Here is a 72,089-nt window from a genome sequence, read left to right as displayed (position 1 = left end):
CATGTATGAGGGCCCGGTGCCACGCTCCGGTGGCATTGCTACCCCCCCAGGGCCCCCGTCCCGCCTAACCCTGTAGCGATTGACCACGCGATCTAGCCCTTTGACTTTGCACGGACGGGCTTTGACCAGTGGGCCTCCCCACCCGGTTGTGTTAGGTCAGCCCATAGGAACACTCTGGAGCAACATCCGGGCCAGACCCACAGCAAGATCCCCTCAGTGTAGACCCCACGCGTCCGTTTACCCCCTCCAGGTGCCGGCGGCGGCGCCGTCCGTGAGGGGGGGCACACCCCGGACACGCGTCCCGCCTCTTCGGACATGCCACCACACCACCCCGCATGTATGAGGGCCCGGTGCCACGCTCCGGTGGCATTGCTACCCCCCCAGGGCCCCCGTCCCGCCTAACCCTGTAGCGATTGACCACGCGATCTAGCCCTTTGACTTTGCACGGACGGGCTTTGACCAGTGGACCTCCCCACCCGGTTGTGTTAGGTCAGCCCATAGGAACACTCTGGAGCAACATCCGGGCCAGACCCACAGCAATATCCCCTCCGTGTAGACCCCACGCGTCCGTTTACCCCCTCCAGGTGCCGGCGGCGGCGGGGGCACACCCCGGACACGCGTCCCGCCTCTTCAGACATGCCACCACACCACCCCGCATGTATGAGGGCCCGGTGCCACGCTCTGGTGGCATTGCTACCCCCAGGGCCCCCGTCCCGCCTAACCCTGTAGCGATTGACCACGCGATCTAGCCCTTTGACTTTGCACGGACGGGCTTTGACCAGTGGACCTCCCCACCCGGTTGTGTTAGTTCAGCCCATAGGAACACTCTGGAGCAACATCCGGGCCAGACCCACAGCAAGATCCCCTCCGTGTAGACCCCACGCGTCCGTTTCCCACCTCTAGGTGCCGGCGGCGGCGCCGTCCGTGAGGGGGGGCACACCCCGGACACGCGTGCCGCCTCTTCAGACATGCCACCACACCACCCCGCATGTATGAGGGCCCGGTGCCACGCTCCGGTGGCATTGCTACCCCCCAGGGCCCCCGTCCCGCCTAACCCCGTAGCGATTGACCACGCGATCTAGCCCTTTGACTTTGCACTGACGGGCTTTGACCAGTGGACCTCCCCACCCAGTTGTGTTAGGTCAGCCCATAGGAACACTCTGGAGCAACATCCGGGCCAGACCCACAGCAAGATCCCCTCCGTGTAGACCCCACGCGTCCGTTTCCCCCCTCCAGGTGCCGGCGACGGCGCCGTCCGTGAGGAGGGGCACACCCCGGACAGGCGTCCCGCCTCTTCGGACATGCCACCACATCACCCCGCATGTATGAGGGCCCGGTGCCACGCTCCGGTGGCATTGCTACCCCCCAGGGCCCCCGTCCCGCCTAACCCTGTAGCGTTTGACCACGCGATCTAGCCCTTTGACTTTGCACGGACGGGCTTTGACCAGTGGGCCTCCCCACCCGGTTGTGTTAGGTCAGCCCATAGGAACACTCTGGAGCAACATCCGGGCCAGACCCACAGCAAGATCCCCTCCGTGTAGACCCCACGCGTCCGTTTACCCCCTCCAGGTGTCGGCGGCGGCGCCGTCCGTGAGGGGGGGCACACCCCGGACACGCGTCCCGCCTCTTCGGACATGCCACCACACCACCCCGCATGTATGAGGGCCCGGTGCCACGCTCCGGTGGCATTGCTACCCCCCAGGGCCCCCGTCCCGCCTAACCCTGTAGCGATTGACCACGCGATCTAGCCCTTTGACTTTGCACGGACGGGCTTTGACCAGTGGACCTCCCCACCCGGTTGTGTTAGGTCAGCCCATAGGATCACTCTGGAGCAACATCCGGGCCAGACCCACAGCAAGATCCCCTCCGTGTAGACCCCACGCGTCCGTTTCCCCCCTCCAGGTGCCGGCGGCGGCCCCGTCCGTGAGGGGGGGCACACCCCGGACACGCGTCCCGCCTCTTCGGACATGCCACCACATCACCCCGCATGTATGAGGGCCTGGTGCCACGCTCCGGTGGCATTGCTACCCCCCCAGGGCCCCCGTCCCGCCTAAACCTGTAGCGTTTGACCACGCGATCTAGCCCTTTGACTTTGCACGGACGGGCTTTGACCAGTGGGCATCCCCACCCGGTTGTGTTAGGTCATCCCATAGGAACACTCTGGAGCAACATCTGGGCCAGACCCACAGCAAGATCCCCTCCGTGTAGACCCCACGCGTCCGTTTACCCCCTCCAGGTGCCGGCGGCGGCGCCGTCCGTGAGGGGGGGCACACCCCGGACACGCGTCCCGCCTCTTCAGACATGCCACCACACCACCGCGCATGTATGAGGGACCGGTGCCACGCTCCGGTGGCATTGCTACCCCCCAGGGCCCCGTCCCGCCTAAACCTGTAGCGTTTGACCACGCGATCTAGCCCTTTGACTTTGCACGGACGGGCTTTGACCAGTGGGCCTCCCCACCCGGTTGTGTTAGGTCAGCCCATAGGAACACTCTGGAGCAACATCCGGGCCGGACCCACAGCAAGATCCCCTCCGTGTAGACACCACGCGTCCGTTTACCCCCTCCAGGTGCCGGCGGCGGCGCCGTCCGTGAGGGGGGGCACACCCCGGACACGCGTCCCGCCTCTTCGGACATGCCACCACACCACCCCGCATGTATGAGGGCCCGGTGCCACGCTCCGGTGGCATTGCTACCCCCCCAGGGCCCCCGTCCCGCCTAACCCTGTAGCGATTGACCACGCGATCTAGCCCTTTGACTTTGCACGGACGGGCTTTGACCAGTGGACCTCCCCACCCGGTTGTGTTAGGTCAGCCCATAGGAACACTCTGGAGCAACATCCGGGCCAGACCCACAGCAAGATCCCCTCCGTGTAGACCCCACGCGTCCGTTTACCCCCTCCAGGTGCCGGCGGCGGCGCCGTCCGTGAGGGGGGGCACACCCCGGACACGCGTCCCGCCTCTTCGGACATGCCACCACACCACCCCGCAAGTATGAGGGCCCGGTGCCACGCTCCGGTGGCATTGCTACCCCCCCAGGGCCCCCGTCCCGCCTAACCCTGTAGCGATTGACCACGCGATCTAGCCCTTTGACTTTGCACGGACGGGCTTTGACCAGTGGACCTCCCCACCCGGTTGTGTTAGGTCAGCCCATAGGAACACTCTGGAGCAACATCCGGGCCAGACCCACAGCAAGATCCCCTCCGTGTAGACCCCACGCGTCCGTTTACCCCCTCCAGGTGCCGGCGGCGGCGGGGGCACACCCCGGACACGCATCCCGCCTCTTCAGACATGCCACCACACCACCCCGCATGTATGAGGGCCCGGTGCCATGCTCTGGTGGCAGTGCTACCCCCAGGGCCCCCGTCCCGCCTAACCCTGTAGCGATTGACCACGCGATCTAGCCCTTTGACTTTGCACGGACGGGCTTTGACCAGTGGACCTCCCCACCCGGTAGTGTGAGGTCAGCCCATAGGAACACTCTGGAGCAACATCCGGGCCAGACCCACAGCAAGATCCCCTCCGTGTAGACCCCACGCGTTCGTTTCCCCCCTCTAGGTGCCGGCGGCGGCGCCGTCCGTGAGGGGGGGGCACACCCCGGACACGCGTGCCGCCTCTTCAGACATGCCACCACACCACCCCGCATGTATGAGGGCCCGGTGCCACGCTCCGGTGGCATTGCTACCCCCCAGGGCCCCCGTCCCGCCTAACCCTGTAGCGATTGACCACGCGATCTAGCCCTTTGACTTTGCACGGACGGGCTTTGACCAGTGGACCTCCCCACCCGGTTGTGTTAGGTCAGCCCATAGGATCACTCTGGAGCAACATCCGGGCCAGACCCACAGCAAGATCCCCTCCGTGTAGACCCCACGCGTCCCTTTACCCCCTCCAGGTGCCGGCGGCGGCGCCGTCCGTGAGGGGGGGCACACCCCGGACACGCGTCCCGCCTCTTCGGACATGCCACCACACCACCCCGCAAGTATGAGGGCCCGGTGCCACGCTCCGGTGGCATTGCTACCCCCCCAGGGCCCCCGTCCCGCCTAACCCTGTAGCGATTGACCACGCGATCTAGCCCTTTGACTTTGCACGGACGGGCTTTGACCAGTGGACCTCCCCACCCGGTTGTGTTAGGTCAGCCCATAGGAACACTCTGGAGCAACATCCGGGCCAGACCCATAGCAAGATCCCCTCCGTGTAGACCCCACGCGTCCGTTTCCCCCCTCCAGGTGCCGGCGGCGGCGCCCGTCCGTGAGGGAGGGCACACCCCGGACACGCGTCCCGCCTCTTCGGACATGCCACCACATCACCCCGCATGTATGAGGGCCCGGTGCCACGCTCCGGTGGCATTGCTACCCCCCCAGGGCCCCCGTCCCGCCTAACCCTGTAGCGATTGACCACGCGATCTAGCCCTTTGACTTTGCACGGACGGGCTTTGACCAGTGGACCTCCCCACCCGGTTGTGTTAGGTCAGCCCATAGGAACACTCTGGAGCAACATCCGGGCCAGACCCACAGCAATATCCCCTCCGTGTAGACCCCACGCGTCCGTTTACCCCCTCCAGGTGCCGGCGGCGGCGGGGGCACACCCCGGACACGCGTCCCGCCTCTTCAGACATGCCACCACACCACCCCGCATGTATGAGGGCCCGGTGCCACGCTCTGGTGGCATTGCTACCCCCAGGGCCCCCGTCCCGCCTAACCCTGTAGCGATTGACCACGCGATCTAGCCCTTTGACTTTGCACGGACGGGCTTTGACCAGTGGACCTCCCCACCCGGTTGTGTTAGTTCAGCCCATAGGAACACTCTGGAGCAACATCCGGGCCAGACCCACAGCAAGATCCCCTCCGTGTAGACCCCACGCGTCCGTTTCCCACCTCTAGGTGCCGGCGGCGGCGCCGTCCGTGAGGGGGGGCACACCCCGGACACGCGTGCCGCCTCTTCAGACATGCCACCACACCACCCCGCATGTATGAGGGCCCGGTGCCACGCTCCGGTGGCATTGCTACCCCCCAGGGCCCCCGTCCCGCCTAACCCCGTAGCGATTGACCACGCGATCTAGCCCTTTGACTTTGCACTGACGGGCTTTGACCAGTGGACCTCCCCACCCAGTTGTGTTAGGTCAGCCCATAGGAACACTCTGGAGCAACATCCGGGCCAGACCCACAGCAAGATCCCCTCCGTGTAGACCCCACGCGTCCGTTTCCCCCCTCCAGGTGCCGGCGACGGCGCCGTCCGTGAGGAGGGGCACACCCCGGACAGGCGTCCCGCCTCTTCGGACATGCCACCACATCACCCCGCATGTATGAGGGCCCGGTGCCACGCTCCGGTGGCATTGCTACCCCCCAGGGCCCCCGTCCCGCCTAACCCTGTAGCGTTTGACCACGCGATCTAGCCCTTTGACTTTGCACGGACGGGCTTTGACCAGTGGGCCTCCCCACCCGGTTGTGTTAGGTCAGCCCATAGGAACACTCTGGAGCAACATCCGGGCCAGACCCACAGCAAGATCCCCTCCGTGTAGACCCCACGCGTCCGTTTACCCCCTCCAGGTGTCGGCGGCGGCGCCGTCCGTGAGGGGGGGCACACCCCGGACACGCGTCCCGCCTCTTCGGACATGCCACCACACCACCCCGCATGTATGAGGGCCCGGTGCCACGCTCCGGTGGCATTGCTACCCCCCAGGGCCCCCGTCCCGCCTAACCCTGTAGCGATTGACCACGCGATCTAGCCCTTTGACTTTGCACGGACGGGCTTTGACCAGTGGACCTCCCCACCCGGTTGTGTTAGGTCAGCCCATAGGATCACTCTGGAGCAACATCCGGGCCAGACCCACAGCAAGATCCCCTCCGTGTAGACCCCACGCGTCCGTTTCCCCCCTCCAGGTGCCGGCGGCGGCCCCGTCCGTGAGGGGGGGCACACCCCGGACACGCGTCCCGCCTCTTCGGACATGCCACCACATCACCCCGCATGTATGAGGGCCTGGTGCCACGCTCCGGTGGCATTGCTACCCCCCCAGGGCCCCCGTCCCGCCTAAACCTGTAGCGTTTGACCACGCGATCTAGCCCTTTGACTTTGCACGGACGGGCTTTGACCAGTGGGCATCCCCACCCGGTTGTGTTAGGTCATCCCATAGGAACACTCTGGAGCAACATCTGGGCCAGACCCACAGCAAGATCCCCTCCGTGTAGACCCCACGCGTCCGTTTACCCCCTCCAGGTGCCGGCGGCGGCGCCGTCCGTGAGGGGGGGCACACCCCGGACACGCGTCCCGCCTCTTCAGACATGCCACCACACCACCGCGCATGTATGAGGGACCGGTGCCACGCTCCGGTGGCATTGCTACCCCCCAGGGCCCCCGTCCCGCCTAAACCTGTAGCGTTTGACCACGCGATCTAGCCCTTTGACTTTGCACGGACGGGCTTTGACCAGTGGGCCTCCCCACCCGGTTGTGTTAGGTCAGCCCATAGGAACACTCTGGAGCAACATCCGGGCCAGACCCACAGCAAGATCCCCTCCGTGTAGACACCACGCGTCCGTTTACCCCCTCCAGGTGCCGGCGGCCGCGCCGTCCGTGAGGGGGGGCACACCCCGGACACGCGTCCCGCCTCTTCGGACATGCCACCACACCACCCCGCATGTATGAGGGCCCGGTGCCACGCTCCGGTGGCATTGCTACCCCCCCAGGGCCCCCGTCCCGCCTAACCCTGTAGCGATTGACCACGCGATCTAGCCCTTTGACTTTGCACGGACGGGCTTTGACCAGTGGACCTCCCCACCCGGTTGTGTTAGGTCAGCCCATAGGAACACTCTGGAGCAACATCCGGGCCAGACCCACAGCAAGATCCCCTCCGTGTAGACCCCACGCGTCCGTTTACCCCCTCCAGGTGCCGGCGGCGGCGCCGTCCGTGAGGGGGGCACACCCCGGACACGCGTCCCGCCTCTTCGGACATGCCACCACACCACCACGCATGTATGAGGGCCCGGTGCCACGCTCCGGTGGCATTGCTACCCCCCAGGGCCCCCGTCCCGCCTAACCCTGTAGCGATTGACCACGCGATCTAGCCCTTTGACTTTGCACGGACGGGCTTTGACCAGTGGACCTCCCCACCCGGTTGTGTTAGGTCAGCCCATAGGATCACTCTGGAGCAACATCCGGGCCAGACCCACAGCAAGATCCCCTCCGTGTAGACCCCACGCGTCCGTTTACCCCCTCCAGGTGCCGGCGGCGGCGCCGTCCGTGAGGGGGGGCACACCCCGGACACGCGTCCCGCCTTTTCGGACATGCCACCACACCACCCCGCATGTATGAGGGCCCGGTGCCACGCTCCGGTGGCATTGATACCCCCCCCAGGGCCCCCGTCCCGCCTAACCCTGTAGCGATTGACCACGCGATCTAGCCCTTTGACTTTGCACAGACGGGCTTTGACCAGTGGACCTCCCCACCCGTTTGTGTTAGGTCAGCCCATAGGAACACTCTGGAGCAACATCCGGGCCAGACCCACAGCAAGATCCCCTCCGTGTAGACCCCACGCGTCCGTTTACCCCCTCCAGGTGCCGGCGGCGGCGCCGTCCGTGAGGGGGGCACACCCCGGACACGCGTCCCGCCTCTTCGGACATGCCACCACACCATCCCGCATGTATGAGGGCCCGGTGCCACGCTCCGGTGGCATTGCTACCCCCAGGGCCCCCGTCCCGCCTAACCCTATAGCGATTGACCACGCGATCTAGCCCTTTGACTTTGCACGGACGGGCTTTGACTAGTGGACCTCCCCACCCGGTTGTGTTAGGTCAGCCCATAGGAACACTCTGGAGCAACATCCGGGCCAGACCCACAGCAAGATCCCCTCCGTGTAGACCCCACGCGTCCGTTTACCCCCTCCAGGTGCCGGCGGCGGCGCCGTCCGTGAGGGGGGCACACCCCGGACACGCGTCCCGCCTCTTCGGACATGCCACCACACCACCCCGCATGTATGAGGGCCCGGTGCCACACTCCGGTGGCATTGCTACCCCCCAGGGCCCCCGTCCCGCCTAACCCTGTAGCGATTGACCACGCGATCTAGCCCTTTGAATTTGCACGGACGGGCTTGACCAGTGGACCTCCCCACCCGGTTGTGTTAGGTCAGCCCATAGGAACACTCTGGAGCAACATCCGGGCCAGACCCACAGCAAGATCCCCTCCGTGTAGACCCCACGCGTCCGTTTCCCCCCTCCAGGTGCCGGCGGCGGCGCCGTCCGTGAGGGGGGGCACACCCCGGACACGCGTGCCGCCTCTTCAGACATGCCACCACACCACCCCGCATGTATGAGGGCCCGGTGCCACGCTCCGGTGGCATTGCTACCCCCCAGGGCCCCCTTCCCGCCTAACCCTGTAGCGATTGACCACGCGATCTAGCCCTTTGACTTTGCACGGACGGGCTTTGACCAGTGGACCTCCCCACCCGGTTCTGTTAGGTCAGCCCATAGGAACACTCTGGAGCAACATGCGGGCCAGACGCACAGCAAGATCCCCTCCGTGTAGACCCCACGCGTCCGTTTACCCCCTCCGTGACACGGCGATAGCGACGTTCGTAACGGGGGGCGGCAATCGATATACCATCGGGAATGTTTTTTTAGATAAGGCATAATTATCTTATGCAAAAACAAAAACTAAAATAAAGTAAAAATAACAAAACAAAGTAAAAATAAGAAAATAAACACGCAGGTTATCCCGCGGATCGATGACGGGGCGTGGCACAGGGATCGATGACGTGGCGAAGGGGCCTATGCCGACGGCCGTGCCGTAGGCATACCTCTGCCACAGATAATATAAAAAATTAAGTAAAGTAAACATTTGCCGACGGCCAGGCCGTCGGCATATCTGTGCACACACGAATCGATGACGTGGTGTGTCATACGAATCGTTGACGTGGCAGAGGGGCCTATGCCGATGGCTACGCCGTAGGCATACCTCTGCCACAGATATGCCGACGGCCGCCGTTACAACCCGTCGGCGTAGGATAAACGCCGTCAAGCGTCATCACTGACCAGGGAGTTGGGCCGGGGATATGCCGACGGCCTGTCCTATGCCGACGGGCGCCGTAGGCTTATCTCGGGCGGTCCCGACGGCCACGTCTATGCCGACGGCCCCGTCGGCATAGATCAATGTATGCCGACGGCTTTTCTACGCCTACGGCCCACCCTTGGCCGTCGGCATAGGTGCTGCGATGCCGACGGGGGCCGTCGGCATAGATTTGGCCGTCGGCAAACCCTGTTTTTCTGGTAGTGTCGGTTGAGCCTTCATACGCCGTGTTGAACCTTCATCCAAGTTGGATCCATCAGCAACACTTGATAGTGGCACGTTCCTAATGTTTTGGCAGGTAGAGATCTAGAAGGTTCATACTCGGTTTTCTTGTCTGTATTGTTTCCACTGTTAAGATTAATTACAAATGTAATTAGGGGAAATCTCCCCTTGCCCAACCGTCGTGCGGTTGCCTCCCGCACTGACGCATCTGGTCTGGAACCGATGTCTTGTTCGAACCGTCGTATCCCTCCAGACCATATAAATGGCATCATGTAACCATCGATGAGATCAATCAATCACTTAGATTCAAAACATGTTATCAGCACGCTCGTAACCGAAAGCACCAGGCCTCAAAACTTGCCGCACGACCACGCATCGTGCCCTCGTCGCCGGCCGCCCGCGCCATGGCCGTTCCGGGCCGTGTAGGTGCTGCTCCCCGGCTTTCGTGCCCCGCCCGAGCCAGGCCGTGGCCGGCTCCGCCCGGCCATGCCACGCGTCGCGCCATCGCCTTCTGGCCGCGCCGGCCGCCCCGCGCCTCGGCCGCCGCCCTCCGCGCCGCGCCCCAGACCACGGCCTCCGCGCTGCAACGCGCCCCCGCGCCCGGCCGCCCGGCTGCGCGCCCTCCTGCCCGTGGCCGCTGCTTGGCCGCGCTGCGCTCCCGCGCTCTGTCGCGCCCTCGCGCGCACCTGTCCCGCCAACGCGGGCTGGAGCACTCTCGCGGAGAGGCTTTACGGCCGCACCATGGCCGCCATCGACCGCCGTGCCGGGACTTGAGCACCGGCCAGCCGGACGGGGTCGTCATAATTGACGATGACGACGAGGCCGCGGCGCTGCCGTCTCCAACCCCTGCGGTTGTTGAAGCCGAAGCCAGCGATGTGGTTGTCGACGCGGACACTGTCGGGCCGTCGCGCCTGCCACTCCTCCGCCTTTGCCTCGCACGGGCGCTCGCCGTCGCCTCATGGCTCTCGGCGTCACGCTTCCCAGCCCGCCGGACGCCTCGCCATCAAGCAGCCGGGGCCGCCGTGCCGGCTCATGGAGCCCGGCCGCGCTGGGACTGACGAACGCTGCTGCGGCGGCATGCATGGAGGTAGTGCAGGCCATGGGCTCTCCGGCTCTCCGCCATTTTGAGTCCCAGGAAGATTGGGGATTTATTCTCTAGTCTGTCTCCTTATCTGTTCGGCGGTGGACCAGGGAATCAAGGCACTACCGAACGTGGCCATGTGCGCTCTGCCTTACGTGGCCAGGCCATGTACATGCTGCAGCGAATCACCAGCAGCCCATGTCTACTACTAGTTGCTTGATCGTTTCACTAGTACTAATACTAGTTCACTTATTAGCAACAGTGGTTCTAGCAGTGATCTTTTCCTGTTTTAGACTAAATTTTCTAGAATATGTTTTCCGCGATTGAGATTAAGTTTTCTCGCACAACAATATAAATTTGCGATTGAGAATTATTATTTTCTCGCAAAACAATCTCATTGCGATTGAGATCAATTTTCTCTCGCAAATTATTAATTCACTTCGCTGAATTATCTTGCAACTTGATACAAGATCATCTCATTTTAATTTGAGATCTATACAATTCAAGTTTTTCACTTGAACATCAAGTTTGCAGCATCATTATTATTCACTACATTAGTAGTGTTTTTCTGTTGAGTATTGAGATGTATTCCAGATCTTAAGTTGATGTAATACATTTCCACGTTTATCACGTGTTGAGATTAATTACGTCCATTTGCAATAGAGATTTTTAATCTCTTGCAAAGATAAATTCAGTACCTCTGCAGTACTATTTCTCCGTTGAGTACGATGTATTCCGGAATATATCTATGATGTATTTATTTCCATGTCAAACCCATTATAATTACTTTACGAAGTGCTCTCCCACACATTTTACTAAGTCATGACATAAGGCATTACGAGTGAGTATCTACTAATTTCATCAGATTATACTCCCTAGTGCCGCGAGATCTACTCCATTTTGGAGATTATCTTCAAGGTGTCATATTTAGCAATTTGAGATTCACACTAATGGTTTCAAGATAACTTCTTGAAATACCCATTGATTTTGCTAAGTTTATTACAACATCAACCATGATGGTCTTTAATTTACTAGTTGTAAATTAATTATCTCTGGTTTACCCATAGAGGTAACATATGGCTATAGAGTTTGAGGCATTCACCCTCAATGGCCACCACTGCCCTATCTGGGCCATGGACATCATGATCGCTCTTGTGTCTCGTGGGATAATGTGTGCAATTATGGATTCACCTCTAGTCAGGATCACACCGCTAACAGAAAAATGATGTCTTATATATCATAAGGCATTAGATTCAGATCTCAGTATCTGGTTATTCTGTATCAGCAATCCCTGGGATACAATGAACCTCAAGGGCAAAGGTTTGAATCTTACTTCAACCTTTAACCCGACATCACCAGCGGTGACGGGATCCTATGGGCACGAAGAACGTGAAGGTTAAATATGCCTCAACTAACATGTTTGAAGACTTCGTCTAGTCTCTCAATCTCCTGAGTGGTCAGTATTATTTATGTCCATTTCTTATGTTCCATAAGTATTGTTCTCATCATATATTGTATCAGCACTTTGGTACAGATTCAGTTGTATGTATTCTATATATCTGACAGTGATTTTCTTGAGAATGTTCATGTCTATATATAGATTTCTACGGGGTCAATCTGATAAAAGATGATTTGTGCCATGTGGACATACGCACCACGAACTCTATACTCAGGGAAGTGAAATGTTTCCACTCTCGTTGAGAAAAAGGAGATATTTTAAAATCGCTAGATGCGATGAGGTATTTGTTAGCTCAACTCGAGTCATATATACTGTCCCTGTGGGTACTCGAGTAACGTCAGGATGCTTTATTGCTTCCGGTTTTAACTCGTATCCTACTAAACTATGGAGGTATTCGTCAAAATAGTTTCCATAGAGAAACTTATGATGACAACAAAGAGAAACAACTTCTCTTTCACGGATATGGCAAGCACATTCTTTGTGTATCATCTGGATTGTACTACACATACAATACAACCCGTAGCACATGTTGCGTATGAGATAGTTTTTTCCAGAGTGTCTTGTACATGACAAACTTGGCATACTCGCCTTGGTCATCGAGACATTGGGTTGAAACCGAAACTATCAGCAATTCCAATAGTTTATGATTATTATGATGCTAAATTTTAACAACATTTGGATTTTATGTGCACTACAAGTGACATAGGGAAGCTAATTTTAAGGCTCACACACCTTAAAGTCTACGCTGAACCACTCAGACTCCTTGAATGCATCAAGTTGAGATAAGTGGCTCTTCCCATCCATTTACTAGACTATTCAGGTATTCCATGGTTCTAAAAGACATATCTACATGATAGTCTTAAGTGTGTGCTTTATTCACACGAAACCATTGGTTCATTATCCTGACATCGATTTCAAGCAAATCGAAAGGATAACATTGCAAATTCTCCTTGAGTGCCTTCTCCATGGCCCTTGGATTGAAGTTTAGCAATTTTTCCTAATGTCTAGACTCAAAATGGTTTGGTAGAATCCTATCCAAAGAGTTAAGCTCATTGCATTATTTTTACTTTGGAATTGCAACTTACCAACTTTACGTTGGAGTCATGCAGTTTGACACGCTCATGACAGAACTGCATAATCTTATACCCCTCTATCTTTGATATGTAGATATCTACCAAGTATTTCCTATCTGCGGTAATTTGGTTGCATACCGATATCACCACCCGGTATACATCATTGGCCCCTCAACATATAGTTGGGATCTATGTGAGGAATAACTGTATTTCCGTCAATACGTCAAGCCCCTCGCATGGGGAGTTATTCAAGGCCAGTATGCTGATTCAATGAGGAACATTTCCAGGCATTAGGGGGAGATTTTAAGTACCATAAAGAATGCTAGGAAATTAGTGGAATGTTCAACACATTTCTGCCTCAAATCCACGTACTCAAAGATCTGAACCATGCGTTCAGAAGATTTGCAACACATTGCAAATAACCTGCCAGATTCATTTACTGACTATAAAGGTGTCACACAATCCTACAATCCTGCAAAAGTACGACTGAAAGAGTGGAGGTACCAACAAAATCCACTCCACTCCCCGTTCAAAGCAACAAGGGGGGATGTATGGCAGAAGTACACATCAGGATTCAGCTTCTCGCAAGCAAGGATATCAAGGCCTGTGAATCAGTAAATGCAAGTCAACTTCACGTTGACAGACACCTAATGGGTAGTATACACCCAGTGGACGGGAAACCTCCACAAACCCAGGTCATAGTGCACACAATGACCGGGACATCAGAATACCCGACTCAATTGCATTGGGAAATCGCGAGCAGTCACCATGGGTAACGATATTTCCATCAACTATATATTGATATATAGATTCTGGAGAATCATATAACTGGAAGTCTACAATTGTCGACATACATTTCTCAACTAGATTGAAAAAAACCTTTCAAGTGATTCAGATCCAAAGACCATGGCCATGGCAAAGTGTGAACAACACTCGGACTGAACTCAAGCAAAGGGTATAATCTAGGTAGAAATGATCTTGCTCAATAATGGAAAGGTACTCATAAGCAATACCTACACCAGTTTTCTTCTAGAAACAGAATTGAGAACAACAAGGTGGTGAATCATAGAGCAAGTATTGTAGCACAAGGGTTCACGCAGATACCCAACTATTCTCCAGAGGTGGAATCTGTTTCTGATAACTTATATCATTGGCAGCACAAAATCATCTATCTTTGCAGTTGATAGATGTGGTGATTACATATCCATGTGGATCACTAGATTCAGACATATATGATTGATTCCCGATGGAATCTCAATTCTGAATCGAAATACAAAATGCAACATGCATTGTGTAAAATCAGTAAGTCACCATACGACTTATTGTTGTCGATACATATGGTACAACCGACATAGTAAGTTCCTTATGCACAAGGATTACTCCTACAATGATGATTATCCATGTTTGTGTGTCTACAATGACAACACATGTAATCATCTAAATGACGGAGTTTAAAATGAAGGATTTGGGTAAACCAAAACACCGCTCGTTACTACAACTTGAGCACCTTCATTCTGATATGGTACACCATGTTGTCTATATCCATATTATATTGGAGAAATTCATTATGGACAAATCTTATCCATCCATAACTCTCATGGTAGTTCATTCTCTAGACGTAGAGAAAGATCTATTTAGACCAAGAGATGATGGAAATGAGATATTGGGACTAAATGTTCCATAATGCCATTGGATCCACCAAACACAATTGGTTGGTAATCAAGAATATCTTTCGATATCTCCAAGGCATCAAACATCTTGTCCTGGTTTTTCAGTTCCACAGAAATGTGAACACCGATATCATTGGATACATCCATCAGATCCCTACTATGGCAGATCGTAGACAAGCTTAGTGTTCCTACTAGGTGTGGTAGCCCCCTCATGAAGAGTCTTTAAAACAGACCTCATGGCTACATCCACCAACTATTATCTCAACGATAATGTTTCTTGTGTTATCCGGATGCAAACAGGTTACATAATAAGCAATATCGCTATATTGCATATCTTGCAAGTCAAACCATATGACTGATTTGTTCACGAAGTCTCTACCAACTTCTACATTCCAGATATATGTTCTTGGAATTGGTGTGTGACGTCTTCTAAATTTGCAAGAATCAGGGGGAGTATCTTCCTGAATTGTTCCTGTTCAATGCATCATATTATACTCTTTTTCCCTTCATGAGTTTATTATACATGTTCTCATAAAGGTTTTTAACGAGGTAATATCAACACAAGATCATGTGCCATACTTTCTCTTTTCCCCATAAGTTTTTTTTAGGAAAGTATATGCGGCATATTATTGTCCTCTAAACTCTATGAGTTTTCTCGTATTGAGTTAAAAGAGACAATAACCATTATATGTTGCATCCTTTTCTTCTTCTTAAGTGTGTGCTTTATTCACACGAAACCATTGGTTCATTATCCTGACATCGATTTCAAGCAAATCGAATGGATAACATTGCAGAATTCTCCTTGAGTGCCTTCTCCATGGCCCTTGGATTGAAGTTTAGCAACATATCCTACACTACTCCTCATATTTTTCCCACAGGGTTTTTGGAGGAGACTTAATCAAGATGATGGATTCTTATGACAAGTGGTGATTAGGAGGAGTCTCTTCTTGAGATATCCTTATTTTATGACATCATATTATGCTATCTCTTTGTGAGTTTATGCTCCAGGTTCTCATCAAGTTTTCATGAAGAACTTTTTGGAGAAGAATCTTTTAAGATGATACCCCTACCTGGAAGATCGTGAGACAATTCTACATGGTCAAGCGTAGATTACGGGGAGTGTTAAGATTAATTACAAATGTAATTAGGGGAAATCTCCCCTTGCCCAACCGTCGTGCGGTTGCCTCCCGCACTGACGCATCTGGTCTGGAACCGATGTCTTGTTCGAACCGTCGTATCCCTCCAGACCATATAAATGGCATCTGTAACCATCGATGAGATCAATCAATCACTTAGATTCAAAACATCCACGTTTGGTGTTTTTAGTTGTTTCCTTGTGTACTCCTTGTTTTATTTTTGTTTTTTTCTTTCAAAAAACTTCAGAATTTAATGAAAAAATCTGAAATTTCGAAAATGTTCATCTTTTAAAATGTCCATGCCCTTTAGAATTTTTTGAAAAAGTATTAAAATGCTCTTGTTCTTTAAAAGTTAAGATCTGAAAATTAAGTAAGTAGCCGTAATTATTGAAAGAATCAAAAATGAAAACTGACTGAAAAATAGTTAAAAATAACAGAGGAATAGACGCACTCGCTACAGTCGCGCTGCTCCAGTGCGTTTGGGCGATAATTTGCCGCAACCAGCGGCAAATAGGAGAGATTTATAAGGGCCTTTTCTTTCCTTTCCACGCGGACAGCCCATTAAGCCAAACTTGGCCTCTAGTGGGCCGAGGTTGGGAACAACGATACACAGACACTGCCACCCCTGTACCCCGATCCCCTATAATCCAATGCCCGCTGGCGGTCGCCGCCGGAAAATCCCCCGCTCTCCTCAGTCCGTTCTCCCTCGAAGCTCTTCCTCTCCACCCCTCGTACCTTGCTGCGCGAAGTGGATCGGTAATGGCGCGGCAAGAAAGCTTGGTAGGTCGATGGATGGAGAGCGCCGGCACCGGCGACGGAAGAGGAGGAGGGAGGCGTGATGATCGCCATCCTGTGACATGATGATTACCGAACTGTGTCGTTTTTTGGTAGCGGAAAAGCGCACTTTGAATTTATATGTGTTTGGAGGCCGAACCCTGGGGTCGCGCTTGGGAACTGGATCGCCCCCAGACCGAAAAAATCATCGGCACGAACACCAAAAATGCTTCGCCGGGTGAGCTGGGGGCAAACTGCTGGAGATGCTCTAACTGAAGTAGGAACTCGCCGGGTTGGATAGCGGAGGAACATGTATGGGGATGTCGCCCTATAAGTACCTGTGCTGTCACTCCGACTTCCTCGTGTAATAATTTTAGACTAAATATGTGGTACGGTGGGAGATGAAATGGAAGGACGTGATGCATGAATGGGTCGTGGCTTGAGAAGAAATGAAGCCAATCTCAAACAGGGTCGGCCCTTCTCCTGTCCTCCTCTCAAGAAACATTAGAGTTTCTCTGCCTTCCGCCGGCGTAGCCGTCGATTGCCTCGTCTTCGATGGCCTTAGGTTTCTAGATGGTTTTTGAGTTTTGTCAGGGTTTATGTCCTGCTCAGAAATGCAAGACGGCGGCAGCTCTCTAAAGATGAAGTAAGGTCCTTCCCGTTTAGGCCCCGTTTCGGTGGTGCATCTAGCATCGTTGATAGGTGTGTGGAGGTGTGTCCCCGGCAGATCTATTTTGTGTGGATCTGCTCGGATTTGGTTGTTTGTCTACGTTCGTGTGTTTTCAGATTGGATCCTTTCGATCAACGCGGCGGCGGTTGCTGTTCTGGTGCCCTGGTCCTATGACGCTGTAGCACGACGAGTCGACGACTTTTCGACTGTCTACTACAACAAGTTTTGGCCGGCTTTGACGAGGGAGTAGCTACGACGGCGGCGTGCCTTCGGCTCGCTTCAGTGTTTGTACTCGTCGCTAGGTGATCTATGAATCCGGTCGATGACGGGCACGTGCCTTCAGCTCACGTGAAGGAGGAGCCCGCGTCGCCGCCACCGCACAATCGATCCATTCAGATCGAAGGGCAAAGCCTCGCCGCCCCTTTGCAACTAGAGCTGTCAAGGAAGAACTTCCGCCCACAATCGCCAAGGCACACGGGCGGAACCTCCACTACCTCAGTAGCAGTGGTCCCTCCTCATCACGGGCTGTCATGTCCTCCGAGGAAATGGCGACAGTCTATGGGTGCGGCTTCACGACCGTGAGTAGGCACTCAAACGCCAATAAGCAGTGCCACTACGAGACGACACCTTCATGTCCATGCCAGCGATGCTGCAACCGACACACTCGCACTACTAGAAAGAGGGTTATAGATGAAATGCATACTAATGGCGCACCTGACATGTGATGCGCCACTACTATATGTAGGGCATATAAGCCTCGGCTAGGCTGCGGACACGGCGAGCGCGTGTGTGCACGTGGTGGCCGTGTCAGGCTCAAACCAGGTGTGCGTGCGTACGTGCGTATGTGTGTGTACGTGAGCCAGTGCGTGTGTGCACGGGGTGGCCACGGGAGTTGGTTAGCGAGGATCCAGGAGAGGACCGCGTCGGGCGCGCGAGACGGCCGTGGCGATCGTGGGCACGCACGATGCGCGGGTGCGAGCCGGAGCGCGCGGGGCGCGGGGGGGGGGGGGGGGTGGCGTGTAGGCGAGGCCTGGCATGTCAGAGCTCGCGGGTATAAGACCCACTCCACCCCTGTGTAATTGCTGAGGAAAACGAGTTCGTGCTGGTGGTGAAAAACAGAAAATCCCGTTCGTGCGGGGAGGTGTTCGTGCGCCGGCAAATCTTCTGTGTTCTTCTTCCTCCACTCCGGTCGTGTCTCCGGTGATCATCGGCATCGGGGGGTTCCATTTTTGCGCCAACAATTGGTATCAGAGCCTCGCGGCTCGGGGCTGTGGCGCGGCGAGTCCACGGTGAGCACGGAGGCGGCCGTGGCTGTGGCTCGCTGTGACGCCGTTCGTGCGGTGGATGCAGAGGCGCGGCGACGACACACAGCAGCGCGGCGGCATGGAGGCGCAGCGCTGTGGGTGAGGCCGCAGCGGTGCGTGGCGAATGAGGCGCGGCGGCGAGTCGGTCGCGGCTGGTGCGTGTATGGGCGCGCACCGGACGCGTCGGGCGCGCTGGGACCGCGGGTGCGGACCACGTCGAGGCGCTGGACCTGGTGCGCAGATCGCATACATGCGCGGCGGGAGCGCGGGGACGTGGGGTGTGGCACGCACACGTGGCGCGGCGGCGCATGCAGCTGTGGGCTTCGGCAGCGGCAGCGGGCGATGGCGGCTACGACGACGACGGCGCGGCAGGCGTTGCTGGAGGACGTCGACGTCGGGGACTACGGCCTCCTCTGAGCCTCGGCTTAGGGGGAGAAATCTAGGGCATATAAGCCTCGGCTAGGCTTGCGGACACGGCGAGCGCGTGTGTGCGCGTGGTGGCCGTGTCAGGCTCGAACCAGGTGTGCGTGCGTACGTGCGTATGTCTGTGTACGTGAGCCAGTGCGTGTGTGCACGGGGTGGCCACGGGAGTTGGTTAGCGAGGATCCAGGAGAGGACCGCGTCGGGCGCGCGAGACGGCCATGGCGATCGTGGGCAGGCACGATGTGCGGGTGCGAGCCGGAGCGCGCGGGGCGCGGGGGGAGTGGCGTGTAGGCGAGGCCTGGCATGTCAGAGCTCGCGGGTATAAGACCCACTCCACGCCTGTGTAATTGCTGAGGAAAACGAGTTCGTGCTCGTGGTGAAAAACAAAAAATCCCGTTCGTGCGGGGAGGTGTTCGTGCGCTGGCAAATCTTCTGTGTTCTTCTTCCTCCACTCCGGTCGTGTCTCCGGTGATCACCGGCGTCGGGGGGTTCCATTTTTGCGCCAACACTATATAGCAGTAGCGCACCATGTGCAGGTGCGCCATTAGTATGGAAGACACTAATGGCGCACCAGACACATGGTGCGCCACTAGTAACAATTTTTTTTTCATTTTTCCAAACATACTAATGGCGCACCAGCCACACAGTGCGCCACTACTTTATTTTTTTATTCTTTTTTTTAAAACTACTAATGGCGCACCGTGGCATAGTGCGCCATTACTAGTATATATATATATATATATATATATATATATATATATATTTTTGCAAAACTACTAATGGCGCATCACCAGCAGGTGCGCCATTAGTAACCAGGTTACTAATGGCGCATTTTCAGGTGGTGCGCCATTAGTAACCTGGGAGCAACAAGATATTTTGGACAGCCACACCTACCCACTCACTTTCCCCACTTCATTCTCTCCACCTCCTCCTCCAAGCTTGTCTCGGCTGCCTCCTCCTCCTCACCTCATTTGCACTATAGATTCATCCAAATTAAGTGGTTAAATTACCTTTTTTGATAGGTAAGTAAGGGGGGAAGCTATCTTTATGTTGTTCTCCCTCCAACAACGTGCACATGCACTTTTTGTGGCCTAGCTAGATCTATGTATGTTTGTGGTGTTGCATATATGTTTGTGTTTGCAGGTACCGGTATTTGAAATGCGATAGTTGCCAATATTTGCCGGAATGTTGATTCATTTCCGTTTCGGCGAGAATTTTGGCACTATGCATTCTTTTTGGTCCTATTTTTAGGGAAAGTCATGCCAAATTTTTTCTTGGTTCTAAAATATCGTTTTGCTCTACCCCGCAGGCGACCATGATTCGCACGATGACCGAAGGCATCGTGAATAGGTTTTTGAGCTCCGCGAAGGCCGAGATGCTTCAAAAGAACGAGACGGAGATAAGATGTCCGTGTCGAAGATGCAAGCTGAAGAGCCTTATTGCGGACCCGGATTCCGGGCAGGTGCGGGACCACCTGCTCTTGCGTGGTTTCATGGATGGCTATCGGTGGCAAGGTGATGAAGATGACTATGAAGTCGTCCATGGGGGCCGGGCAAGAAATGAGGAAGGGCAGCAAGACAACCACCGCGGCTCGGGCGGGCGAGAAGACGAAGAATCTCCAGGACATGATCACGACGGTGATGCTGTACACAGTCATCATGTAGAAGATGCCGGACATGATGATGATGAAGATGCCGGAGCAGACGAAGGGCATGATCATGAAGATGAAGATGCCGGTGGAGCAGACGGCGATGGACCATCGATGGGCTGGGTGCAGGACCCTCATATTCAAGAGCTGCTTCTCAAGCAGACGGATAACGCAAGAGCAGCCGCCCGAGAGAAAGCCAAGCTGGATCAACTGGAGATAGACGCAATTACTCCATTGTATGAAGGATGCAGGCCCGAGGATACCCGCCTGAAAGTAACGCTCATGGCTCTGGAGATGAAGGTAAAACACAAAATGACCGACGCATGCTTCGACGAGAACATGTCATTCTGGCACGAACGTCTTCCAAGGGGAACAAGTGCCCGACCAGTTTCGAGGAGGCGAATAAAATCGTGTGTCCTCTGGATTTACCGCACGTGAAATACCATGTGTGCATGAACAATTGCATCATTTATTGGGACGAGCATGCGGAGTCTACCATATGTCCGGTGTGCGGCGTCACTCGATACAAGAAGAGGAAGAAAGCTCCTCGAAAATCGGTGTGGTACTTTCCGATCACTCCTCGTCTGCAGCGGTATTTCGCAGACCCTAAGGTAGCAAAGCTCCTGCGTTGGCACGCGGATAGGGAGGAGAAGAAGCGAGAAGATGACGTAAATGATCCGGAGACAAATAAAAAAGACAAGATGCTGAGTCACCCTAAGGATGGGAGCCAGTGGCAAGCATTGAACTTCGAACACCCAGAATTTGGGAAGGATCCAAGGAACATCCTGCTGGGCGCGAGCAGAGTCAATCCGTTTGGCAGTCAGAGAAGCACACATAGCACCTGGCCTGTGTTTGTGTGGATGTACAACCTTCCCCCTGGTTGTGCATGAAGAGAAAGTACATTCACATGAGTATGCTAATTGAAGGGCCGAAACAACCAGGGAACGACATCAATCTGTATCTGGGGTGCTGAAAGAGGAGCTAGACACGCTGTGGAAAACGCCAGCCAATACGTGGGACGCCGCAGAGAAAGAATATTTCCCTATGAGAGCCGCACTGCTCACGACGGTGCACGACTATCTCGGTTACGGATATCTCGCGGGGCAGGTGGTCCATGGATTTTCTGGATGCATCAGGTGCATGGATGACACAACGTATCGCCAGCTAGATAGAGATCCCGGGTCTTCGAAAACCGTGTTCGTGGGACATCGAAGGTGGTTTGGCGACGATAACCCATGCAGGAAACACAAGGATCTGTTCGATGGTGAAACCGAACCCCGAAGACGCCCGCGTACGAGGAGCAGCGAGGAAATAGACGAGCTGTTGAAAAATTGGAAAGATTGCCCACTGCCGGGAAAGAAGCAAAAGGCGCCAGAGCCGGGAAAGAAGCGAAAGGCGCCAGAGCCGCCGCTGAAGGTATGGAAAACGAGGTCTGTTTTCTAGGACTAGCCGTACTGGAAGATCCACCGTGTGTCTCACAGCCTTGATGTCATGCATATCACGAAGAACGTGTGCGAGAGTCTGCTAGGTACCCTGCTCAACATGTCAGAGAGGACCAAAGATGGGCCGAAAGCAAGGGAAGACTTGAAATCAATGGGCATCAGGGAGGAGCTTCACGCTAATGATGATGATGATGATGATGATGATGATGAGGCGAAGCAGGACACGGAAAGTCGTCGCAAAGGCAAAAAGGCCAAGAAGACCGGAAATGACTACCCTCCCGCGTGCTTCACTCTAAGTCAGGAGGAGATCGATCAGTTTTTCACCTGCCCCATAGGAGTAAAACTTCCTTACGGTTACGCGGGGAAGATAAGCAGATACCTAGACCCAGCGAAGCAGAAGTTCAGCGGGATGAAGTCTCACGACTATCACGTGCTGATGACGCAGATATTTCCAGTTGCAATCCGTGGGATCATGGACGCGCACGTCTGTGAAACGCTATTTGGCCTATGCAACTTTTTCAATGTCATCTCTCGGAAGTCGGTTGGCGTGAGGCAACTCAGAAGGCTACAGGAGAAGGCTACAGGAAGAGATCGTGGTGATACTATGCGAGCTTGAGATGTACTTCCCGACCGCATTCTTCGACGTTATGGTGCATCTGCCGGTCCATATCGTGGAGGAAATGATCCAACTCGGGCCGACGTTCCTGTACAGCATGATGCCGTTCGCAAGGATGAATGGTGTCATCAAAGGATACGTTCGCAATATGTCACATCTAGAGGGAAGCATAGCCAGGGCCTTTCTAACTGAAGAGTGCATCTCCTACTGCACGAAATATCTAGGCATCGAGAACCCCGTTGGTCTGCCCATCAACAGGCACCTCGGCAGGCTCGCTGGATGGGGTCACCGTGAGGGTCGCCGCAAAATGCATGTCGACTTCGAGGGTCGACTCACCGACTTTGAAAGAGCAAACCTAGTCATGCTACAACACATAGACGTGGTCGATCCTTGGGTGGTAGAGCATAAAACCTTTATTGAGAAGACGTACAATGACCGAGGCCAATAGAGGATGGACGGAGATATATTCAAAGAGCACAACTCATGTTTCACACGTTGGTTCAAGCAGAAACTTCTGTCGTACCCTTTATATGAGGATTCTTCCATGGAAGAACAACTCATATTCGCCTTGTCACAGGGCGCCGAGCACAACCTGATGACGTATGAGGCATACGATATCAACGGCTACACATTCTACACCGAGGGAAAGGACATGAAGAGCGATGGTTATCAGAACTCCGGGGTAACGATGGAATCCTACACCGGTAACGACAAGGACAGATACTACGGAAGGATCGAGGAGATTTGGGAGCTGAGCTATGCTAGAGAGAAGGTCCCGATGTTCCGTGTCAGATGGGCCAAGAACATCATAAAAGAAGACCGGTATTTCACCACCATGGTTATACCCGAAGCCAAATCCAAGACCGCGGCGCAAACGTCACCGTGAAAAATGAGCCATGGGTACTGGCTTCCCAAGTGGACCAATGCTTCTTCATTACCAACCCGCCAAAGCCCAGTCGTGTTGTCGTGAGGAGAGGCAAAAGGAAGATCATCGGAATGGATGGAGTCGCCAATGAGCAAGACTTCGACAAGTACGGCGACCCGAAGATGGAACATGACGACGACGATGAAGTATCAGCATACACCACAAGAAGAAGCAGGACCACCCTACCTAAAGGACGTTCGTTCAAGAGAAGAACTCCATTTACGAAAAATAAGGGCAAGAAGATTGTGAACAGATAGCTAGCTAAGATCGATTGTATTTAAATTGTAGCCTTCATTTCTCGATTGTAGTTCATGGGCACTTTTTGAACTCATGAATGTTTTTAAATTTTATGGACACTCGATCTCGATCCCCCTCCATCTCGATCGCTATCCCACCTCGCCAGATCCGGTCCCCCTCGCCGCCGAGCACCCCCCGCACCCTCTCCGCCGCTCCACCGGCCGCCACCACCGCCCCCCCCCCCCCCGCACCCTCCCCCGCTCCACCGCCGACGACGACCCCCCGCACCCTCTCCCCCGCTCCACCGGCCGCCGCCGCCGACCCCCCGCACCCTCCCCCGCTCCACCGTTGCCGACGACCCACCGCACCCCTCCCCCGCTGCACTGCCGCCGATGACCCCCCGCACCCTCCCCGGCCCGCTCCACCATCACAAATGAATGCAACTAAAATTGCAAAAAAAAATTGATTATATTTTCAAATAACAAATTTGATGATATTTTTAAATAATAAATTTGATGATATTTTTTCATATTCATAAATATTTTCAAATAACAAATTTGATGATATTTTTTAAAAAATTATTACTGTTTTTATTAAAAATTATTACTGTTTCATATTCATATTCACTTTCTAAAAAATTATTAAATGCAACAAAAAATAATTAAAAAATTACTTATGGCGCACCTCTGGCTTGTGCGCCATTGCTATATATATAAAAAAAGATTACTAATGGCGCACCTCTGGCCGGTGCGCCATTGCTATATATAAAAAAAATTACTAATGGCGCACCGACCGCGGGTGCGCCATTGCTATCTAAAAAAACATACTAATGGCGCACCGCTGCGGGGTGCGCCATTAGTAACCTTTCCCCCTAGCTACTTCCTCCCTCTCCCTCTCGCCAGATCCCCTTCGTCCCTCTCCCTCGCCAAATCCACCCGCGCGCTGCCCCGACGCCGCCGCCCCGACCCTCGCCGGACTCCACCCCCGCCGCCCCCGCGCCCCCCACCACCGCAGCTCCCCCGCGCCGCCGCCCGCGCGCCCCCCACCACTGCAGCTCCCCCGCGCCGCCGTCCCCGCGCCCCGAGCCGGAGGAGGAGGACCAGGAGGTGGACGAGGTGGAGGAGGATACGACGACCACCACGACACAGCCACGCTGCTCAAGGCCTTCAGCCGCACCGTCGAGCCGCGCAACTTCAGCATCGGCCTCGTCGTCGGCTTCCTCCTCGTCACCAGATTACTGCTAGATCTCGGTAACGAACCCGAATCGCCTCTGTTCTGGGTCTCTTCTTCCAATCTCTCCTTTCTTGATCTCACATCTCCCCCCCTCCCCTGATTGATTCAGATAGGACTGCCTCGCTCCCCACGGCGGCGAGGCGAGACCGACCGGTGACGCGCAGCCAGGTAACGCCCCCTCCCTTCCCCTTCCCCTTGCTCCAATCACCTCGTTCGAGCTCTTCGATACGTATTGCATAGGCCGTGGGACTTGGGCGGATTCGGTAGAGGACGAAGGGGATCCATCATTGGAGATGAGTGGCGGATCTGTTTCTCCCTCCCATCTTGGCGGAGAGAGTGGACATTTCAGAGAGAGAGGGAGGGGAGAACGCGTTAGCCTACCCTGTGGTGGCTGTACTGTCGGCATGTATGCTGAATCTCATGTCTCAACAGTGTCAGACAGTCAGAGCTTCAGGCTATGACAACCTCTTTCTTTACTGTATTGCCTTGATCATGTGAATGTATCTCTGTGTTAGCTTGGTTCTTCCGCGGATCCGTTTTCTTTACGAATATCAAACCTCTTGTTTTTCTTTGCTCGAGCGTTTGTTTTGCTCGGCCCAATGATTATCAGAAGCGGTGGGGAATATATATGTTGCCATGTTGAAGAAATTAGCTGCTTTGGTGGTTACACATGTCTAGTTTTCAGTGTATAGCAGTAATCTTGGGCAAATGTTGGGAGTAGGTTGGTATTCTAGTTTGCCAGCAGTACACAGTCGTTGTTGCTCGTGGATCTTCTGTGAGTTTGGCATCATATTTTGAAGTAAATGACTATCTTGATGTCGTGTCCTGATTACTGCAGCCTTTTAGTAACAGAGCCTGAAGTCAAATGTATGAACCACCTCTGTCAAAAGATTTTGTTATAAGAAAGTTAATCTAGACACTAGTTCAAGACTGCATAACTGGACATAATTTATGTAAATCATTTGCCGTTTACATGGAAAATCACTAACTACTTAGTCCAGGATTTGGTTCAGTTCACCATTTGGTCGACTGGACCTGCAACTGATTAACTTTGGCGGCGCAGCGGATTGGCACAACGGCATCATCCAGGGAGGGGAGCAAGGCCGAGGTGCTGGACACAGACGACGAGGACCACACGACCACATCCCCCTCCTCCTCCTCCTCGGCGCAAGGTACTGCAAGCTTATATTGCAAGAAAGTTTAAAATTCAATCTAAAACTCAATCTAAAATTCAGTTAAAGTGATCTGAATATAAAAACTCAGTCTAAAAGTCAGTTAAAGTTTCAGTTTTAGAGTAATTTTCAGTTTGTAAAACTGAGAAGTGTATTTTTCTATTTTGAAACTTAGTGTAACTATTTTCAATTTTGATGGAAAATCAGTCTAAAAGTCAGTTTAGACTGCATTTAATCAGAAAATGTTGCATCATCGTGCACTAAACTTGAACTTGAAGAACTCCTTAGATAGTTTTTTAGTCTCCTTATACAAAGCAAGCTGAAGTTTGAAACCTATTATTTCCTGTTTCAGTCACTAAATAAGCAAGTTGTTGCATCAAATGTGGCTGCTGAGAGAGACCGACACGGCTCCTCCTTGTTTCATCAGAAATAAATTGCTTGCATTAGGAAATTATTCAATTGTCTGCTTCGGACAGCAATATTATTTCCTGTTCTGGGTTTCATGTTCAGACATGGAACGGTCACATGTTCATGTACAGCTTTCTTGGCTAGTTAGTAGTATATCAAAATGTGATTCTGGTAGTCCAACTACGACTGTAAATAATTCCTAAGCAGGTGTAAAGCAGGTTAGATTAGCTAACTGTGTATGAAGGTAACAAGTGTTAAATCGGTGAAAGTAAAAAAGTGTAGTAGTAGTACTTGGTACCAATAATTCTCTGGGCAAAGCAAAAGAGCAAGAGGAGGTAGACATGGAATAAGTCTTGACCTGAAATTTATGGAATAAGTCTTGATGCAGGAGCCTAATTTGTTAAATTGATCTTTTGAGTTGCACAAGTAACTATAGTTCCTGGCATAAGTTGGTTATTGTTGAGATGTACTGCTTATACATAACATTCTTTGTGTTTATGTATGGGAAATTGACACATTCTTGCTTCTTTGCAATCACTCAATCAGTGCTCCAGAATCTGTAATATATGCAATATATTTTGGTATATTGTCATGATCCGCTGTATGTAAACTGAACCCAAAACAAGACTATCTGCATTTAAACGAGTCCCAATGGACCTACTGCCAGCTTATTTGTTCTACGACAGTATAGTTTTACAATCTTCTGCAACTTTTTCTTAACTGCTGCTGCTACTGTTATGCCTGTATTCACTGCTGCTACTGCTGTACTTGTCATGATGTTGTACTTGTGATGATGCTACTTGTGATCTTCTGCAATGTCCCATTGGCGACTTCATTACGCAGGGATAATGATTTTGCAGGTACCCCGAGAGGCCCTTGAGTTTGCCGGAATGTCGATTAACTTTCGTTCCGGCAAATTTGGGTACTCCATATGTCCTATTTTAAGCAAAGGTCATGCTGAAATTTTCCGTGAATTTTAGCATGACTTTGCTAAAAATAGGACATATGGGGTTCTTGCGACTAATGCATGGGCCGGGGTATCTTAGTACTTAATTAAGTAGGATCAATTGCCCCTTTATTCTTGCTACATTAAACCATAGGTGGCAATAGAGCCAAGTGATTAGGCCCAACTTAGAATTCTCCTTCCCTTTTCTTGATAGGGTATATATTATTAGAAGATACCCATATATATCAGCCAACCTAGCTAGGGTGCCTCGGCATCGATAAACCCTAAATGGTGAAAACTTAACTTAGCATTTAGGGTGCCTCGGCGTCGACAAACCCTAAATGATGAAACCTTGGCTTTTAGGGTGCCTCGGTGTCGCGATGAGAACCTAAATGATGTACGCTTAGGCTTTTAGGGTGCCTCGGCGTCGACAAACCCTAAATGATAAAAGCCTAGCTTTTAGGATGCCTCGGTGTCGACAAACCATAAATGATAAAAGCTTTGATTTTACGATGCCTCGGTGTCGACAAACCCTAAATGATGAGACCATGATCTTGGTCCTTGACAATAACCAACTTTTTGACCAAACTTTTTTCCTATTTAGAGCGAAACATGGCCCACAACGATGAGGCCGGCGGTTCGGGCGGCAAGCAATTCTGGGAGCTGTCCCAGGAGATGGAGGAAGAACCTCACCGCTATGAGGACGCCGCGGAAGACACCGATCCTGACTACACAACCCCTAGTGGCGTCGGGGATGACACCACTGAAGGTGCCGCCGAGGATGCCACCACTGATGATGGCGGCGCACGCACAGATGGCAGCCAACCAAAGAGGCAACGGAAGGACCGGCGCCCGAGCGTCCTCGGCACCGTCAAGGAGGAATTTACTGAAGTGAACTCTGACGGGCATCCGACGGCGCCCAAGGAAGTAGTCAAGGGGTACTCGGTTCAGCTCGGATGCATTCTCCGGAGCACCGTCTCGATCAACACCGAGAACCTAAGGCATAAGGACCGAGGGAATTTGCGCAGCCTCCTCTTCACGAAGCTGCACGAACGATACAAGTTCCCCGCTGACTTTGCAAACACACGCCTCTCAGGGAATAAGGTGAACTGTGCCGCCCTCACGTGGATGAGCACGACCCTGTCTACTTGGAGAAGCACGGTGAAGGTAATGATTGAAAAAGGTGATAGTTATGAGAAGATCAAGGCGAAATATCCTTTGATGAGCGAAGATGACTACAAGGAGTTCAAGATCAAGTGCGAGAGCAGCGCAACCTCCGAATCAAGTCAGTGGGGGAAAGAAATGCAGCAGTTGAACTTAGGGGTCCACCAACTCGGTCCCGGCGGTTACAGAGTGGCGGAGCCTATATGGGACAAGGAGGACGCGGAGCGTGCCAAGCAAGGCCTACCGCCCCTCTTCGAGAAATACAGTGACAAGCAGACCAGGAACTTTCTCAGGGCCCGGTACAAGGAGGACCCGGTAACAAAGGAGCTTACCACGGATCCGAAGACCAGGGCGCTTGAGCTTGTTTTGGTAAGGAATACACCCCCCGCGTAATTAGCTCCATATGGTTGCATTCTAATTAAACCCCAATATTTCTAAATGGTTCACGTTCCTTCCGCAGGACAATGAGAGAAGTAGCGCGGGGTCGTCTCAGAGCTCCCCTTTTGGCACCCCTTTAAATAGGGCGTTGAACGTAATGAAAAACAAGGATAAGCTCAGTAAGCCGACGTTAGCTGGTCGTGTGGCCGGCAAAGGCTTGTCCACAAAATGGTCATCATACTATACCGCTGGTGGGCGAAAGGAGAAAATGACCAGCTCGGAAAGCCAGTCGCGCGAGGTTGAAGCACTCAAGGCACAAGTGACGCGGATTCCAGAGATTGTCCAAGAGCAAGTGCAACAACAACTGGGAACGACGCTCAACGCCATGGTTCCTACATTGATTCATTGGCTGACGACGTGGATTGCGGGAGGCCAATAGGGGCCTCCCCCGGTTCCCAGCTTCACAGCCAGCAACTCGCACAACGCGCAGGCGGCGCCATTGGTGTCTCTGGCAGAGGCGGTATTCGTGTCTCCGGCGCCGGCACGGGCATTGGAGCTTAATGCACCCGGGTGTACGCCGGCCGGCACCTCGCTAGCAAGCGGCCCCTCCGTCAGTTGCACGCCTGCCGTTGGCGGTGCCTCGACATTAGCCGAGCTCGACGGCATCACGGTAACTAAGCCTCTCGGCCGATGACTTCATCTCCTTGCCTTTGACTGGGCATCCCTAACGCCCTACATGTTTTCGCAGGGCGCCGCCAACGTTCCTTGCACTCTCCTGCACTTCGTGGGCGGCGAGTTGGTCGATGTAGCCAAGGGCAGAATCGTTCAACCGAGCAACCCCGTGTTCCACGGTAATCCGATGCCACCCACAGTGTATAGGGTTGAACTGGTTCGGGTGCTGCCAGGCTGCGACGAGCTGTTACCTCCGATTCGACCCGTTGGGACCGGCGAAGAAGATGAGATGACCCTCAGCGCCTGCGTAAGCTGGCCCTTGCTTTGGCCGAAGAGCCAGATTTGTTTGGGGGCGGGGGACACCACCCCACAGACAAGACCGCCAGCCGTGCCGGCGCCAAGCCATGGCAAGAACGCCACAATGCTACCGGACATGCCGGACATCCCTATGGCACAGGATCCGGACATGCATATGGCACAGGATCCGGACGACGACGACAACGACGATGGTACATTTACCAACGTTGATAAGTACTTTGCCGAACATGGGTACGATGACGAGTTCTGCGGGCCACCTTCTCAAGAACCCAACCAAGACGACCGTGATCTAGCTGGTACGGCGGAGAAACCCAATTGCAACAAGCGTCGTCTGGCGTTCAGTTCTCAGGAGACGCCTCCAGCTGCCACCTTCACCGAGCCTCAGATAGCTGAGGTGCGAAATATTATCAGCCCCAACACGCTCAAGAAGGCGGTCTGTGAGCAGAACTCGGTCCCATTACAGCAGATCAACAAGAAGGGACGGAAACGAAAGACTAAAAAGGGCGCCGGTGCGAGCCAGCCGGCACCGAGTACGATACGTGCTCAGGACGTGCCACCTTCACCTAAGGATATCTCGAGGAGGGTGCATGTGGCGGGTAGGGCGATGCTACCGACAAATATGCTCAATGCTGCAACCGGTGCTATGCGGAGTCTGCATGACAGTGTTCTTTCTTTGGAGAAGCGGCGTCTCAGAGAGAATGATGTGGCATACCCGGTTTTCGTGGCCAAGTTGCCAGAGGGCAAGGGCTTTGTGGATGGCGCCATCGGGGGTACGATCGTCCTGCGGTTTGATGACATCTTTGCTATGTTTAACCTTCATCCGCTGCACTACATCTTCGTTCGGCTATTTTCGCTTGAGTATGGAGATGCGGATCATTAGAGACAAGACCCCGGACATCCTGATAGTCGACCCCTTCTACATGCGTGCCAAGCTCTTGGGCAGCATTGGGGACCACCAAGTCGCGAGTTCATACCTCGAAGGCGTCATTCTGGCAAACCCAGATAAGGATAACTTCCTCGTGCCTTACTTTCCCGAGTAAGTCATCCCCTAACCGCCCCGTAACATATGATTTCTTAGATTTTGATCGTTCTTTTTTTTTTCTAACATTCCGTGTTCTGTGTAGTGACACACATTGCACACTCATCCTCTTAAGCCCGAAATATTCCATGGCCACGTATTTCGACCCGAACCGTGACTCCAAGATAGACTACACAAATATCAAGAAAGTTCTTGATGATGTTCTCCCCGGCTACGCCAAATCTGGAGGCACCTTCACCAGGCCAGTTCGTAGGTACGGCAGGCACGTGTTCGCCCACAATACGACGTTCTCCTGCGTTAAGCAGCCGCCTGGCGGTCAGAAGGATGCCTACTACGCCCTCCATCACATGCGGGCGATCGTACGGGACCATCATCACCTTCTGCTATCAGATAATTTCAAAGATTGGGCCGCGAGCTTGTCGGCAATCCAGGACGCGGACATCAGACAAGAATTCTTTCGCATCTAGTCGGAGTTTGCGGAAATCATCCATCAAGATGTCCTTCATACCTCGTGGGCAGTTCTACCTCAGATATCAACCGTCCAACAGTGAGATAGACACAACGCTACAAATGCAGGCTGACAACGCCCGCGATTTCATGACCATCACGACAGACGGCGGCTTCATCCACGCTCCGGTCCCATGAGTCGAGTCAAAAGTAGTGATGCTATGTGTAGTTTTGAAACATTGACTGGCTCATGTTGTAATTAAACTTTAATGAATTCTATGTCTCTTTGGTTTGGACAGTCGTTCAACTTAGATGTAATCGATGCTATTTATTTGTAGGACCATGAATCGTGCTATTGATGTCTTGCTTTTCTCTTTCGATCCTTTTGTTGCATACTTATATATTGCTTATGTATTGTCTGTTGTTTGGCTTGTGCATAGAGATGCCGTCGCATGTCTTGTACAAGGGTAAGGTTTCCGGAGTCTACGACGACTAGGAGGAGTGTCGGAGACAGGTTCACCGTTTCAGCGGTAACAGTTACAAAGGGTACACCACTAGGGCGGAGGCAGAATCTAGATACGCGCGCTATCTAGCGGGAGAGAGGAGGGAGCGTTGGAGGAACCAGATGAAGACCAGTTTCATCGCGATGATGCTCATCGTGATAACCGCAGCTCTCTTCTATGTGATGGTAGTTTAGATGATCGATATCGACTTGTAATGTGAAGGCAAACTCGCTACTCGTGGTCTCGAGACTTGTAATGTTCTATGTTCGGTTTTTTGAATTCAGAGACTAATATGATGAATTGTATTCGGAGACTAATCTTCTATTGTATTCGATGAATCTGCTGTTGTTGTGTGGTGCTGTCTATATTCTGTCCAATAATATATTTTGTAACCTGTGCAAAAATCAGAAAAGTAAAAAAAAATCCGAATATTCATACTAATGGCGCATCACCTCACAGTGCGCCATTACTATGCCAAAGGATACTAATGGCGCATCACTACACAGTGCGCCATTAGTATATATGCCAAAGGATACTAATGGCGCATCACCCCACAGTGCGCCATTAGTATGCCAAAGCACATGGATAAATATGGCCCCCTGGGAGGCATACTAATGGCACATGTTGGTCTATACTAATGGTGCACGGCGTGGTGCGCCATTAGTATACCAGATACTAATGGTGCACCAGTGATGCGCCATTAGTATATAATACTAGTGGCGTGGTACTAGTGGCGCACCAGTAGTGCGCCATTAGTAGGCAAAACTGGTGCGCCACAAGTAGGCCTTTTCCTAGTAGTGTCGTGTCCAGCGTGGTCTTCGGTATTGTCGGCGTGGTCATCATCATCATTGCTCGTTGCATAGTAAGTGTTCGACGAAATGTATGAGCCCAAAAAAAATTTACTCCGCTAAATTTAGAGGATTGGCTAGAAATGATCAAAATTTAGAGGAGTAAAAGTACTCCAATGAGGGATACTCGGCCTTTTACTCCTCTAAATTTCAGGAGATTTTTCAGTGGGGTCGGCCGGTTCCTCCCCCTAACCCTAATCATAATCCTCCACGTCGATTTTATGTAAAACTTGTTGTAAATCGTACGTGAATCTATCATTGCTTGGGTATAGTACATTGCAAGGCGTCCCGCGCGAGGAGATTGCAAAGGAGAGAGGCGGGATAATCCAGCGAGACATGCCTTAGAATCAGACGGTTGGCAGGGCGTTTTGTTTTACATTACGGCTAAGCGACGATCATGTATGTATTGTGGGAAACTAACTCTAGACATATTTCCTTTACACGCACGAAGAACCATCATCCTTTACGTATTTATATTAAGCGCGGCGATATATTGCCGGCCGTAGCTAGCTCGACCGATCGATCTACGAGTTGCTTAACCCTAGCCGTATTGTTGAAATTAACCAGGTCGTCTGGTTCGGCTCGGGCTTGGAACCGACATCGTGTATGTATAGGATTAGTAGTAGCCTAGGTTAGCTATATATATACTTACACATATGCCCTGTAATCTCTGTATCGAACCCAGATCAAAAAGCAATAGATCAACAGGACCGACAAGGCCCTGTTTAGCCATATATATATCGCCTGCCTGTGTGTTCTCGTCGAGTTGTTTCGCTGGTTAGATCGCGATCTAGCCGGCGGCTCCTGGTTTAGTACGTGCATAAGCTAGCTCCAGAGGAATCAATCCAACAGCTGGGCTGCTTGGTTGCTTGCTGTATACGTGCATCTGACCATCGTTCTACGTCTACGTCTCCAACCGGTTAGCTCGGAAAGTGCTCGGCTCCATCAACGTCGAGGTCGAGCCTGTGCCAACACGCATTGCCAGGGAACAAATCATTGACGGCAATGGGGAAGAAGAAGGGCGGGTTGATGGCCGACATAGTAGAGGCCACCGTGTCAGACGCCACCAGGAAGAGCGAGGTGTTCTGCGTCACACACCACGTGGCCAACGGCGGGTGCCTCCAGGACTTCCTTACGGCGATGGGCGAGTGCCACCCCGAGCTGGGGGCCGGCGAGGACGTGGGGGCGTGCGTCGACGCCACGGCGGCGCTGCGCCACTGCTTCGCAGACAACCCGGCGATGTTCAAGCACATCTACCTCAAGCGCATGGACGAGGGCCTTGACGAGGACCGGAAGCCGTCCCCAGAGCAGGTGAAAGAGGAGAGTAAGATGTTTAGGTGGTGGTCTGGTATGAGGAGAATATGACTACCTACCTACTGAGTCCCTTGATCCTTCCAGTTAATTTGGCCACCTTAATTAGTTTCATTACATCGATCAGTGCATGCAATGGGTCGGATCTGGAACATTTGTTCTAGCTAGCTTTGTTTCACATTTTGGTGATAAAAGGATTGATCCCTGTATAATTAGGTTTTACTATTTCTCACGAGGAATAATTAACGAACATGTCCGTGCGTTGCAATGGGAGAAAAAAATCATACGCCACATGAACTATGATACACAAAACTAAGTAAATTGTCTTGTTAGTTCTCTTCTTAACATGAAGGATATTAAAAGTATAATAGATTGTAGACCATGTGGCCAATTAATCATCACATTTTCCCCGCATGTCTTCCCCGTATTGTTCCTCTACCAGAATCGCTATAGTTGAACAATCGTTGTCGACTGTCGTCCTCTAGTTTCTGTCGCTTCCTCAGATGAGTGGAGTGATGCCAATGAGCGAAAGGAGTTCAAAGCAGCTAGAATGAAGGTTACATCAGTTGGCTACAAAAAGTCCTACTATATCATGAGTTGAGTGAAGTCTGAAATAAACCTTGAACTCGTACGTCTCGTCGGAATCAAACCCTCACCTTTCAATCCCTGAAATCGACACCCTGTTCTCTTTGATCCCGATCAAACTCAACCCTAATACCAATGTACATCAGTTTGGTGCACCAGGAAAAAGCTAATCCTTACCAGGATAACTCTTTGCTCCCAATGACTATGTGGTCCCACTTGTCATATCTATCTTCCATAGCCCGTACTGGTTTTATTCCAGAAAAATACCCCTCGAAGTACTACCCTCTCCATGAATCCCGTCGCTTCTTGCCCTTGCCTCCATGAACCCTTCCCCATCTCCGACCAGCCCGTACTGGTTCACTCCACAAGCTGTACGCGGGTGCAGCCTCTGAACGCTTACATCGTGGCCTCGTGGTGGAGCGGGCTGTAGAGCTCGCCGGCGTGCTACGCCGCAGCCGACGAGGCACGGGGAAGTCAGCATGAGGCGCCGGGATAGCACGACGGTGAAGCTGCTGGTGACGCGGCCGATCCCGATGGCCGTGGAGATCACTGGCGCTAGCACCGTGTGTGCCTCGGCGAGGTTGCCGGCCGCGGAAGGCCACCTGGATAGCGTCGACGCAAGGGCAGTTGCCATGTAAAAAAAAACATGTTCACAAGAAAGAGTTGCCATATGCTCACAAGCACGCTAGGGCAGTTCCCATGTAAAAGAAAGAGTTGCCATCTGCTTACGTGCACGCTAGGGCAGTTGCCATGTACCATGCAAAAACACATGGCAACTCGGGTAAAAAAGAGTTGCCATCTGCTTACAAGTAAAACTAGGACAGTTGCCATGTATTATGCAGAACCACATGGCAACTGCCAGCTTTGGGTGTGGGCGAAGGGACAGGCGTGTGGGCGAAGTGATAAACGCCCACACACCAGTCTTCTCTGTGTGCGTGAAAACCGGATGAATGCCCACACACCAGCTTTGTCCTACATGGCACACAAAAACTGCTAAAACGCGTCAAGATTCGTGCAGAATTGATTGAACGAGGATCCATGCGTGTGGGCGAGTTGCCAGACGCCCGCACGTGTAGGCGTTAGTGTTTTCGTTAATTAAAACATCCACCACATTAAAGCAGTAATTTTCATTTGGTATAAATTATTACCTTTATATCATCTATAATCATTTGCCAACCATCCAGACCCATATGAACAAACTGAAACACTAAACAGTGCAACTACTGTAAATTTGTCGGGAATACAGTGTGGCATCTCCGAAGCTGCTAGTGCACCCGGGTCTGACAGACTGCTCACTCATCTAGCGAGGCTGATCCAACACATGCATATGCGCCATCTAGCACCTGGCCATGGAGAGCAACGTGCAGTGTACCTGTACCATCAATAGTTTCGTCCTCTGACCTAGGAGGCCGCGTCGTCGGGCATGGACCAGGATGATGACTGACCTGTACCTAACACCGTCACGCCGGAGTACATGAGCGGTTGCTGGCCGTCGGCATGCGGTGTGTCGAGTTCGTCAACCCGCTGGTGGACGCCGAGTACATGCCAGTGTGGTTGGCCATCGCCTAGCTACTTCATCATCGTGAGCGGCTTCGTCGACGACGACCGACAACCAGGTGTGTTGGCTAGGCTATGATCAGTACACCTGGTCTTCAAGAAGGCGGCCTCCTTAGGTGGAACAACGAACAAACAAGCGGGATGCATATATACTTGTGAGAAGGGCGAGTTGAAGATTGAGCCCCGGGGCTATGGAGAGGCCTCAGTTATCCGGCGTGGTTGAAGTAGCATGTGGCAGTGAGGGTCACCAGAAACCGCAGCGGAGGTTGGCGAAAAGCGGCAGCGCCGTCAGGGCCGGCCCTGTGTTTCGGGAGGCCCTAGGCGAACTCGACGATATGGGTCCCTATGTCTTATGTCCTAAGACCATATATGTATGCATGTGCGTTATATATATAACTTATTAAGAGTAACTTTCAATCACACATCTTTATTTTAAAATTTGACTATAATAATTCAATGATTCCATTAAAAACAATAGTAACCAAATTCGAAGTGACTCTATCAACAACAATGATACTAAAAAGATCGCAAAATGAAACCCTAGACATGTACCTAGAATGACAAAAAATTAATAGATTGGATTAGAAAATTTAAAATTTTGTGCATACTGAAATTGGAGGATGGATCATGGATGTATAGTTGAATACGTACATACTAAATAAAGAATAAATAAACTACTGAAGGTTTGGGGGTTGGACAAGAACCGAGAAAATTAACATGGATGGAAACGTTCAAACGTATTCACTTGTAGAATTTCAGCGATTGGAGACGGCCACGTTGTAGACTTCAAGACTTGCAGTCGGGTGTATATTTGTATAGGTATTGTCGTGGTGCCGCCTTGCCGGATGCCGGATGGCCGGGTTGCCGGACTGCCGCACGGGGGCGGCGCTCATAGCTCTAGCGGGCAGCGGCGGCCGAGGCGAGGGCGACGCGGCAAGGCGCCGAGCGAGGAGGCCGACGGGCGTCATGGGCCACGAAATACGAGCAGTCGTGTGCCTGGGAACTGGCATGTGTCACGGCGCCTGACCCTTCGTGTTTGCTAATCGATCAAGGGTCGCTAGCTTGACGCTTCGTGTTTGCTAATCGATCAAGGGTCGCTAGCTAGCTATCTGATGGGCCTCTTATTTCTTTTCTTTAATTCTTTTCATATTTTTTGCTGGGTTATAGTATATATAAATGCTCCATCATGGGCCCCTCCCTGGGCCCTGGGCCGTCGCCCCGTCACCCATACCCCAGGGCCGGCCCTGAGCGCCGTGTGATCTTGGCCACAAGTGTTGTGTCACCTGGCAGGATCCTGGCCTTTTCGTGGAACGAAGGAGAGCACATGACGATATATTTTAAAAAAACCTGATTACGTGTTTGGCCTGGACATGTATTGGTACAAAGAAAACATGATCGTATATACAACCAGTTAGCGATTTGGAGGCGTACCGGATGGAAGTAAAGGCGGAGTACTTTTTTTTTAGTTGGATTGGAGCTGGATTGGATATGAAAGCTTCCGTCCTTTATTATTAGGTAAAGATTCGATGCTAAGAAATCATACGATTGGAGACTACTGTGATTCATGTGAGTACAAAACTATAAATTTGCGTTATTGTGGGTCTTCTTGTAGCTTGGTTAGGTCTTGAACTGGTGCTTATAGTTGTGATGTTGGTTTTCCTTAATGAAAATCAGAAGGGAGAAGCACTTCTTTTGCTCAATAAAAAAAAACTTTGACCTAGGTAAAAAATGCACTTATATTACGTGACGGCGGGAGATATCTACCGGTACAAATCCGATACAAATAAGAGCAAGTATTTCTAATTCAAGCAAGAAACATTTACTCCGAATAATTAACTGCGTACTTGATCTAGGACGGTTCAGGCGACATCGACCTCCATGCTTAGCTGTCTTCACGCTGAGCTCCGGCAGCATGTACCACTTGGCTGTGACGGCACAACAGACTCAGCCGGTGTTGCCTCTGCAGAGCCACACACGAGCCCTGAACTGACGAATTTGTCAACAGTTTTCAGCAAAGATGTGCGGATCATGTATGCAGGGTCGGATTTCTTCATGTTAACACTCCCTGAATTGTACAAAGAAAAGAAACGCCAGCAGTTCTTAGCTCGATCGGTACTAAATATATTGATGGTTAATTTTGACGAGTTCAGCTCATCAAAGGGACTGCGGTCTGCAGAGAGTTTTAAACCCGCAAATGAGAGAAGACGCTCTGTTTCTGATGCTTGGCAAAACGTAAAGTTCTGTCATAGCTCGAGCTCCACAACACCTTCTATCTGAACCCTCAGTTTGCCTTGTGATATGTGCAGTTCAGGCCATGCATCTGTTCGCTGTTTTATCATTAGGAGGAGCTGTCCTGTCTACGTAAACAGTAACACAAAGCACGAGCACCTGCTGGAGCGGCTGGTCTGTTTGTCGTATGCTAGGTTCTGGCACTAGCCTGCCACAGCTGGTTGCTTTGCCCTGTTCGCCAGCGATTAAAAAAGGATGGAACGGTGCATCATTCCGCAGCTGACCCGGCAGACAGAAATAAAGAGACAAATCCTAGAGAAAAAGATTTAGTAAGTTTTTGAGTGATTGAGAGAAGCTGTGTGGGCATTCCACAAGAAAAAAAAATTGGATTGAAGAGAGACAACGTTGTGACGCTGAGAAAGAACTTTTGAAAATAAAATAATGTGAGAAAGAACACTTTTCTAAAAGAGAGATAGCGTTTGTGTTAGTGAGCTTTTTTTACATAAATGAGAGACACGATTTGTCAAGAGAAAAGTCTTTGCTCGGAAGTGAGCGAGAGACTGTATGCATTCATTTGCATGTAAAGAATCTTTGTGCATGAGAGAGAGGTGTTGTCAGAATTTCACGTGGGTGTAGTGTTGGACAGAGAGAAGCAGGGCCGGTCACAGGAATGAGAATCAAGCACTAATTTCACTGACACCGCTGCAGTTTTTTAACACTATGCACATATCCCTATGCAGTGGATGCCATACTGAACGGTCAAAATATATGGTACCGTGAAGCTCTAGCTACAAAAAACTGTACTCTTGGCAAAAGCTCTTCTGTTCTGCCATGTTTCAATATAGCAGTAGAATCAAAACTTTCCCGTCAATATAGTTGAAAGCATGAACTTTCAAGGCTCATCAGGCATATATAGGGGCAACGGAGAATTACTGGAAAGAGCAAACGAACGATGAGCAGGACCGACGTTTTAATTGCTCACTGAAAGGTTGGCCTGTGGCGCTTAATACAAACTTAATGATCAAATGAAGCGGACGACCTTAGTGACCAAATGGACATTCCATTGTTCTTCGTCTCTGCTAAGCTTGGCGCGCTCGCCGAATTCCGTACAATGAATTTAAACCTCCTCAGAAAAGGGCCGTATTCTTGATGTATTGATTTCCTGATGTATTTCTGCTGATCCCTCTGTATTGCTGCTGATTTCCTGATGTATTTGTGCTGACCCCTTTATATTTCTCAGCAAATTATATGGCTCTTCATTCAGGACATGATTGATTACGGGAATTCTTATATTCATCTTGCTGCTGCTAACACCATCGCCATGATGCCATGATACAGGTACTTCAGTTCTTACTTTCTGTCGTGCCCTCCATTCTGAACTACGTACTGTATTATGCTAACAGGAATATCGAATGTCCCCTTTTGCATTTTTGGAATCAAATGTACCCAGCTGTCATCTTACCGAGTTAATAGATCATCTGTTTTTGCCGTATTTGCTTCAGAATAGATGAAGGCAATTTTCCCAATTGTGTTATAGGTCCTCTGCACAATAAATTCAGTCATATGAGTATCTTTTCTTGCTGCACCATGTCTGTTGTTCTTTCATAGTTTCAGTGTGTTTGTGTGTTCTAGCACCGTAGATCAAGATGGCAACGGGCCCCGAAACCCGCGTCCCCGCGGGTTTTTACCCTATTAGGGGACGGGGATGGGCGTCTTTTCATCCTCGCGGGGCTGTTGTTGGACACATTATACAACCCGACACGTTTCGTGGGTTTGCACCCGTTTCGGTAGTCCCCGAACCCGAAACCCGGCAAACCCGGCAAAATACATATTTTACCAACCAGTGCTCCTGCGCGGCCCAACCCAAAACTACCGAGCCCCCCACCCCCTAGTATCGAAGGCCAAACAGCCAGTATCGCCCGCTCCTTTCCCCCTCGCTCGAGCCCTCGTCTCTCTCCCACATAATACCTAACCCTAAACCTAGGCCTCCAGGCGCCGCCTGGTTCGATCCCATCTCGCAAGATCCGCCGACCACGATCTGCGCCAGTGAGCCTCCTCCCTCCACGTCTTCTCCCCTGCCGCCGGTCTAATCTGGAGAAAAGGCGTCGCCACCGGTGACGAACTCAATGGTGGCCTCTTCACGTCCCAAGTTGGGTTGTTTTTTGTTGAAATTTGCTCTAGTTATGCTGCTGAAATGTGCTTATTTTGTTGTTGAAATGTTATTCTTTGTCGCCACTATATTTGTTTAAATATTTTGATTTTCTCGTGGGTTCCCCGCGGGTTCCCCGAAACCCGATGGGTTTAGGGGACGGGCGGAAAACTAGCCCCGCGCACGGTGATGGGGACGGGGACGGGTTTGCGATTTTCTCATAGGGATGGGTTTGGGAAGGCAAAACCCGATGGGTTTCGTCCCCGTTGCCATCTGGAACCGTAGATAGTTCAATATGTTTGTTCTTTCTCTCTTGCAGAGTTCTCGTGTCTCCTTTCTAAAGAGTGTTTACTATCAGAATAACTGCCGCTGCTGACGGGGGCCGTCGGCGTAGTTGGGCCGTCAACATATCTTCCACTATGCCGAGGGGGGCCGTCGGCATATAGCAGCCGTCGGCACATAGGGTGGGCCCGACGACCCGGGACCGGACCGCCATGCCGTCGTCATATGTATTATATGTTTTTTTTTCTCATTTCATATTTTTTAATCTTTAGATTTGATTTATTTAAATCTAATTTATATAAACTTAAACATACACAAATTATATATGGATTTGGGGCAGAATTTTCCATAGATTATGAATATCTGGCTTATTTTTACTTTTCAGTATGATAAAATGTAACCTCATGTACTTTCGCATATTGGTCCTTGTACTTAGTAAAAATCACAAGTAACTGATACTTCACTGGATTTGAACAACTTTTAAATGTTTTTCTTATCATAATCTCGCACTGGGTCCTCTTGCATGTGTGAAAGTGACGTGGCATGCGTAGACGACCGTCTTGTGGCTCCGGGGTGTGGCCCCCCTGCATAACTATGCCGACGGCTAGCCGACGGCCTAACCGTCGGCATAGTATGCCCATGTTACCAACAGCCGACACGTGGCATCACCTGGGCAGCCGTGGAGAGGAGCCACGCCGACGGTTAGGCCGTCGTCATAGTTTTGGGACTATGCCGATGGTTAGGCCGTCGGCATAGTTTTGGGACTATGCCGACGGCCTAACTGTCGGCGTAGCTGCCATGTGTTGGCGTATGGTTGGCACAGGTTTAACGGCCGGGCCGTCGACGGCCGCCAGGTGTAGTACTTTGCCAACGGTGGTATGAACACGGTCGGCTCTACGTTGCACGGATACTTGGATACGTATCAGATACGCGATACGGGGATACGCCCGATACGTCAGTTTTCTAAAAACTAGGATACGGGGATACGTTTGTATATACATATTAATTATTAAAGATATAAAAAATAATGAGTTTTTGGTAGGAAACATACTGTTCTATTAAAAATTTGAAGTCTTCATAATTTTTTAACAAATACTGCATTTCTTCGGATGGACGATGTCAATGATTCGACATAATAATCGCTTAACAAATAAGGTAATCACATTCACAATCCGCACATCAAATTCACACGCACATAGTCGCATAGATAGATAAATATCATAATTTAGGTTCAGGTTCTCACAAAATAAAACGAAGTTCACATCACGACCAGCTCACAAATCAATAAGGCTCTCTCATCCACCTCACTAATCCACATCCAATGCTTCAATTTCATTCAGTAAGTCCTCCAGTTCAGGCTCATCTAGTGATAGTTCAGCTTGCTCCAGGAAGTCAGCACCACCAACGAACAGCTCATATCTATCTCCTCCAATGTCCCAAAATCTGGATGGGCCAGATATATACTCTGGTGATTTCCTTGAAATAAGGCGCAAGTTTTGATGCACAAAAACTAAATCTTCAACACGTGCAGGGTTGAGCCTACAGGAAAAGAAAAGATAGTCAATTCTCATTGAAGTTTTGCTAAAATCGATGAGCGTTGCATTGAAAAAGAAATAGGAGTAGAAGAGTATAAAACCTGTTCCTCAATGTATTGTGTATCATGCCATATGTACTCCAATTCCTTTCAGAACAAGAAGAGGAGGTTGGTTGCCCAAGTAATTTCAGAGCAATGGTCCTCAAAGCCGGGGCAGAATTTCCATGAATCCCCCACCACTGCTTCGGCTCTAGCAAAGATCTATCTTCAATGGAGTCGAAACCATTAAATCCAGGACCCATAAGACTGAAGTTGGCAAACTGCTGTTTCAGTTCGTTCATTTCTGGGCCCCCATGAGGATAGAATCTTCTAAAGCATGCATTTCTTTCATCTGAAATCTCTTGATCCATGTGTGGAGCTTGACGGCCTGGAACTTCACTAATCCAGGCTTGAGTGTAGTACCTTAGGAGAAAACAACAACCAGATTAGAAAACGCAACAATCAGCAAGCAATTCAATTAACTTACTTGGGATTGAGCGAGTGAGCCAAGCAATGCAGCGGAGTGCTACTCTTTGTCCAGCGAAAAATTAAGACATCATTGACCGCAGAGAAGAATGGGGATTCTTCATGGGGTTCTAGACCTTCTTTCCTGTATATTACTTCCTTCACCTTCTCAATCATCATATCCCACATCTCATAGGTCAGATGAAGGCAGGGTTTATCTGTATCAGCTGCTCTAATCATAGAATATATTGGCTCTGCAAATTCAATGAAGTACTCAACCTTATTCCACCAATCATCATCCAGTATTTTTTCTTTCACAAATCGTGCTCCCTCTACATTGTCATTTCTGTAGTCATTCCACTTTGGCCCCACCACCATCATTGTTAGAGCTTGCCTTATTTGTACCAGTCTCTTCAACATCACAACTTGAGAAGCAAATCTAGTATCAGCCACAGCAAGCAATTTCAGTTTACTACTAGCATTGAACATAGACAACCTCATGGAATGACTCATAATGAAATGTTTTATGCGAAAGCCATCTGCTGCAATCTCACTAATCCAATTGCAATGATCATAAAGAGGGTCATCCTGGCTAGTAGCTGAACCTATGCTCTTCAAGGCAAGATTTAAAGTGTGCACAACACATGGAGTCCAGAAAATGTGATTATACCTTTCTTGCACCAACAGACCTGCGCCCCTGCAGTTTGATGCATTATCTGTTATCACCTGCACAACATTTGTTGGTCCAACAGCCTCAATAATTTCACAAAGCCTGTCCCTGATGTACTCCTTTGACTTCACCTCTCCCTCGGTGTTAATTGACCTTAGAAACATGGGCCCATCTTCTGTTATAGCCATGAAATTAAGTACTGGACGCCTTTGAGGATCAGACCATCCATCTCTGAAACAATAGTCACACCTTTGCTGCTCCATGTTGATTTGATGGGCATCAACATTCTATCAACATGTGTCCTCTCTTGCACCAGAAGAGTGGTCCTGAGCTTATCATAACTTGGAGGGGCATAGCCAGCCAATGAATTGGCATGGCCAGCAGCAAAGATGAAAGCTGCCCTGAACCAAGGATTACGTGCAACATTGAATGGGATCCCTGCTGTGTAAAACATCCTTGCGATCAATGCATCAAGGTGGTTGCGAGCTTCCATGTCAAAGCATGCCTCAATTGGATTACCCCCCCTTTTCTTTCTTGCATTTGCTCCAAATCCATCAGTTGGCAGTGGGATTTCTCTAGGTTTATTGCTCTCAATCAGTGCATCGGCTCTCTCTTGCTCACCTTTCAACTGAACAAGAACATCGACAGTGACCTTTTGACATGAACTCACACCCATGTTAGGAATCTTCAAAAGGTGTGCCTTTACTCTTGAGTAGCTACCATTGATAACATACTCACAAATCCTACACATGGATCTCTTGTTGCCTCCTTTCCCTTTCCCAGTATTTTCCAACGTCTGGACGTACCTCCACAAAGGCTTCTTCTCATTATCATCTTCCGGAATCACACGAGCAGCAGCCAATACATGGACTGCATCCATGCTACCTCCACTGCCTGCTTCAGTTCTAACTGAAGAAGACCTACTAGACATGGTCGGTCTGCATGGTAAAAGAAGGAGATTAGGAAAACAAATTAGACTATCTGATCTAATCTTAAAACCTAAACCTAAAACACCTACGTACAGAATTCAGAGAAGCAGATGGAGAAGAGAGATCAGAGAAAGAGAGGGAGATGAGAACATACCTCCTGCAGGGGAGACACGGATGTCTTCTGCCGGCGACGAGCCGGCGACCGATCAGCGTCGATTGGATTGGAGTTCAGAAGTGAGAAGGAGAGAAGAACATGTGGGGGAGGAGAGGACTGGAGCTGAGAATTTATGGAGAGTTGGAGACCTGCAGGCTGCGACTGCTCGCCTGCTCCAAGGAGTCGAGGGGACGAGCTGGGAATTGATGACGTGCGGCGGCACCAGGAGGGGATCGAGGAGTTTTCGGTTTTTCACGTCGAACGAAGGGTTGCCGTATCCAAAACGTATCCCAGAGGTATCCCAGACGTATCAAACACTATTTTCTTTATTTTAAATCAATAAATCACAGGATACTTACGGGATACGTATCGGGCAGTATCGGGGCAGTATCCGAGTATCGGGGCAGTATCCGGCTGGATACGCGCACTTTCTGAAGTATCCGTGCAACGTAGGCTAGCTATGCCCACGGTTTTCGTATGCCGACGGCCGCCCTGGGATACGCCGACGTACGAGTTGCCGACGGGGCTATGCCGACGGCCCACGGCCCTGGGCCGTCGGCAACGTATCTTATTCTGGTAGTGATGAGTTTCGGATGAACAAGCTAACATATATAGGAAAGTGATCGCTCTATTGGAAATTGTCGTGCTGTTATTATGTGCTGTCACTACCTGTGTGCTTCCTCCTCCATCTACTGTATATGATGGCTGTCAATTAGTTATTTGACATCTCTGTCATCTCCCTATGGATGTCTGAAAGTGATTCCTAGATGGTGGCTCTGTTTAGTCGCGTCACAGCTGGATCGGCTAGATGAAAAATCATATGGCGCTTCTGTACTAATTAAACCCTGTCTGAATTGAATTGGATGCAGACAATTTTTAGTTACCTAACGTACCCCTGCTTATGTGTCTAATTTTCCTTGCTTTGCTTTTCCTTTCGTGGTGTGAATGCAGGTTTTTAGATTGCGACAATGACTACTCTGTCAATTGATTATTCAAAAAGAATTAGCTGGGCTTGCATACATGAAAACATGTGCTTTTAAATGTTGGTCTCGAGGTAGCTCGGATGTTTGCTGCCGTCATCCGATCCTCCCCATCAGTTTGTACTTTCTCATCCCATTTACATATTTTGGGCGTTCAATTTTTCAACAAATTCAATCATAAGTTAAATGCCGAATCACAATCTGAAAATAGACAAACACCTGAACCTGCAGGTGTTTGTCTATTTTTCACCCCCCTTAGGTACTCTGGGTTTCCCAAACAAGTGAAATAAGCGTCTGAATTACTATTTGCACAATCGGATCGGACGTCTTGGCCACATGAGCTAACATTCTTGTGGTCTAGACTTTTCAATCCTAGGCATGGACTGGCTCTCTCATTTCTAAAGAGACGGCTGGTTTGGGTGGTGTACACTTGCACATGTGTTTGCCAGATGAAAACGGTAATCTTTTTCTAGATTGTGTGAGTGGTCAGTTGTGATAACGGACAGCCACAGCCACACACATATTCATCAGTCATCACCAACAGACTAGTAGTCACTTTGCTGTGAGGCTAAGAACTACGATGCCCAAGAGATTATTCGTGTGCTTTGCAGCACTCTCTATCATCTATGTGAACTCTAGCCCTGCTGGTAAATGCTCTGCAGCTTGCCGTTTTCTTACCCAGCAATGCTTCAATGGCGCCGTTGCAGAAGCTCTTCTATATCTCACTTCTCGTGCTAGTATGTGCAGCCAAGGCAACCAACCCAGAAGCAGAAGCACTTCTCCGATGGAAGTCCAGTTTGGTTGGCGCCAACTCGTTGTCCTCATGGTCGACTGCGAATTCCACTTGCTCTTGGTTTGGCGTCACCTGTGACGCCGCCGGGCATGTTACGGAGCTCAGCCTTCCCAACGCTGGACTCAACGGTACGCTCGATTACTTGTATTCGACAGCGTTCTTGAACCTCACCAAGATCAAACTCAACAACAACAGCCTTGCTGGCGCCATCCCGGCAAACATGTCCAAGTTTCTCACGCTCACTTATCTGGACTTGAGCAACAACAATCTTGCTGGTGCCATCCCCTACCAACTCAGCAACCTACCAATGATTGTCAAGTTTAATCTGGGAAATAACCACTTGACTAGTCCAGACTATGGCAAGTTCTCACCTATGTCCAGTTTGAAGATGTTATCTCTAGCTAATAATGATCTCAATGGTACCTTCCCACAATTCCTCCTCAACACCACCAATCTGAGGATGAGATCGCTCAATTTATCGGGTAACACCTTCTCAGGGCTATTACCAGATTCACTGCCGGATATGGTCCCAAGGTTGAGGCATCTAAGTCTGTCTGTTAATGGATTCTATGGATCCATACCTCGCTCATTCTCAAGGCTCCAAAACCTCGAGGCACTATATCTCGGGAGAAATAATCTGACAGGAGGAATCCCAGAGGAGTTGGGGAAGATATCTGGGTTGCGGAATCTTGTACTGTACAGCAATCCACTTGGCGGGTCGATCCCAGCCTCACTCGGTCAGCTTCAGTCGCTACAATTGCTCTACAAAAAAAACGCTAGTCTGGTTTCTACTCTTCCACCAGAGCTGGGGAACCTTACTAGTCTTAAGTACATGATCCTATCATGGAACCAGTTATATGGAAGTTTGCCACCATCTTTTGCCAGGATACAAACATTGGTACATTTTAACATGGCAGGAAATAATATCAATGGTAGCACCCGGACAGAGATGTTTACAAACTGGACCAAGCTTGAGAGTTTAGATGTATCCGGAAACTTGCTAACTGGAAGCATCCCGGTGGAGATAGGGAGCATGCGAAACTTGCAAGCATTGTTCTTGTCCGAAAATCACCTTACTGGAAATATGCCATCAGATATTGGTAATGCAACATCTTTGACAAGTATTGGCGTCGAATCCAACCATCTAGAGGGTGAGATTCCTGAAACTATCTCCTTGTTGGTAAATCTTGTTGCTCTCGACTTGTCGTGGAACAAGTTTACGGGTACCATTCCTAATCGTGACAGCAGACAGTTGCCAGTTGTCAAGGTGGCCAACAGTACAGACAATAGCAGCTTCTCGGGAGAATCATGGTCTGCCTTTTGTCGATTAACACTTCTGCAGCACTTGGATCTATCAAACAATGAGTTGTTTGGAGGTTTTCCTGGTTGCTTATGGAATTTGGAAAATTTACAATCCTTGGATTTGTCGGGCAATTCTTTTGCTGGGGAAGTTCCAAGCTCAACTTTCTACAACTCTTCAGTAAGGTCACTGCACTTGTCAAGCAACAACTTCACAGGTTGCTTTTCTGTGGTGTTGAAGAACTCAAAAAGCCTTGTTGTTTTGGATATCGGGAACAATAAGATTTCTGGTGTAATTCCTTCGTGGATAGGGGAAAACAATCCTTCATTGAGGATTCTCAGCCTGCGAACAAACGTGTTCCACGGAAGTATTCCTTGGCAGCTATCACAACTCCCCCATCTCCAGCTGCTAGATCTTGCTGAAAATAATTTTGTAGGCTCCATACCAAGAAGTTTCGTCAACTTCTCCTCAATGAGGCAGACATTTGTGATGCAACCGGCTGTAACAACCGACATGGTACTTATCACGGGTAATTTAATTGTTTCTTACAATGGCAGCATGGACATACTTTGGAAGGGACGGGAGTACACCTTCGTGGGAAAACATGCATTTGTGACTGGTATTGATCTCTCTGGTAATTCTCTATCTGGTGAGATCCCTTCAGAGCTGACAAGTCTCAGAGGCATGCGGTTACTAAATATTTCAAGAAATAATCTGTCTGGTAGTATCCCCAAGGATATTGGCAATCTAAAGCTATTAGAGTCCCTTGACCTCTCCTGGAACAAACTATCAGGTCATATTCCGCCTAGTGTTTCAACCTGATGTCCCTCAGCAACCTCAATCTCTCCAATAACCTTCTGTCTGGAGAGATACCTACAGGCAGTCAGCTTCAAACACTCGATGACCCATCAATCTATGACAATAATCTGGGACTCTGTGGTCCCCCCTTAAGACCATGCACAAATAATTCGAGTAGTACAACACCAATGGATGGGGCAGAGGAACATCACCATGAACTCGAAACACTATGGCTGTACTACTCGGTGATTGTTGGAATTGTCTTTGGTTTTTGGGTGTGGTTTGGAGCATTATTTTTCTGCAAGATCTGGCGGGTTGCTTTCTTCAGTTGTGTCGAGGCCATGCAGCATAATATTGTGCACAAGATGAAGCGTACGTGATTGTATTTATGATGCTTCCTACTGTATGCACAATTTGGCAGAAGAGGCCGCTCTATCTGCATTCCGCATTGTATAATGTATTTTTCATTACCCCGCAGCTGCAGCTGCAGCTGTTTGTTTTGTTTCACCAATAAGCTGCAAATTTATGTGCCTTTTGTGGGCAAAATTGGCTTGTAGTTGTTGTATTATGTGACCAATGTCGTACAGGATTGTATTAGGTTTTATTGTCTGAATTTTGGGCTTTCCTACAGTACTGTTCCACCGGATATTTAGCAAGACGTGTAGTTTTTGATAAATTCTTTTGAGTGACATCCACTCAATCTCCATAGTAATTTGGACGCGTCTAGCGGGCAAACAGCTGCCCGTTAGCGCCGTGTGGCGGCTGGCTATTTTAAGAATATTTTTGTCTCCCTTCATAATTAATCATCCTAATTAAGAAAGCTTTTCATCTGGTCTTTAAATGTCTGCACAGCCATCCTTTCGGTGCATGCGTTTTATTCTTTGGTGTATTTAATTCGTGATTTCAAAAACTAAAAAAAGCATAACTTTTAATCCGCGTGTCGGAATTAAGATCCGTTTTCACCGTTGGAATCCTCGCGACGTGCTCTTCGAAACTAGATCCCGCATGGGGATGTTTCGACGAACTAGTCTTCCTGCCAACTAAACATCAATGTGTGTGCAACTAGACTATATTGCCGCGCCAACTGAGCATATGTGTGTGCAACGAGTGTCCTGCCAACTAAACATCAATGTGTGTGCAACTAGACTAGACTGCCGCGTCAACTGAGCATATATGTGTGTGCCAAAAAGTCTTGCAACCTAAACATCAACGTGTGTGTAACTAGACTACATTGCCGCGTCAACTGAGCATATGTGTGTGTAACTAGTGTCCTGCCAACTAAACATCAATATGTGTACAACTAGACTAAATTACAAGCCAACTGAGTATCTGTGTGTGCAACTAGTCTTCCTGCCAACTAAACATTAATGTGTGTGCAACTAGACTACATTACAAGCCAACTAAATATCAATATGTGTGCAACTAGACTACATTATAAGGCAACTAAACATCAATGTATGTCCAACTAGACTACATTATAATTTACAAGAGGAGGTTGCACATCGAGTTTCGTCGAGGCAATAGACTAGTTGCACATCAAAGTTGTCGTGGTTGCTAGATTGCAACCTTATACGAAGGTGCAGCTCCACACATCAGTTTTGAAACAAAGTTGCACGATTTAGTAATAAAGTTGCACAATACAGTAATAGAGTTGCACAATATAGCATCAAAGTTGGTATCAAAAAAATTTCGTCAAAACATTCTCATGCGGGATCTAGTTTCAAAGATCTCGTCGCGAGGATTCCAATAGTGAGAACGGATCTAAATTCCGAAGCACGGTTTAAAAGATATGGCTTTTTAAAAATTTAAAAACCCGAATAAATGGACATGCGCATCCATGGAATAATGCGGTGCCTTACCCATGTGATCATCCTAGTAGTACATGCCATGTCACGGATAAAGACAAAATTTAGACCACAAAACTATATGCATGCGTGTGTAAGACCGGCCACTCGTTTCCTCTAATTAGTGCGTATGCACTTTTTAGAATTTAGGTAGTAATTTTTGTGTTTTTCCCTGGTGCAACCAAACAACAACAATTATAGTATGGTGTGTTTCTGCTTGCTGTAGGCTTCGAGATGTCAAAACATCATATTTGTATTTTTTTTCATGTTCCAGTGTTTGTTGAATCGTGCGAACCAAAAAGGCCCTTGCACGAAATATACTATATGAGAAAAGTCAAGATCGAATGTTTTGAACTCTAATGAGAAAATGTACATCGATAAGAAAATACCTCTGGGAGGATTAAGGTTGCATTTAAGTAGAGACTAGAGTATTAGATCAACCCAATTGACAAGACTTTTTATGTGGACGAGTATAACAAAAACCAACCAGACAGGACAATGGTTACCATTTGAAGTCTTTTTTCCCCACTACATCAATTATGATGAAAGACTAAAATGATCTGCCAGTAGCATATGTATGATCGTTGCAGGTACCACCCATGGAAGCAGCCGATCAAGCTGCTACCAGGAGCACCTGGCAGGGGAGGTGACAGCTTGTCAACCTAACGCCGTATGGATCCGGAGTCGAGGTCGAGGGAACATTCAGACTTAGTCTAGATCTGCCCAGGGACTTCCGTTAATTTCCTAATCTTGATTTTATTGTTAATGTTTGTACCTCAACAGAAGTCCGCTAAGATCGATCACTGTCATTTACTGTATCACCCAAACCTAGAAGGACTTAGGACCTGATGACGTACAGAACTAGTTGAAAACTCTGTCTAGGTTAGCTGCTAATCATGGTCGCTGATTGAAACTATTGCAGAGCTTGTTAGGTAATCCAAACAAAACCTAGTTTAGTTTTGGTGGTTTTACTAGGAAGTGGTCACGTATGTGGTGCTAGTTGTGTTCGAGTCAGTTTAGGATTAGTAAAAGATGATCGGTGTTGCCGTGTAATTAGGATTAGGTAAGTCCAAGTTTGGTACTAGTCCTATACGTGTGCCTGAGTAGTAGTACGTCTATAGTTCTTCGTGTTGTGTCCGGCTGCGAGTTGCCTTGCAAACCGAGACAGGTTTATAATTAGAGTCTGGGTCGGTGGCGTGAGTCAGGTCCTGCACCTATATATACAATATACAGAGGCAGGGCGTGCGAGTTTTATACCAGAGAGAACACCAGAAAACCGAGAAAAGAGGAGAAAAGCAATAAAGAGGAATTTAGAGGGTACGAGACGTACCCTTGGCTATCAGTTTTATGTGTGTGCGTGTTCATCGTAATTTGATGTGATCAATCTTGTGGGCGAATTTCCAAAAGAGCTGCTGCTGACCAAGAAAAAGAAACCCCACGGCCATCATCACAAAATTTGAATATCCTGCCTTTTACTGTGTTGTGAGGTTGAAAAATTCAATCTTATGTGGATGGTCTCTTCTGATAGCACAAGTTTACGAGACGGACTATGCATCTTTACGTAGGACCGTTTTCAACCTGCGGACAAAAGATGTCCTGTTTCAGATTTTCAGGCTGTATAGCGAAGCCCTTCCTCTTCTGCCGGTGCTTTGTGTACTGTCGGGTGGAGAAGAGGAATCTGGTAATATTTCGCTGCTACTCCACATTTAGGGAGCTGCCCTTGCTGTACAAGGACATTTCAGTACTGCAACCCATGCCATCTCCTCTCTATTTTAGAGAACTCAGGCCGTAGTAGCTCTGCAAACTGCTCATTGGAAGCGATGACTGCTGCTGTCTAGACTTATCGGAATCTAGTGAATCCGCGATATCCCTATTTTGCGGATGGTTCAGAGCCCATGCTCTGAAAAAAAGGAACAGCGAATAAACTTAGAGAGCGTGCTTAAGTTCAGTTACCGTAATTAGAATTCTCTCGTATGAAAAAACAAAGACTACCATAAATCCATAATTTATGTTTGAATTACACCGGCTTAATGATAAAACATCAGTGGAACTTTTTTAATTCTTTTTTAGAAAAAGAGGTTAAACCCGGGCCTCTGTATTAATCGATGCATACCAAACCACCCGCATCAATCTTTATTAATTTTCAACAAAGATCTAACAAGAACATATATCAAACCAACCGAAGCCACCACTCACACCTACAAACTCGATAATGTGGAGTGCTCTCACTCCTCATATCTAAAACCGGTGTCGTCGCCGATCCATCAACATAACGTATTGGATACAGCCGCCGGTGCAGCAGACCTAAAGCGTACACCACATGCACACGTTTTAGAAACCGCCATCATCATCGAACCGCTGACCCATCTTCAGGAGAGAGATCCGCAGCATCCTTGCCAGTCCGGCCTTCCGTCGACGCCACCACCGCGCCCAATGGCGCAACCGCCCTGCGCTCGTCCATCCAGACGCAAAGACGCTAGAAGATCTGTCGTGCGTAGCACCTGCCGACCAGACATGACACAACGTAGCACCTGTCGGCCATGCATGACTTGACATCTCCACCGAAGCTTCGTGCAAGACGAAGCCGCTCCACCTCCTCTCTCTAGCTTCCAGCGCTGCTCCACAAACGATGCTCCCAAGAGAGAACGACACCACAGTACCACCATCATCTGATCTGGAACACCAGATCCTATGGTTTCCCTCGAAGCAGCACGAGTGGGTCGACACTAGTTACACGACGATGGCTTCAACAAGGTAACGGCACAGAACGCCGCCATCGGCTCGGTTTTCACTGTCAACTCTGTCTCCCCGACTCGCAGCCGGGACTAGATGACGCATCTCGAGATCCGACCACCTAGCCTCAGGCCGACCACCTTCGACGGAGGAGATGGCCACCACCGCCATAATCTTTTTTTGAAAGATCTAGCAAAATGCTGGCTTGATTCGATTTAGCAGGAAGCAGCGGAAGAACAACATGATGAAGATCCGAAGATCAAAAGAAAAAGAAATGACAGCTCTATTAGCTGCCGAGCTACCCACCACAGACAACACGACTACAAAACAAAAAAGGGTCTGTCCTACGCTAAGCATCACCGCCGCGTCTCTTGACCAACGCCGGTATCCTCCAAAGACAACAGCAGCTCTAACTGAGACTTTCTTTGTCAACGCACCATCCACCCTTGAAGCAGAGTGCAGGCATATGGCGGAACTCGGTCGGTCCCAGGAAAACCTTCGTCTTGGACTTATCAGCGATGGTGTACATTGCGACTGGAGCTTCACCAAAAACAGCGACGAGCACAGGAAGAGCGCCACATAGAACCTCCAAGCAGTGTCTCAAAAAAGGTGATGCTCCCAACAGAGGAACGACGTCGGAGACGCCGCCATCACGCCGATCCAACTTCGGACCTAAGCTTTCACCCGAAGACACTACCAACCAAAGCCCGAGGAAGATGTCGACACACCTCGGTGGCGCCTCCAAGGAGGAAAATGACACCCTCAGGCGCCATCTCCGCACACCTCCGCTCAAGCCCTTCGGAGCTCGTCCATGTCGTCTCACACCGCCACTGCTGTAGCACCTTGTTGTTGAAGCCGTGAAGGCGTGGTCCACCTCCCCACGGCGAGCATGTAGAGGCCAGATCGGGCCCTGCATCCCGCATCTACCACGGCTGGAGCCTCCCTCACTAGTAGAAAACAGGGCTTTGGTCCAGGCCGGGTCAGCCCATTAGTCCCGGTTCAGTCTAGACCGGGACCAATATGGGCATTGGTCCCGGTTCGTGAGCCCAGGGGGCCGGCCGGGCCACGTGGGCCATTGGTCCCGGTTCGTCTGGACCTTTTGGTCCCGGGTGGTGGGACGAACCGGGACCAATGGGCCTCGCTCCTGGCCCACCACCATTGGTCCCGCTTGGTGGCTTGAACCGGGACCAAAGGCTCCCCTTTAGTCCCGGTTCATGCCATCAACCGGGACCAATGAGGTGCCTATATATACCCCCTCGCGCAAGAGCAGAGCACAGTGCTCTGTTTTTTCTGGCCGAGGGGGAGAGGGCTTTGTGGTGCTCTAGCTCACCTCCTATGCACATGAGGTGTTCGATGGAATGCCCGAGCCACACTACTTAAGCTTTCTCCTCTCGAAGCTCGACCTCCAAGCTCCATTTTCCTCGAGATTTGTCTAGATTTGGCGGTCCATCACGCCCCTTCCCCATCTTCACCGCCGTCGATCACCCGCGCCGATTTCATCGCCGGCACCACCGTGGTGAGCCTCTTGTTCTTATCTTCTTTCTGAAAGGAAAAATATTCTTACTTGTATGTTTAGATAGATACTTGTATCATTTTCTTACATTTATTATTGCATCTTATATAGTGCGATGGTTTTGGTATCCGCCCCCGTCGGCCCTCGTCCTGTCTATGATTCGGATGTGGTATGTATATTATCTTTATAACTATTGGTTTATTTATTGTTTATGAAAATTATGCCGACCAACGTGACATAGATTTTATTTATCTAGGATGTATGTGAATCGGAAATGCCAACCGACCCTATTGTCGAGAGGTTAAATTTAGTTGAAGAAGAAAACAATTTGTTGAAGGAAAAATAAAAAAATTGAGGAGGAGAAGATGATATTGGAGTTGCATATTGCGGATGTCGTCGATGATCACAAGATCAAGATGGATGCAATGCGCTTGAAGATTAGAAAGATTAGAAAATATGCCATTCATACCGAGGCTTGGTATCATTATGCCATTGGATCAATTGTTACCTTGGTTGCGATTATGATCGCATTTGTTTTCGCATTGAAATGTTTTACATAGTTTCAATGTATGGTTTAATTAATTAGATGCTCTGGAGAGCTATATGTTGTTAGATGAGAACTATGTATGCACTTTGGTTTTAATGTGATGATGAACTTCTATTAATTTGGACACTTAATTATATACAATGCACGCAGATGAACCGGCAATGGATGTATGGTGACAGACACACCCGCGAGTACATTAAGGGCGTGCATGAGTTTCTCGATGCGGCTGAGGCAAACAAGCAGAATGGTTTTATGTGTTGTCCATGCACTGAATGTGGGAATACGAGGTCTTACTCTAACCGGAAAATCCTTCACTCCCACCTGCTTTACAAGGGTTTCATGCCACACTATAATGTTTGGACGAGGCACGGAGAAATAGGGGTTATGATGGAAGACGGCGAAGAAGAAGAGTACGATGACAACTATGTGCCCCCTGAATACGGTGATGCTGCAACGGGGGGAGCTGGTGAAGATCAAGAGGAACCAGATGATGTGCCCAATGATGCTGCCACGGGTGAAGCTGCTGAAGATCAAGAGGAACCAGATGATGTGCCCGATGATGATGATCTCCGCCAGGTCATTGTCGATGCAAGGACGCAATGCATTAGTCAAAAGGAGAAGCTGAAGTTCGATCGCATGTTAGAGGATCAGAAAAAAGGGTTATACCCCAATTGCGAAGATGGCAACACAAAGCTCGGTACCGTACTGGAATTGCTGCAGTGGAAGGCAGAGAATGCTGTGGCTGACAAAGGATTTGAGAAGCTACTGAAAATATTGAAGAAGAAGCTTCCAAAGGATAACGAATTGCCCGATAGTACATACGCAGCAAAGAAGTTCGTATGCCCTCTAGGATTGGAGGTGGAGAAGATACATGCATGCCCTAATGACTGCATCCTCTACTGCGGTGCATACAAGGATCTGAACGCATGCCCGGTATGCGGTGCATTGCGGTATAAGATCAGACGAGATGACCCTGGTGATGTTGACGGCGAGCCCCTCAGGAAGAGGGTTCCTGCGAAGGTGATGTGGTATGCTCCTATAATACCACGGTTGAAACGTTTGTTCAGAAACAAAGAGCATGCCAAGTTGATGCGATGGCACAGTGAGAACGGAAAGAAAGATGGGAAGTTGAGAGCACCCGCTGACGGGTCGCAGTGGAGGAAAATCGAGAGAAAGTACTGGGATGAGTTTGCAAAGGACCCAAGGAATGTATGGTTTGCTTTAAGCGCGGATGACATTAATCCTTTCGGGGAGCAGAGCAGCAATCATAGCACCTGGCCCGTGACTCTATGTATGTATAACCTTCCTCCTTGGATGTGCATGAAGCGGAAGTTCATTATGATGCCAGTTCTCATCCAAGGCCCTAAGCAACCCGGCAACGAAATTGATGTGTACCTAAGGCCATTAGTTGAAGAACTTTTACAGCTGTGGAATGGAAACGGTGTACGTACGTGGGATGAGCACAGACAGGAGGAATTTAACCTTAAGGCGGTGCTGTTCGTGACCATCAACGATTGGCCCGCTCTCAGTAACCTTTCAGGACAGACAAACAAAGGATACCACGCATGCACGCACTGTTTAGATGACACTGAAAGTATATACCTGAAAAAATGCAGGAAGAATGTGTACCTGGGCCATCGTCGATTTCTTCCGACCAGCCATCAATGTCGAAAGAAAGGCAAGCATTTCAAAGGCAAGGCAAATCACCGGAAGAAGCCCGCCATGCGCACCGGTGATCACGTGCTTGCTATGGTCAATGATTTACACTACATAATCTTTGGAAAGGGTCCCGGTGGACTAGCTGTTCCGAATGACGCTGAGGGACACGCACCCATGTGGAAGAAGAAATCTATATTTTGGGACCTACCCTACTGGAAAGACCTAGAGGTCCGCTCCTCAATCGACGTGATGCACGTGACGAAGAACCTTTGCGTGAACCTGCTAGGCTTCTTGGGCGTGTATGGGAAGACAAAAGATACACCTGAGGCACGGGAGGACCTGCAACGTTTGCACGAAAAAGACAGCATGCCTCCGAAGCAGTATAAAGGTCCTGCCAGCTACGCTCTTACGAAAGAAGAGAAAGAAATCTTCTTTGAATGCTTGCTCAGTATGAAGGTCACGACTGGCTTCTCGTCGAATATAAAGGGAATAATAAATATGCCAGAGAAAAAGTTTCAGAACCTAAAGTCTCATGACTGCCACATGATTATGACGCAACTGCTTCCGGTTGCATTGAGGGGGCTTCTATCGGAAAACGTCCGATTAGCCATTGGGAAGCTATGTGCATTCCTCAATGCAATCTCTCAGAAGGTGATCGATCCAGAAATCGTACCAAGGCTAAGGAGTGATGTGGCGCAATGTCTTATCAGTTTCGAGCTGGTGTTCCCACCATCCTTCTTCAATATCATGACGCACGTCCTAGTTCATCTAGTCGACGAGATTGTCATCCTGGGGCCCGTATTTCTATACAATATGTTCCCCTTTGAGAGGTTCATGGGAGTCCTAAAGAAATATGTTCGTAACCGCGCTAGGCCGGAAGGAAGCATCTCCATGGGCCATCAAACAGAGGATGTTATCGGGTTTTGTGTTGACTTCATTCCTGGCCTTATCAAGATAGGTCTCCCTGAAGGAAATATGCCCTAGAGGCAATAATAAAGTTATTATTTATTTCCTTATTTCATGATAAATGTTTATTATTCATGCTAGAATTGTATTAACCGGAAACATAATACATGTGTGAATACATAGACAAACAGAGTGTCACTAGTATGCCTCTACTTGACTAGCTCGTTAATCAAAGATGGTTATGTTTCCTAACCATGAACAAAGAGTTGTTATTTGATTAACGAGGTCACATCATTAGTTGAATGATCTGATTGACATGACCCATTCCATTAGCTTAGCACCCGATCGTTTAGTATGTTGCTATTGCTTTCTTCATGACTTATACATGTTTCTATGACTATGAGATTATGCAACTCCCGTTTGCCGGAGGAACACTTTGTGTGCTACCAAACGTCACAACGTAAATGGGTGATTATAAAGGAGTTCTACAGGTGTCTCCAATGGTAGATGTTGGGTTGGCGTATTTCGAGAATAGGATTTGTCACTCCGATTGTCGGAGAGGTATCTCTGGGCCCTCTCGGTAATGCACATCACATAAGCCTTGCAAGCATTGCAACTAATGAGTTAGTTGTGGGATGATGTATTACGGAACGAGTAAAGAGACTTGCCGGTAACGAGATTGAACTAGGTATTGGATACCGACGATCGAATCTCGGGCAAGTAACATACCGATGACAAAGGGAACAATGTATGTTGTTATGTGGTCTGACCGCTAAAGATCTTCGTAGAATATGTAGGAGCCAATATGGGCATCCAGGTCCCGCTATTGGTTATTGACCGGAGACGTGTCTCGGTCATGTCTACATTATTCTCGAACCGTAGGGTCCGCACGCTTAAACGTTATGATGACATTTATTATGAGTTTATGCATTTTGATGTACCGAAGGTTGTTCGGAGTCCCGGATGTGATCATGGACATGACGAGGAGTCTTGAAATGGTCGAGACATAAATATTGATATATTGGAAGCCTATGTTTGGATATCGGAAGTGTTCCGGGTGAAATCGGGATTTTACCGGAGTACCGGGAGGTTACCGGAACCCCCGGGAGCTATATGGGCCTTAGTGGGCTTTAGTGGAAAGGAGAAAGGGGCAGCCCAAGGTGGCGGCGCGCCTCCCCCCTCCCCTAGTCCTATTAGGACTAGGAGAGGTGGCCGGCGCCCCTCTCTCTCCCCCCCCTAGTCCTATTAGGACTAGGAGAGGTGGCCGGTGCCCCTCTCTCTCCCCCCCCTCAAGGAATCCTATTCCAACTAGGATTGGGGGGGGGGGGAATCCTACTCCCAGAAGGAGTAGGACTCTCCTGGCGCGCCCTCCTTGGCCGGCCGGCCCCCTCCCCTTGGCTCCTTTATACACGGAGGCAGGGGGCACCCCTAGACACACAAGTTGATCATTGTGATCGTTCCTTAGCCGTGTGCGGTGCCCCCTGCCACCATATTCCACCTCGACCATATCGTTGTAGTGCTTAGGCGAAACCCTGCGTCGGTAGAACATCAAGATCGTCAGCACGCCATCGTGCTGACGGAACTCCTCCCCTAAGCTTTGCTGGATCGGAGCCCGGGGATCGTCATCGAGCTGTACGTGTGCTAAGAACTCGGAGGTGCCGGAGTAACGGTGCTTGGATCGGTCGGATCGGGAAGACGTACGACTACTTCCTCTACGTTGCGTCAACGCTTCCGCAGTCGGTCTGCGTGGGTACGTAGACAACACTCTCCCCCTCGTTGCTTTGCATCACCATGATCTTGCATGTGCGTAGGAAATTTTTTGAAATTACTACGTTCCCCAACAGTGGCATCTGAGCCTAGGTTTTATGGTTTGATGTTATATGCACGAGTAGAACACAAGTGAGTTGTGGGCGATATAAGTCATACTGCCTACCAGCATGTCATACTTTGGTTCGGCGGTATTGTTGGATGAATCGGCCCGGACCGACATTACGCGTGTAAGCGAGACCGGTTTCCCCGATGTGCTTTGCACATAGGTGACTTGTGGGTGACTGTTTCTCCAACTTTAGTTGAACCGAGTGTGGCTACGCCCGGTCCTTGCGAAGGTTAAAACGGAGTCAAATTGACAAACTATCGTTGTGGTTTTGATGCGTACGTGAGATTGGTTCTTACTTAAGCCCGTAGCAGCCACGTAAAACTTGCAACAACAAAGTAGAGGACGTCTAACTTGTTTTTGCAGGGCATGTTGTGATGTGATATGGTCAAGACGTGATGAGATATAAGTTGTTGTATGAGATGATCATGTTTTGTTGAAGTTATCAGCAACTGGCAAAATCCTTATGGTTGTCTCTCTATTGCATGAGATGCAAGCGTCCAATAATTGCTTTACTTTATCGCTATGCGATAGCAATAGTTGCAAGAGCAATTGTTGGCGAGATGACCACGCGACGACACATTGATATAGATCAAGATGATGGAGATCATGGTGTCATGCCGGTGACGATATAGATCATGACAGTACTTTGGAGATGGAGATCAAAGAAGCAAGATGATGATGGCCATATCATGTCACATATTTTGATTGCATATGATGTTTATCTTTTATACATCTTATTTTTTCTTTGATTGACGGTAGCATTATAAGATGATCTCTCACTAAATTATCAAGAAGTGTTCTCCCTGAGTATGCACCGTTGCCAAAGTTCGTCGTGCCCAGACACCACGTGATGATCAGGTGTGATAAGCTCTACGTCCATCTACAACGGGTGCAAGCCAGTTTTGCACACGCAGAATACTCAGGTTAAACTTGACGAGCCTAGCATATGCAGATATGGCCTCGGAACACGGAGACCGAAAGGTCGAGCGTGAATCATATAGTAGATATGATCAACATAACGATGTTCACCATTGAAAACTACTCCATCTCACGTGATGATCGGTTATGGTTTAGTTGATTTGGATCACGTGATCACTTAGAGGATTAGAGGGATATCTATCTAAGTGGGAGTTCTTAAGTAATATGATTAATTGAACTTAAATTTATCATGAACTTAGTCCTGGTAGTATTTTGCAAATTATGTTGTAGATCAATAGCTCGCGTTGTTGCTTCCCTGTGTTTATTTTGATATGTTCCTAGAGAAAATTGTGTTGAAAGATGTTAGTAGCAATGATGCGGATTGGATCCGTGATCTGAGGTTTATCCTCATTGCTGCACAGAAAAAATTATGTCCTTGATGCACCGCTAGGTGACAGACCTATTGCAGGAGCAGATGCAGACGTTATGAACGTTTGGCTAGCTCAATATGATGACTACTTGATAGTTTAGTGCACCATGCTTAATGGCTTAGAATCGGGACTTCAAAGAAGTTTTGAACGTCATGGACAATATGAGATGTTCCAGGAGTTGAAGTTAATATTTCAAGGAAATACCCGAGTTGAGAGATATGAAGTCTCCAACAAGTTCTATAGCTAAAAGATGGAGGAGAATCGCTCAACTAGTGAGCATGTGCTCAGATTGTCTGGGTACTACAATCGCTTGAATCAAGTGGGAGTTAATCTTCCAGATAAGATAGTGATTGACAGAATTCTCTAGTCACCATCACCAATTTAGTAGAACTTCGTGATGAACTATAATATGCAAGGGATGACAAAAATAATTCCCAAGCTCTTCGTGATGCTGAAATCAACGAAGGTAGAAATCAAGAAAAAACATCAAGTGTTGATGGTTGACAAGACCACTAGTTTCAAGAAAAGGGCAAAGGGAAGAAGGGGAACTTCAAGAAGAACGGCAAGCAAGTTGCTGCTCAAGTGAAGAAGCCCAAGTCTGATCCTAAGCCTGAGACTAAGTGCTTCTACTGCAAAGGGACTGGTCACTGGAAGCGGAACTACCCCAAGTGATTGGCGGATAAGAAGGATGGCAAAGTGAACATAAGTATATTTGATATACATGTTATTGATGTGTACTTTACTAGTGTTTATAGCAACCCCTTAGTATTTGATGCTAGTTCAGTTGCTAAGAGTAGTAACTCGAAACGGGAGTTGCAGAATGAACAGAGACTAGTTAAGGGTGAAGTGACGATGTGTGTTGGAAGTGGTTCCAAGATCGATATGATCATCATCGCACACTCCCTATACTTTCGGGATTACTGTTGAACCTAAATAAGTGTTATTTGGTGTTTGCGTTGAGCATGAATATGATTTGATCATGTTTATTGTAATATGGTTATTCATTTAAGTAAAAGAATAAATTGTTGTTCTGTTTACATGAATAAAACCTTATATGGTTACACACCCAATGAAAATAGTTCATTGGATCTCGATCTTAATAATACACATATTCATAATATTAAAACCAAAAGATGCGAAGTTAATAATGATAGTGCAACTTATTTGTGGCACTGCCGTTTAGGTCATATTGGTGTAAAGCGCATGAAGAAACTCCATGCTGATGGGATTTTGGAATCACTTGATTATGAATCACTTGATGCTTGCGAACCATGCCTTATGGGCAAGATGACTAAAACGCCGTTCTCGGAACAATGAAGCAAGCAACAGATTTGTTGGAAATCATACATACTGATGTATGTGGTCCGATGAATATTAAGGCTTACAGCAGGTATCATTATTTTCTGACCTTCACAAGATGATTTGAGCAGATATGGGGATATCTACTTGATGAAACATAAGTCTGAAACACTTGAACAGTTCAAAGAATTTCAGAGTGAAGTGGAAAATCATCGTGACAAGAAAATAAAAGTTTCTACGATATGATCGCAGAGGTAAAATATTTGAGTTACGAGTTTGGTCTTCAGTTAAAACAATGTGAAATAGTTTCACTACTCACGCCACCTGGAACACCACAGCATAATGGTGTGTCCGAACGTCATAACCGTACTTTATTGGATATAGTGCAATCTATGATGTATCTTACCGATCTACCACTATCGTTTTGGGGTTATGCATTAGAGACAGCTGCATTCACGTTAAATAGGGCACCATCAAAATCCGTTGAGACGACGCCTTATGAACTGTGGTTTGGCAAGAAACCAAAGTTGTCGTTTCTTAAAGTTTGGGGTTGTGATGCTTATGTGAAAAAGTTTCATCCTGATAAGCTCAAACCCAAATCGGAAAAATGCGTCTTCATATGATACCCTAAAGAAAATGTTGGGTACACCTTCTATCACAGATCCGAAGGCAAGATATTCGTTGCTGAGAATGGATCCTTTTCAGAGAAGGAGTTTCTCTTGAAAAAAGTGAGTGGGAGGAAAGTAGAAATCTTGATAAGGTAATTGTACCTTCTCCTTTATTGGAAAGTAGTTCATCACAGAAATTTGTTCCTGTGACTCCTACACCAATTAGTGAGGAAGCTAATGATGATGATCATGTAACTTCAGATCAAGTTACTACCGAACCTCGTAGGTAAACCAGATTGAGATCCGCACCAAAGTGGTACGGTAATCCTGTTCTGGAGGTCATGTTACTTGACCATGACAAACCTACGAACTATGAGGAAGCGATGATGAGCCCAGACTCCGATAAATGGCTTGAGGCCATGAAATCTGAGATAGGATCCATGTATGAGAACAAAGTATGGACTTTGATGGATTTGCCCGATGATCGGCAAGCCATAAAAATAAATGGATCTTCAAGAGTAAGACGGACGCTGATAGTAGTGTTATTATCTACAAAGCTAGAATTGTCGCAAAAGGTTTTCGACAAGTTCAAGGTGTTGACTACGATGAGAGATTCTCACTCGTATCTATGCTTAAGTCTGTCCGAATCATGTTAGCAATTGCCGCATTTTATGAAATCTGGCAAACGGATAAACAAAACTGAATTCCTTAATGGATTTATTAAAGAAGAGTTGTATATGATGCAACTAGAAGGTTTTGTCAATCCGAAAGGTGCTAACAAAATGTGCAAGCTCCAGCGATCCATCTGTGGACTGGTGCAAGCATCTCGGAGTTGGAATATACGCTTTGATGAGTTGATCAAAGCATATAGTTTTATACAGACTTGCGGTGAAGCCTGTATTTACAAGAAAGTGAGTGGGAGCACTACAACATTTCTGATAAGTATATGTGAATGACATATTGTTGATCGGAAATAATGTAGAATTATTCTGTAAAGCATAAAGGAGTGTTTGAAAGGAGTTTTTCAAAGAAATACTTCGGTGAAGCTGCTTACATATTGAGCTCCAAGATCTATAGAGATAGATCAAGATGCTTGATAAGTTTTTTCAATGAGTACATACCTTGACAAGATTTTGAAGTGGTTCAAAATGGAGCAGTCAAAGAAAGAGTTCTTGCCTGTATTACAAGGTATGAAGTTGAGTATGACTCAAAGCCCGACCACGTCAGAAGATAGAAAGAGAATGAAAGTCATTCCCTATGCCTTGGCCATAGGTTCTATAAAGTATGTCATGCTATGTACCAGATCTATTGTATACCCTGCATTGATTTGGCAAGGGAGTACAATAGTGATCTAGGAGTAGATCACTGGACAGCGGTCAGAATTATCCTTAGTGAAATAAGGATATGTTTCTCGATTATGGACGTGACAAAAAGGTTCGTCGTAAAGGGTTACGTCGATGCAAGTTTTTGACACTGATCCAGATGATTCTAAGTCTCAATTTGGATACATATTGAAAGTGGGAGCAATTAGCTAGAGTAGCTCCGTGTAGAGCATTGTAGACATAGAACTTGCAAAATACTTACGGATCTGAATGTGACAGACCCGTTGACTAAAATTATCTCACAAGCAAAACATGATCACACCTTAGTACTCTTTGGGTGTTAATCACATAGATATGTGAACTAGATTACTGACTCTAGTAAACCCTTTGAGTGTTGGTCACATGACGATGTGAACTATGGGTGTTAATCACATGGTGATGTGAACTATTGCTGTTAAATCACATGGCGATGTGAACTAGATTATTGACTCTAGTGCAAGTGGGAGACTGAAGGAAATATTCCCTAGAGGCAATAATAAAGTTATTATTTATTTCCTTATTTCATGATAAATGTTTATTATTCATGCTAGAATTGTATTAACCGGAAACATAATACATGTGTGAATACATAGACAAACAGAGTGTCACTAGTATGCCTCTACTTGACTAGCTCGTTAATCAAAGATGGTTATGTTTTCTAACCATGGACAAAGAGTTGTTATTTTATTAACGGGATCACATCATTAGTTGAATGATCTGATTGACATGACCCATTCCATTAGCTTAGCACCCGATCGTTTAGTATGTTGTTATTGCTTTCTTCATGACTTATACATGTTTCTATGAGACTATGAGATTATGCAACTCCCGTTTGCCAGAGGAACACTTTGTGTGCTACCAAACGTCACAACGTAACTGGGTGATTATAAAGGAGCTCTACAGGTGTCTCCAAAGATACATGTTGGGTTGGCGTATTTCGAGATTAGGATTTGTCACTCCGATTGTCGGAGAGGTATCTCTGGGCCCTCTCGGTAATGCACATCACTTAAGCCTTGCAAGCATTGCGACTAATGAGTTAGTTGCGGGATGATGTATTACAAAACGAGTAAAGAGACTTGCCGGTAACGAGATTGAACTAGGTATAGGATACCGACGATCGAATCTCGGGCAAGTAACATACCGATGACAAAGGGAACAACGTATGTTGTTATGCGGTCTGACCGATAAAAGATCTTCGTAGAATATGTAGGAGCCAATATGAGCATCCAGGTTCCGCTATTGGTTATTGACCGGAGACGTGTCTCGGTCATGTCTACATTGTTCTCGAACCCGTAGGGTCCGCACGCTTAAGGTTACGATGACAGTTATATTATGAGTTTATGCATTTTGATGTACTGAAGGTTGTTCGGAGTCCCGGATGTGATCACGGACATGACGAGGAGTCTAGAAATGGTCGAGACATAAAGACTGATATATTGGAAGCCTATGTTTGGATATCGGAAGTGTCCCAGGTGAAATCGGGATTTTACCGGAGTACCGGGAGGTTACCGGAACCCCCTGGGAGCTATGTGGGCCTTAGTGGGCCTTAGTGGAAGAAGAGGAGAGGAGGCCAAAGCTGGGCCGCGCGCCCCTCCCCCCTAGTCCGAATAGGACAAGGAGAGAGGGGGCCAGCGCCCCCCTCCTTCTCTCTCTCTCTCTTTTCCCCCTCCTTGAATCCTATTCCAATTAGGAAAGGGGGGAGTCCTACTCCCAGAAGGAGTAGGACTCCTCCTGGCGCGCCTCTCCTGGCCGGCCGGCCCCCCTCCCTTGAACCTTTATATACGGAGGCATGGGCACCCCTAGAGACAAAAAGTTGATCCACGTGATCATATTCTTAGCCGTGTGCGGTGCCCCCTTCCACCATAATCCTCGATAATATTGTAGCGGTGCTTAGGCGAAGCCCTGCGACGGTAGTACATCAAGATCGTCACCACGCCGTCGTGCTGACGGAACTCTTCCCCGACACTTTGCTGGATCGGAATCCGGGGATCGTCATCGAGCTGAACGTGTGCTAGAACTCGGAGGTGCCGTAGTTTTGGTGCTTGATCGGTCGGGCCGTGGATACGTACGACTACATCAACCAAAGTTAACGCTTCCGTTGTCGATCTACAAGGGTACGTATATCACACTCTCCCCCCCTCGTTGCTATGCATCACCATCACTTGCCGGTAACGAGATTGAACTAGGTATTGGATACCGACGATCGAATCTCGGGCAAGTAACATACCGATGACAAAGGGAACAACGTATGTTGTTATGCGGTCTGACCGATAAAGATCTTTGTAGAATATGTAGGAGCCAATATGGGCATCCAGGTCCCGCTATTGGTTATTGACCGGAGACGTGTCTCGGTCATGTCTACATTATTCTCGAACCGTAGGGTCCGCATGCTTAAACGTTACGATGACAGTTATTATGAGTTTATGCATTTTGATATACCGAAGGTTGTTCGGAGTCCCGGATGTGATCATGGACATGACGAGGAGTCCCGAAATGGTCGAGACATAAAGATTCATATATTGGAAGCCTATGTTTGGATATCGGAAGTGTTCCGGGTGAAATCGGGATTTTACCGGAGTACCGGGAGGTTACCGGAACCCCCCGGGAGCTATATGGGCCTTAGTGGGCTTTAGTGGAAAGGAGAAAGGGGCAGCCCAAGGTGGCCGCGCGCCTCCCCCCTCCCCTAGTCCTATTAGGACTAGGAGAGGTGGCCGGCCCCCCTCTCTCTCTTTCCCCCCCTCAAGGAATCCTATTCCAACTAGGATTGGGGGGGAATCCTACTCCCAGAAGGAGTAGGACTCTCCTGGCGCGCCCTCCTTGGCCGGCTGGCCCCCTTCCCTTTGCTCCTTTATATACGGAGGCAGGGGGCACCCCTAGACACACAAGTTGATCATTGTGATCGTTCCTTAGCCGTGTGCGGTGCCCCCTGCCACCATATGCCACCTCGATCATATCGTTGTAGTGCTTAGGCGAAGCCCTGCGTCGGTAGAACATCAAGATCGTCACCACGCCATCGTGCTGACGGAACTCCTCCCCTAAGCTTTGCTGGATCGGAGCCCGGGGATCGTCATCGAGCTGTACGTGTGCTAAGAACTCGGAGGTGCCGGAGTAACGGTGCTTGGATCGGTCGGATCGGGATGACGTACGACTACTTCCTCTACGTTGCGTCAACGCTTCCGCAGTCGGTCTGCGTGGGTACGTAGACAACACTCTCCCCCTCGTTGCTGTGCATCACCATGATCTTGCGTGTGCGTAGGAAATTTTTTGAAATTACTACGTTCCCCAACACTCCCTAAATCGCGGTATGAGGGAAGACTGACTGGAAAAGGCACTCTTGGAAGAGACTCAATAATATGCAGGGACGGATATTCTTGGTCTCAAGCACACTACACAGTTCTACAGAACTCTACCTTGGTGACCCCGTATGTCGATGAACACAAGAACAGTCTGCGCTCCAAACACCCGGAGCAATGCGACGACTGGATTACATGTGAACACATCAGGACTTTCAGCAGTTGGTTGGAAACACGTCTCAGAGGTGACAACACTGTTTGAGATGAGTTGTACTTGTTGTCCAGGGGACCATCTTTGACTGTATTAACTTACAAAGGATACGAGATAAATGGGAATACATTTTACACGATCGCCCAAGATAAAAAGAGCACCAACCAAAACAGCGGTGTCCGCTTTGATGCAGCAACCGAGAGCGGAAAGGACACATATTATGGTTACATAGTGGACATATGGGAACTTGACTACGGACCTGATTTTAAGGTCCCTTTGTTTAAGTGCAAATGGGTCAATCTGTTAGGCGGCGGGGTACAGGTAGACCCACAATACGGAATGACAACAGTGGATCTGAAAAATGTTGGGTACACTGACGAACCGTTCGTCCTAGCCAATGATGTGGCACAGGTTATCTATGTGAAGGACATGTCTACCAAACCGAGAAAAAGAAAAGATAAGGAAGCGAATACATCATACGATGAGCCAAAGCGCCACATAGTTCTTTCAGGAAAATGGACATCCTGGGAGTGGACGGCAAGACAGACATGTCTGAAGATTATGAAAAGTTTCATGAAATTCCTCCCTTCAATGTCAAGGCTGACCCAAGCATCCTGATAAACAATGAAGATTATCCATGGTTACGGCGCAATAAGCAAATGACACAAGCGAAGAAAAAGTGAAGACTTTCTCCCGCAACTATTATGATGATACCATGCCAAATTTGTAACAGACGAACATGCTACCATTGTCCGTTTTGTACATGCACATGCTATGTGGGTGAAATTATGATACCATCCCAACTTTCAACTTTTTCAGAGTTCATTTGAAATGCTTTCATGTCTTATGGTTCGAAACTTTGATACTTCGAAAGTGATTGTCCATTTTGTACACGAAGTGCATCAAGTTTTTGTCGTAACCCTCTCTACTTTTTGGAACATGCTATGTGGGTGAAATGATGATACCATGCCAACTTTCAACCTTTTCAGAGTTCATTTTGAAATGCTTTTCAATTTCAGAGTCATTTAGCTCAAAGAATGAATTAATAGCAAACAGAATGAACTACAAAACTTTTATGAAAATAAAAACAATAATTAAAATATTATGTTATGATCAACTAAAATAAAACTATAATATTCTTCAATAGCAAAAAGAATATAATTTTTCTGACCTAAAATTAAACTATAAGTATTTAATTGTAAGTATAAATAAAAAATAAATAGCAAAGAAGAAAAAAATTCTATTTTTATAGTAAAGTTATTCATAAACTAGTGATTCACACAAATTTTATAAAATTCAAATTTAAACTATTCAAAATTTTAAAACTAATGGCACTAACAGAAAGTTTATAAATTTTGTGACCTAAAATCAAAAAGAAATCACTAAAAAACTATAAGTATTTAGTTGTAAGTATAAATAAAAAATAAATAGAAAAAAATACTATTTTATAGTAAAGTTATTCATAAACTAGTGATTCACACAAATTTTTAAAAATTCAAATTTAAACTATTCAAAATTTAAAACTAATGGCATTAACAGAAAGTTTATAAATTTTGTGACCTAAAATCAAAAAGAAATCACTAAAAAACTATAAGTATTTAGTTGTAAGTATAAATAAAAAATAAATAGAAAAAAATTTCTATTTTTATAGTAAAGTTATTCATAAACTAGTGATTCACAAAAAAATTTAAAAATTCAAATTTAAACTATTCAAAATTTAAAACTAATGGCACTAACAGAAAGTTTATAATTTTTGTGACCTAAAAGCAAAAAGAAATCACTAAAAAAATGTAAGTATTTAGTTTTAAGTAGAAATAAAAAAATAAAAAACCAAAAAAATGTAGAAATAAAAAAGAAAACCAAAAAAAATGCCTCCTACTGGGCCTCCACGGCCTGAATACGACTAGAAACCCTACATGGGCCAGGATTCAGGCCCGCAGAAGGCCCAATAGGCCCACAGGCAGTAGCAAGTTTAGGCTCGAAAGCCTGCATTAGAGAGGAGCTCGAATGGGGAGGCACACCAGTGCTTATAAACCAGTGCCGGCGCCTTTCAGCTAGCGATGTGGGACTAAACTTTTGGGCGCGGGGCAGCACAAGGCCATTGGTCCCGGTTGGTGGCACCAACCGGGACTAAAGGGGGCATTGGTCACGGTTCGTGGCACCAACCGTGACCAATGCCCCCCTTTAGTCCCGGTTGGTGCCACCAACCGGGACCAAAGGCCGCCGCTTCCCGCCCTTTGGGCTACTGAAAATTGGCCTTTGGTCCCGGTTCGTGGCACCAACCGGGACCAAAGGGTGGCATTGGTCACGGTTCGTGCCACGAACCGGGACCATTGCTCTGGCTATATATACAACACTTGGGAAATTTCCGCCAACTGCTCCCATTCCTCATCGTCGACGCCGGCAGGCTGCCCCTCTCGCGTCGTCGCCGCCGCCGAGCCCTGCCCCTCATCGTCGCCTCCGCCACCACCGAGCCCAGCCCCGACGCCGTCAGGCTGCTCCACTTCGCTGTCCTCGCCGCCGCCGCCGAGCCCTACCCCGACGCCTTCCCGGCCCACTCCCACTGTGAGCCGCCGTGCCGTTCCCCTCCTCTCCTCCTCTCCCCCCCGCCGCGCCCTGCCACCGCCGCCAGCCGTGCTCTCTTGCCGCGCCCCGACGCCGCTGCCCGCCGTGCTCTGCCCCGACGACGGCGCCTGACCGTACGTGCTCCGCTTGCCGTGCCGCCGCTGGTTCGCCACCGCCGCCCGTCGTGTTCTGCCTCGACGCCGCCGCCTGGCCGCGCTCCGCTTGCCGCGCCGCCGCCCGCCTCTGTTAATTTTTTTGAGATATATGTATGCATGTGTGTAGTGTATATATATGTGTATGTATGTGTATGTGTGTGCAGTGTATATGTGTGTGCATGCAGATATGTATATGTATGTGTATGTATGCATGCGTGTAGTGTATATGTGTATGTATGTATATGTGTGTACCAGATAACTTCGACATTAGGGGGGGTCGATATGCCCCCTCCCCGATAACTTCGACATGATGGGAGGAGGGGGTCGCCGAGGGTCGAGGGTCGAGGGTTGCCGAGTGTTCGAGGGATCGAGGGGGCGAGGGTCGGGAACTAGCTAGGGTAGAGGGTCGAGGGTCGCCAAGTGTTCGAGGGGGCGAGGGTCGGGAAGAAGAGGAGAAAAAAAGAAGAGGAAAAAGGAGAAGAAGAGGAGAGGAAGAAAAGGAAGAGGAGAAGAAGAAAATTCTATTTTTTCTTCTTCTCCTCTATTCCTTTCTTCTTCTCGTCTTTTTTTCTTCTTTTTTTTATTCTTTTTTTTCTTCGATCTTCTCCCCCTCCCGATAGGAAAGTTTTATATAGAAAGTTACAATTTTAGAAAAGTTTTATATATGCAAAAGTTACAATTTTAGAAAAAGAAGGATAGGAAAGAAGAAAATAAGAAGAGGAAAGAAAGAAGAAGAGGAGAGGAAAAGAAGAGGAGAAATAAATAAGAAGAAGAAAAAAGAAGAAAAAGAAGAGGAGAAGAAGAAAGGAATAGTGGAGAAGAAGAGAAAATAGAATATATTCTATTTTCTCTTCTTCTCCACTATTCCTTTCTTCTTCTCCTCTTTTTTTTCTTCTTTTTTTTCTTCGATCTTCTCCTCTAGCTATTCCTTTCTTCTTCTCCTCTATTTTCTTCTTCTTCTTCTTCTTCTTCTTCTTCTTCTTCTTCTTCTTCTTCTTCTTCTTCTTCTTCGTCTTCTTCTTCTTCTTAATTTGAAGGTCAAGGCGGCTGTTGGCTCTGTTTATCCTACTGAACCCGGTGCAACTTTTCACTGCCGGCCGATTCCAGAAGGATATGCTAGGGTGATGGTGGATGAGATAACGGAGGGATTTGAGGACCTCCAGCTTGACCACCCTACCGGTGAAGGGGAGACTCGGCTGGGGTCTGCTCTGAAGACTCCATGCCTATGGCGGAAGGAGCTCATCAACCTTCCGAACTGGACGCCTCCGCCTCCTCCTCCTCCTCCGGCAAGTCAGGGCACTCCGCCTCCACCGCCTTCTCCTCCGGCGAGTGACGATCAGGGCCCTCGGCCGGCTCCTTCTCCGGCGCGTGGCGGCACTCCGCCTCCTTCTCCGCCTACGCCGACGCGCCCGAGCAGCCAGCCTCCTCCTTCTCCGCCTCGTCAGCAAGGGCGGAAGAGACCTGCCGCCGCTCCAGCTGCTCCGGCGCATCGTAGTCCTTCTCCTCCGCCTCTTAAGCAAGTAAAGAAGACAACCG

The 72,089-nt window shown here is 49.0% G+C and overlaps 1 protein-coding gene and 2 pseudogenes across 1 annotated transcript; 2 read left to right on the top strand and 1 right to left on the bottom strand.

The window, feature by feature from the left end:
• Positions 1–28,102: 28,102 nt before the first annotated feature.
• LOC147962690 (uncharacterized) lies at positions 28,103–33,204 on the top strand. The gene is made up of 2 exons (XM_087534272.1): positions 28,103–28,800; positions 33,132–33,204. Exons 1-2 carry the CDS (start codon positions 28,103–28,105, stop codon positions 33,202–33,204), a joined length of 771 nt encoding a protein of 256 aa, XP_087390398.1.
• Positions 33,205–42,156: 8,952 nt separating this feature from the next.
• LOC147962689 (uncharacterized) lies at positions 42,157–45,320 on the bottom strand (annotated as a pseudogene).
• A 1,078-nt stretch (positions 45,321–46,398) lies between these two features.
• Positions 46,399–49,290, top strand: LOC147962688 (uncharacterized; annotated as a pseudogene).
• Positions 49,291–72,089: the final 22,799 nt, after the last annotated feature.

The sequence above is a fragment of the Triticum urartu genome, chromosome 7A, assembly GCF_056163025.1.
Source record: "Triticum urartu cultivar PI428250 chromosome 7A, HENAU_Tu73, whole genome shotgun sequence".
In the NCBI taxonomy this organism is placed as follows: Eukaryota; Viridiplantae; Streptophyta; class Magnoliopsida; order Poales; family Poaceae; genus Triticum; species Triticum urartu.
This window is presented reverse-complemented; position numbering and strand designations above follow the sequence as displayed.

Bases quoted from the DNA above. Each gene is read 5' to 3' on its own strand.
- LOC147962690 (XM_087534272.1), top strand. From the start codon at position 28,103: ATGGCCCACAACGATGAGGCCGGCGGTTCGGGCGGCAAGCAATTCTGG. The intron at 28,801-33,131 runs GTTGAACTTAGG...GCTTGGGTATAG, and splicing joins TGGGGGAAAGAAATGCAGCA to TACATTGCAAGGCGTCCCGC.